This window comes from Anas acuta, chromosome 1 (assembly GCF_963932015.1).
Source record: "Anas acuta chromosome 1, bAnaAcu1.1, whole genome shotgun sequence".
Taxonomy (NCBI): domain Eukaryota; kingdom Metazoa; phylum Chordata; class Aves; order Anseriformes; family Anatidae; genus Anas; species Anas acuta.
This window is the reverse complement of record NC_088979.1, coordinates 186,436,282-186,508,370: the sequence shown is the minus strand read 5'-3', so window position 1 is coordinate 186,508,370 and position 72,089 is coordinate 186,436,282.

Below are 72,089 nucleotides of genomic sequence, written 5' to 3'. Positions count from 1 at the left end.
AGCATCTCAGTTAGGTGCTAAAGATTAGACGTAATATTAGACTTCTTTCTTTGCATCTTACTTCCTTTGTTTGACCACATAATTGCCACCAACTAAATTAATGTTCAGTCTTCATGCTTGAGCAGAAACAGAAATAGATTGCATTTTTGCTGCCTTCAATTGTGGCAAAAGCTCTTAACACAAAGAAAAAATAAAATAAAATAAAATAAAATAAAATAAAATAAAATAAAATAAAATAAAATAAAATAAAATAAAATAAAATAAAATAAAATAAAATAAAATAAAATAAAATAAAATAAAATAAAATAAATTATTCCACTGCTTGAGCTATAACTGCTTTTATTTTCATCATCGTGTTTGGACTAACAATAACTAAATAAAAATAAAATGTGGATATAATAACATATTGTTGAGGACACAAGTCAAAACTGATTGACTGCTTCTCAGTAATGTACACTATGAGTTATATACACATCTGTGAAACAAAGTATGTATGATTATTAACATATTTAGAACTCCAGATATTGTGATGGATTTTTATTATAAATTAAATACATTTATTCATTTGATATTAATTTCTTTATTCTTAGTCTTCTGTTATGATAATTCATAAACAATCATGAAACCTGAATAATATGACCAATCATATTCTGTGAATGAAAAATAACCATAATTGTCATGACCAGTTTTCAACACATCTTTTTTTACAAACTAATGGACCAGTCCTTCACAACTGTCGCTCTTATACACAAGGGTGATATTTCTTAGACTTGTACATGTAATTCCATATTTTCATGGATAAATCCCATTATACATGAACTATGCAATCAATTCAAAATCTTTAGAATATCTTACTGGCAATATCTTCAAATTATTTTGAAAATATTTTGACATAATAAGTGGATTTAAAATAAATGAAGTGTTACCAAATGGTGGGGATATGAAAAGCATATCTCATTATGCATCTCAATCTTAATTTTCATATTTTTGGGTATTTGATTTTTATCTTCTTTACATTCTTGCTACATTCCCACAAATGTCTACCCAGTGCATAATATAAACTGACATCAGTCTTTGCTACTAGAGGGAATTTAATCCCATCCAGTTTTTCTTTTGTATATTAACAATACTTTCTTTATTTTTCTTTGCCATTTTAGTACATTACAACACAGGAAATCACCTTTAGATATCTTTCTAATATGTGCTGTAAGATGAGGAGGTGGGGAAGAAGACTATCATGTCTGAACAGGGATTGTTACCCTGTACTCTGCTCCGGTGAGGCTGCACCTCGAGTACTTTGTTCAGTTTTGGGCCCCTCAGTACAAGAAAGACATCAAGGCCTGGGAGTGTGTCCAGAGAAGGGCTATAAATCTGGTGAAAGGCCTGGAACAGAAGTCCTTTGAAGAGTGGCTGAGGGAACTGGGGTTGTTTAGTCTGGAGAAGAGAAGGCTCAGGGGAGACCTTATTGCTCTTTACAACTACCTGAAAGGAAGGTCTGGGAAGCTGGGGGTCAGCCTCTTCTCACAGATAACTAGTGATGAAACTAGATGGAATAGTCATAAGCTGCATCAGGGGAGATTCATGTTGGAAATTAGGAGAAATTTCTGCTCTGAAAGAGTGGTTAGACATTGGAAGAGGTTTCACAGGGAAGTGTTGGAGTCACTGTCCCTGGGGTTGTTCAAGAAAAGGTTGGACAAGGTGTTCAGGGACATGGTTTAGTGGGTAATACTGGTGGTAAGGGTCATCTGGTTGGACCAGATGATCTCTGAGGTCTTTTCCAACCTTAATGATTCTATGATTCTATGATCAGATGAGGTACACCTGCAATTCAATGGTCTTTACTTATTGGTTTTGGAATCAAGTGCTAGGAAGTATTGAGAAAACGATAGAGAACTAAACGGACAACATCATTATGACACTGCATAAATCACTGGAGTTGATTTATGTCTCATTCATTTTAGTTATTATTTATTGCAATGAGACTACTTTGAGGAAGTATATGTTGAATACTTCTGAATATGTAAAGAGGTCTAGTTGAGATTTTGATCAGCTCAGGATCCCCTCTTCCTTTCACAGCTTTGTTCCCACAGTACATGCAGTCATTGTGCCAGATGTGACCTTAAAATGAAAAACTATAAAGTGTGTGCATCCAGAGATATTTCCATTCACCAGCAACTGAGGTTTAACATTCCTATTTTGATAAAGATGGATTTCTTGATTTTCTGCATTCTGAACCAGATCAACAGATAGGAACTCCAAGATACCAAAAGTAGTCTTTTTTTTTTTCCCCCCTTTTTTTTTTTTAAGCATTTTTATTAGTATGACAAATACAAAATAAGCAAGAGGCTAAGCATTATTCGTAGAACATGAAGCACCTTCTGGGAAGCAAGGTCATGTTCTTAAAGGTAGGTTCTCTGACTGTGCTTTAAAATACTGTCATGATTACTTAACAGTTAAATTTAGGTTCTAAACATACTTATGATAGTTACCAAAGGATTTCAAAAGAGGATAGAGACATCTGACCTTCCTCACTTTTTTTTTTTCTTTTTTTTTTTTTAATGTATAAAAGCATATGTACATGAAATCAGGTTGACTGTAGATAAATGTAAATTAAATCCTACAGAACAAAACAAAACAAACAACAACAAAAATCACCAGGACAGCTCACAGATATGTAAAAAAACAGACTGAAAAATCTGTTAATAAACAGAAAAGATTCAAGAATGAATTTTCATACTGGTCAAAATTTTGGAGAATTGAATGATGGTATCAGCCTTTAGAGTTTAACCTAACTCTATAAGTTAATTCTTAAAGTAAGTTTATTATTGGTTCCTAAAATTCATGAGAATTCATATCTTCCATAACTTTAGCTACATTTCAATCACAGAATCATTTAGGTTGGAAGAGACCTACAACATCACCTAGTCCAACCTCTAACCTAGCACTAACAAGTCCTCCACTAAACCATATCATTAAGATCTATATCTAAACATCTTTTAAATACCTCCAGGGATGGTGACTCAACTGCTTCCCTGGGCAGCCTATTTCAATGCCTAACCCTTTCAGTAAAGATGTTTTTCTAACATCCAACCTAAACCTCCCCTGGTGCAACTGTAGGCTATTCCGCCTCATCCTGTCACCAGGCACATGGGAGAATAGACTGATCCCCACCTCACTACAACCTCCTTTAAGGTACCTTAATACTAACTCTACACTAATACAGGTGTAGAGAGTGATAAGGTCAGCCTGAGCCTCCTCTTCTCCAGGCTGAAAAAAAAAAATAAACAGCTCTCTCAGCTGCTCCTAGTAAGACTTGTAATAAGAGTCTGTAAATGTAATAAGAGCCTGGTAAACATATATTATTTTAAATTTTATGTTTTTCCACACTGTCCTGTTTTCTTCCTTCGGAGATGTATATGCATTTTTTTGAATGGAATGTAAATGTCCTTGTGATAATTATTCACAATTTTATATTTAAGATATTGCTGTTACATTATTATGGAATCACAGAATCACAGAATTTCTAGGATGGAAGAGACCTCAAGATCATTGAGTCCAACCTCTGACCTAACACTAACAAGTCCTCCACTAAACCATATCACTAAGCTCTACATCTAAACGTCTTTTAAAGACTTCCAGGGATGGTGACTCCACCACTTCCCTGGGCAGCCCGTTCCAATGCCTCACAACCATTTCGGTAAAGGTCTTCCTAAGATCCAACCTAAAACTCCCCTGGCACAACTTAAGCCCAATCCCCCTCGTCCTGGCACGTGGGAGAACAGACCAACCCCCACCTCGCTCCAGCCTCATTTAAGGTATCTGTAGAGAGCATAAGGTCGCCCCTGAGCCTCCTTTTCTCCAGGCTGAACAATCCCAGCTCCCTCAGATGCTTCTCGTAGGACTTGTTCTCCAGGCTCCTCACCAGCTTCGTCGCCCTTCTCTGGACTCGCTCAAGCACCTCGATGTCCTTCTTGTAGCGAGGGGCCCAAAACTGAACACAGTACTTGAGGTGCGGCATCACCAGAGCCGAGTACAGGGGGACAAGCACTTCCCTAGCCCTGCTGGCCACACTGTTTCTTATGCAAGCCAGGATGCTGTTGGCCTTCTTGGCCACCTGAGCACACTGCTGGCTCATATTCAGCCGACTATCAACCATCACTCCCAGGTCCTTCTCTGCCTGGCAGCTTTCCAACCACTCATCTCCCAGCCTGTAGCTCTGCTTGGGGTTATTGCGCTCCAGGTGCAGGACCCGGCACTTGGCCTTGTTGAACTTCATGCAGTTGACCTCAGCCCATCGGTGCAGCCTATCCAGATCCTCCTGCAGAGCCTTCCTATCCTCGAGCAGATCGACACACGCACCTAACTTGGTGTCATCTGCAAACTTACTGAGGGTGCACTCAATGACCTCATCCAGATCATCGATAAAGATATTAAAGAGGACCGCCCCCAGTACCAAGCCATGGGGGACGCCACTAGTAACTGGCCTCCAACTGGATTTGACTCCATTCACTACAACTCTTTTGGCCCAGCTATTCAGCCAGTTTCTAACCCAATGAAGCGTACGCCAGTCCAAGCCACAAGCATAGTCTTGAGGAGAATGTTGTGGGAAAAGGTGTCAAAAGCCTTGCTGAAGTCAAGGTAGACCACATCCACAGCCTTTCCCTCATCCACCAAGTGTGTCACTTTGTCATAGAAGGAGATCAGGTTCATGAAGCAGGACCTGCCTTTCATAAACCCATGCTGACTGGGCCTGATTGCCTGCTTGCTCTGTAAGTGCCACATGATGACACTCAGGATAATCTGCTCCATGAGCTTCCCTGGCACTGAGGTCAAACTGACAGGCCTATAATTCCCTGGGAAATAACACAAATGAGTTTCCTTCCATACTATGTTAATTGTATAACCCATTGAATTCTGATGTTCAGTGAGAGAAGAAACAATGCAGTGTTCTTCTATGGTCTTTTCTGTCTAATGGTTTACATTACAGCAGACATAAGTCTTTCTATATTATTTGAACTCTGAAACCTTTGATTTAGAATGTGTTTCTAATATTTGGTATTAAAAAAGTGTGGTATTCTTCGGATTCTATTGGATTTAACTTGATAGGGCTATAATATTTGGGCACTATAACAGATTATCACATTTAATTTTGTTCTATGTTGCATTTATTAGAAAGGTGTCTGGTGTTAATGTGTCGTGTAAACCTGAGTGACACTATTTTTCAAGATAGTCAGAAGGACTGCCATAAATCTCTTTTCAATGCTCTTTTGGAAATCATGTTTTAGACCTTCTTTCTCAAAAGGTTGCATCTCACATGCTAAGTTTTCCAATGCAATCTTAATGAGCCAGGTGATAATTCAATCATGTTACTAGCTCCTAATAATTGAATGGGACTAATCATTCAGATTATTATAATAAACACAGGCTTGAGAACTAGATCAAAATGCACACTAGCATGTTGAAATGTAATCCTTACCTAGAACGCAAATTGACACACAGGAGACTATAAAATTAAAATATTAATTATACTATAAAATAATATCAAATTAAGGAGAATATTTTTTTATTTTTTTCCCCTCGTGTGACCTGACATGGCAACTCTTTGAGTGTAGTGGCTTCACTGAAGTTTAAGTTAAAATTAGTGTGAAATTAGATTTTTAGAATTATTACTTTTTTTTTTTTTAACTAAACTTTATGCATTATTTGAGAACTTTAAGTTAAATATCAGGATTTTCCCACAATGTTACCATAATTTCAGTTTCAAAATCTCTACAAAGTCTACCTATAGAAATGGTAGACTATATAGGTCCTACTTATATAGAAATGGAAGAGTTTAAAATGTTTTTTGTTTTGTTTTGTTTTGGTTTGTTTGTTTGTTTCTGTTTTTAGAGGAATTTAGAAACAACATGTGTGTGGATTTTATTTTTTTTTGTCTATGTGTAAGAAACTGAAATCTCAGTACTCTTGAAGTTCAGCCAATTTAAATTTCAGAAATTTCAGTGAGAGAAAACATGTTCTTTGATGTTTGAAAACTCTCCCGATTCCTATTTGAGTATCTTTGTCTCTGTGCAATTTATAAATGGTATGTTATTTTCACACAGTTGAATGAATAAATGATGAATAAATAATGAACCATATTAACCAGTCTGTGAAGAATATATTTATGAGATGAAAGAAAAATAAAGATCTCTTTATGATTAAGGTGTTGGCAAGGTTTTTTGCCCTTTTATCAATATTATCAAATATTCTTCTATGCAAAGAAATAATTTTCTGAAGGCCTAATGTGTATTATTGCTCATCCTTCAATTCTCTATTTTGTTTACTGTGTTTCATTTATATATTGAACAGACTTTGTAAATATTTTGATAATATTTTGTTGTGCATATATAAAAAACTAAGGTCAAGAGGTATGCTGAGCAGTATTTTAATTGTAACATACTGACAAACATACACACAGACATAATGCTGTTCTTTTTTGTGGCTGACTTTAATGACAGCATGAAAACTGTTTGCAAGGTAATTGGAGATAAGACCTAGAATTAATGTTTTAACAAATGTATTGCACAGTAGGAATATTGAGATCTCAATCTGGGTTGTTTTATCTATACTAAAGAAGAAAGTGTGAAAGCAGATGGGAAGGAAACCTTTCTTTCTTGGTTTCAGAACTAGTTGCAGGTTGGACAACTCTGATCTTTCATGATTCTGTTCCTGCAGGCAAATATTGAAATACAAGGGATGATGGCATTTTTGTGTCTAAGCTCAGAACATCTAAATTGTTTATCTCCTGATTTTATTTCTTCAGATAGTCTAAATTACCTCATTAGTATGCATACTACCCATTTAATCTGAACTGTAAAACAAAAGTTCCTTGCCTAATTGATTTTTTTTTTAAATATAATCTAATGCATTCTTTGAATTTGTAAACATAAAAAAGTCTTCATGTATATTTCTATTATATAGCACAGAACATCAGAACATGGCATTTTAGTTATAGACCATAATGGCTAAGTCTTGAGTCTTGACACTTCATAGTTGCTTTTCTGATTCATTAAAAAAAAATAAATAATAATTATTGAACTTTGTGAAGCCACAAAAACAAATTCAACACTGTTTTGTCAGCGGTGGTTTCTATTATAATTACTGCACTTTTCACTTACAGGAAATCTTATTGTAATTTGTTACACAAAAATAAGTAATGTTACTGTTGAAACTGACTGCTATTACACCTTACACTAGGTGTAATAACTGTTATTACACCTTACACTAGGCTTTCATGGTGGTGTTTCAGAAACAGTAATAGTAAATTATGAAATTAGAGATTGCATGTAGATACATATTTAAAAGGATTTAATTTCATTTACATTTTTCTCCAAAGTTCATGTGTGTCTGAAGCACCAAAAAGATGTTAAATTCTATTAACTCACTGGAAATAAATTTGTATCAAAGACTGACATATTCTTCACCATAATTTACTAGGCTGAAACACATACAGACATAGAAGAAAATCCTGTTTTAAACCATTATTTTATTTTTTTCTTTACTCCCAACTGCAAACATCTCTGTAGTTTTGTTTTGTTCTGTTTTCATAACACTGTTGTCTATATTTATCTCTCTAGATAGATTAAGGACTTCTAAGGAAATCTGAAAGTTTTTAAAAGTTTTTTGAATACTTGTAAGTGACTAAAAATTGAAACTGAACATGTAAAGCCTGAAGACAGGGGAAGAAAATAGGCTTGAATGAATTTATAAGCAGAAAAGTTAATTTTCCAAAGGTATAATTAATTGGTTGCCTTGGTGCTGAAACTATGACAGTGATAACAGGGAAAAAGATTTCTTTTAATATGTGTGTGTAATATTTGGTATGATAGTCATGCAGTTTTTATATGCATTTCTAGGCCCAAGTGCTCAAAAAATAGCAATGTGTTCTATGTGTTCTTCCTCTGCTTTGCCCCAGACACTGTTATGTGCCATCAGCTTATCTATTGCACCTCCTGGGCAAAGCATCACAACATAATAAAACTAATCAAACCATAGAAATACACCTGGAAGTAACATTTTTGACATCAATTCAATGAACAGTCTACATCAAGAAACTAGGCCTTCATCCTGGATTTAAAAGCTGAAGTATCTTCACAATTAAGGTGTTCTGAGGAGATGACATATAAACAATGGAAAATCTCACTTCTACAGCTCGCAAAACAGTTATATATATGTATATAATCATGAGTCACATTTCATTACGATGATCCCAGAATCTATATAGTCAACAGAAAATGAAAAAGAGTAATGGTACCTGTCATTAATTTAATTTTTGTTCTGGACAGTATGCAAAGCACATCTATTAATTATGTTTTAATTTCTCAAAGTCATACAGAAAGTAACCCTATGACTGAGTTAACCCTGGTGCTGAGTTAAAAAATAAGATAAAATAGGCTTCTCTTAGATACTGTAGGTGAATAGTTATCTCTGGCTTTATGTACTTTATCATTTAGATGATGATCTGTATACATTAATATTTTGTTTCTTTACAGTCATGAAATTCAACGTAATCATTTAAACGTTTTAAAATTAACATTATTTTTTTTTTTTCTTTTTTTTTTTTCATTAAAAGGAGTTAATATATATAGATTTTGGTATCTTTTTTTTTTTTTTTGCCTGCTGTTTTCTTTTTTTCTATGCAGTTCACTTCTGATTTTATCAGGGCTATTTGTTATTACTGAAAATATAAAATTAACTATCAAAAACTTAAAAGCAATTGACTTCTATCATTTTATCTATTTTTAAAGAACTCCCTAATGAAGCTGTCTAAAGCAAACTGTGTCGTTCAAAGTGGCATGTCAAAGTAGAAATGTTTTGCACCACTACGTTTTTTTTTTCTATTTTTTCTTTTTGTTATCATGGAATCATAGAATTACACTTTCATTAATACATATTGTAAGGAAAAGTAGGGAAATTAAAATGCTTGAAATCTATTTTATACTTTTATACTTTATTTTATAGCTTCCCATCTGTCACATGGTTTACACTACAGCATGTATTTAGAATATTTAGAATCACAGAATCATAGAATATTAAGGTTGGAAAAGACCTCCAAGATCATCTGGTCCAGCTGTCCCACAACCACCAATATTACCCACTAAACCATGTCCCTAAGTAACACATCCAGCCTTTCCTTAAACACCCTCAGAGACAGTGACTCCACCACCTCCCTGGGCAATCCTCCAATGGTAAGAAGGAAACCTTTGTTCTCTGGAACACAAATCAGCACTTTTTTTTTTTTAATTCTAAGTTCTAAAACTAATGAATATTCCTTTTTCTACAATGTGTCAAAAGCATAATCTCTTCAACTGTAAAAACAGTTCTGTCATCTATTTCTTAGAAGTTGGAAAAGTGATAGATAGATAGATAGATAGATACGATTAAGATGGTTTATTTTAGGTAAAATAATATAGAATCTCAATCCAGAATTGAAATTGAGAGATCTCAAATTCTAAAACCCTTTTCCTAGCTATATAAACTAGAGAGAAACTGCTTATTGTCTTTATTCATCTTACTTTACACAAGAGCAAAGGCTAGCAAAAAAATTAGGAGTTAAATGGATATTTACTTCAGATGAGCAACAAAGGTTCCTAAAAACCTGACAGCAATGAGTTGACTGTACAGTGTGTTGAGGCAGTGGGAAGGGTGTCACATTTTTGTGTGGTTCTGTAATGACATTATCTAGCAGCTAGTTTGTATTATTTCAATGCTTTTGTATAATAACTATCTTTTCATGACAAATGCCTTTCACTGGTCTCATGTAATTTCTTTTGATATCCTTGAGTTACTACTGTGAATCCATTAAGTTAAACTGATTTCAGTTAGGTCTATAAATACAAACAGAACCCAGTTTTGTCTTCCCTTGAGATTTAACTAATTCTTTGGTTTTGATTCAGTTGGAGAATGAAGAAGAGGAATATTAAAATAAATCTCACTTTTCTTACAATTACTTTTTTTTTTTTTTTTTTTAATCTTAAAAAAATAAATCTCAAATCTATTCTACTTATCTATTTCTATATCTATAGAATTTTCCCTGTTTGGTGCCTTAGAAATTGTGAGACTTTAATTCATAAAGTTCAGAAAATACTTTTGCACCTGTTGTGTCACAGAAAATGAAAAGTCCAGAAGCAAAATTCTGAGCTGACAAAATTTCAGTGATTTAACAGTTAATATAGAGGCATGTATCACACATGCATATGGTATATAAATGTGAGAAACTTGGTGGGAAGGAATGTAAACTGTCCTGGTTTCAGTTAGGATAGAGTAAATTTTCCTCCTAGTAGCTGGTAGGGTGCTATGTTTTGGATTAGGATGAGAAGAGTGTTGATATCATGCTGATGTTTTAATTGTTGCAAAGCAGTGCTTACACTAAGCCAAGGGCTTTTCAGCTTCTTGCTCAGTCCTGCCAGCAGGCAGGCTGGGGGTGCAGCAGGAGCTGGCAGGGGACAGACCTAGGACAGCTGACCCAAACTGGCCAAAGTGATATCCCATACCATCTGATGTCATGCTAAACAATACATAAGGGTGGCTAGCTGGGGTGGGGGGGGCGACTGCTTGAAGATAGACTGGGCATCGGTCAGCGGGTGGTGAGCATTGTTCATCGCTTTTTTCGTACACATTATTATTATTAATAATAATAATAATTATTATTATTATTATTATTTTCCTGTCTTAATAAACTATCTTTCTCAACCCACAGACTTCATTTTCCCATTTCTTTCCCCCATCCCAGAGAGAGAGGGGGGAGTGTGAGCGAATGGCTGTGTGGTGTTTAGCTGCTGACTGGGTTAAACCACAACAAAATATGATATGAAAGAATCTGCAAACAAATTGGTAAGATGACATCGCGTTTTGAAGCAGATCTGTTTCTAATTCAGTGTGTGAAAGACACAGACTTTTCTCATGCCACAGAATCACAGAATAGTGGAGGTTGGAAGGAGCCTTTAGAGATCACCTGGTAGAAAGGTAGTCCTCTTACAAAAAGCACTTGCTAAACAAAAGCTACCGCTGATCCGCTAATGCAAATACTGTGAGGAAGAGCACATCCTCATCTTGATAGGTAGCCTCCCCCCCCCTCCCGTTATTTATTTATTTTAACTGTACCTTTATTTTATCGATTTGATTAATCACAGAAATATTAAATATTTTCAACAGTATAGAGAACTTTAGGGGTATTACATACTGATACAATTGCAAATTGCAAGAGATAACCCCAGCAAGCAATGTTTTCAATCAGTGTTACAATCTATTAGCCTATTGCTGTACACAGCATAAGTATAACCTCAAAAATAGTAATAACCAAAAGTACAGAAAGTACAGAAAACTGTTCTGGTTTGTGACAGAGAAATTCTGTACCCAGACAGAAGTTGATAAAGCGAGTCAAGCATGTGGTTATTTGCAGACATCAGTCACCACGGAAAGAAATAAGCTTATCGTTTTTTACTAACCAACTAAGCAGACACCTTTTTTTTTTTTTTTTTTTTTTTTTTTTTTTTTTTTCCCTTCAGAACATTTTGAAACTATTTTTTCTGTGTTTTGACAATGTTTGCAGACTAATCCAAAATATCTACAAGTCAGCCAAATACCAAACAGCAAGCATGTGTCAATTTCTCATGTATTTGTTTAGGACTCTAGGATTCAGCTAAGTTGCCTCAGATATTGTTGCCATATCTGAACAGCACGTGAGGAAAGATAGGTAGGGAAATGGTACTATTTAAAATGTTTTCAAGGCCTGTTTTCAATGCTACTATTTAAAATGTTCCAAAGTAAAGGAATGTAGAGGATTTGCTGGTGTCAGTGATTTTGTTATTGTAGAGACGTGTCTGGATTATATATATATATATATATATATATATATATATATAATATATATATTATTTATTTATACTTTTTCATGTATTACTTCAAATATTTTCATTAAAAATTCTAAAATCTGAATAATTATTTTACAAGTGTTTAGATGTGCGTTTAGCTATGCAATTTTTTTGTCTAATAGCATTTTCTCAAGCATTTAAGTACCCAATTCTCCATGGTATCAGCAGGAATTTTGATGAGATGTGGGATCATTTGAAGCTGTCAGAGGTTTCCTACATACATTCACACAGAAAAATATTTTTTAAAGGTCCAGCAGTATTCAGTGGAAAATAGTCTTCTTATCAGGAACTAACTTAGTAAAAGAACAAAAAGTTTCAAACCTCCATGTCCAGAGCACTAGAAAGTAAGATTTTAAAGGTATTTAAGGCCTACACTCTTTTAAACTTTTAATCCTGGTTGTCTTTGTGTAATATTCTAGACTTTTCACACATCTACATGTACTTTTACTTAGAAAATATATTGCTACATGTGAAAACAAGGAAATAACCTATAATTATTTGTATTATTTAAATGAAAGATTCTCAATGAATCCAACGTAAAATTCTGCAGATTTATTACCAATAAAGATTCAGTTTTTAGTCTGGGGTACAAAAATTTTGCAAGCATCTTTTCAATGGTTAATGTCCAAGAATAGGTCAGTGCTGTAAATGAAAGCAAACTACTATATAACCAGTTATACACTCATCTCCTTAGACATAACATCAAACATACTGTATGAGATTTTAATTGCATGGATTAAATGATAGGTAATGATATTGTCATGGCTCAAACTTGAGTACAGCAATCTGAAAAATGTCTGTGCAACCAGCAGAAAATAAGAATATTCACAAAGAACTCTATGAATGTAAAGGATTGATTATTTCCAGGCTGGTAAAGGAATAGTTTTTGTTGTAATTTTTATTTATTATAATAAAATCTTAGTAGGGTGAATGTCAATATTTAATAAGTACTGCATATTGCCATAAAAAGATTGGCTTAGAGATCTCGTAAGTGATTTTTGTTAGAGCTTAATTGTGTAAAAATTGCAGACATTATTCAGAAACAAATTGAATCACTATAAAACATTGTTGTGAGGACAAGGGTAGCTACATGACAGAACTAGAGGCTATTCTGAAGCTGCCAAGATTACTGTCTGAGGAATCTCCCAAGGAGGCAGATGCTGCTGAAAGAAAATAATGTTCCCCTGCCTGGCATTTGGTTATACAAATGGTCAAACCTAAGACAAATATAAGTGAAACTGTGTTTCCCATGCAATGTTATTTCTCTTCTACCAAAGGTGAGTACAGTTGTGTTTTCCTAGTTCTGTCTTAGAAAATTTTTCAGTATATAAATACCTTTAAAGAATGGCTGCCTGAGAGAGAGTAGTTGTAGCAGAATCTTCTTAACTCTCAAGTCATCAAGTCAAAACTAATAATTTCATATTTGTATTTTTGATATTCAGAAAATTATTTTGCAAGAATTGGGTTATGCTGGGTAAACATTGCTACAGTCAAAACAACTTAGAGCAGAAAGCTCTATTTTCTTTCCCTGTCACACTACACATCATGGGAAACCTGAGTTGGAAACAAGAATACAAACCCTAGGCCTAATACACAAAATCCCATTTGAGAATAGACCAGACATCATCTCACTGTACTGGAAATTTAGGCTGCCAATGGGCAGGTGGTGCAAATCTTACAGCTTTTTGAAGATGGAAAGGGTAAGGCTTCAGTGTATGAACCAAGAGACTGCTCTATCTTGAATGCACAGGAGGCATGTTGATTAGTGAGAGAAAATTGATTAGACAGAACCCCAGAGTTACAGCTGTAAAGCTATAGGAGGTTTCCTTTCAGTTTGTCTTATAACTGAAGAGTAAAAGCCTGTAAAGAATTTAAGATGAATACAATAGCTTAGGCCATGTGTAGACAAAAATCGGTTGTTTATGGTTTTGGTTGAACTATGAGTTTTTTGAGGAATGCAGAGGAAAGGGCAGGGGCAGTAAGGTGTCAAATGAAATGCGATGTCTGTTTTTCACATAAGGAAAGTAATCCTAGTTATTCAAAGACTATGATGAGTTCAAACATCTTGGAATCATTGCAGAATTTTTTTCTCAAAATATCATCTAAGTGACCATCACTTCTCAAAAAGGAATACTGGACATAAGGAATTATTAAGAAAAACAAACAAACAAACAAACAAACAAAAACATTCTTTAGCACTATGTGTAGCTCATGACTTCCCATCTTAAAATTCATGTAACAACCAAAAAGAAAGAAAGAAAAAAAGAAGAAAAAAAAAAGAAAACAAAGAAAATGATCAAAGATATAAAAAGAAAGATATAAAAAAAGGCTGCTAGAGAAGGATAGATTATTATTATTATTAGTAGTAGTAGTAGTAGTAGTATTAATAATATTAATAATAATTAATATCAAATAATTAATATCGAATTATTATTTAATTTAATATTAATTAATTCATTAATATTGATATCAAATAATTAATATAATAATAATAATAATAATAATAATAATAATAATAATAATAATAATAATAATAATAATAATAATAATAATAATAATACACAAAACAAAACACTTCCTGGGGAAGACAATAAGTTAGTTACAGGTTTCTAAAATCACAGATGGCATTACAAAGATGAACAAACAGATGAAATCAAGGAGATGAATCAAGGAGGCTTCAATTCTGTTGACCATCATGACACATTAAGTGATTCCTATGGGCAAGTCTTAAGGTGAGACAAGAGTTGACCTGGGAATATACTATTCTAAGTGAGTTGCTCTGCAAACCCACTAGGGCTCTGCACAGTCATTTTTATTTGAGTACTAAAATGAGGAGACAGCTGGTGATAGATCAAGACAGCTGTTCTCTTCCCTCTCCCTGCTGCCAGGACAGGTGGTCTCTAGGAATTATCTTGTTTGTTAATAAACATATAATAAAATTGCATCCGCTTGGTTAAATTTGGCAAAAGCCTAATACTTCTGTCTTTCTTCATCAAGCCCCTGCCATTCATAATGCTGCAATAAATGGGGACTGAATTGGCGGGTGACTGGTTTGGTACTTCTTCAAAACAGAACAGGTATAATGGACCAAATCCTGACAATGGCCAAGTCTAATTGAGTTAGAAACTGCAGAGATTTGGGGATTAGCTCTTTTTCTGCTTCCTTTTTTGCAATGTCATGTAGGCAGTAATTTCAAGCCATTTTGTCCAAGCCAATTTGGAATCAGGAAATTGCAGCCATTCCCAGCCAGTATGAGTTTCTCAGTATCCTATATTTTCTCTGTTAAAAATATAATAACAATTCTCTAGTATTCTTCACAAACATTTGTTCAACTTCTCTTTAGAAAATAAAATGAGGTTACTGAGTCCTATTTATATATTTATTTAAGTCAAAACCATTGCAATATGCACTTTATTTCTTCTTTCCAAGTAACAGTTAAATTGTTTAGCATAGTTTCTTTCATAACCTCTCCCTGATGGCTTCCTTTTATATGCTTATGAAAGTTAAATTTAATTAGAATATCTGTAGAACTGTTTGGCATACGTCTCATAAAATTCCTTACCCCCTGCCCTCTCCCATACTTAATACTTCCTAATTAACTCTGAAAAGAAAATGAAAAGGAATTGACACACATATCAGCTTTCACACAGACAAACACAGCAGAGGTCTCCACAGAGTATGATTAAAAAACAGTCACAGAGAATGAAACAATTAGTTTATCAAAAAGAGCAAATGTATTTTTTATGACTTGAATGCAGGTCTTCAGGTTCTAAGATTTTTTTTTTTCTTTTTTTTTCCTGTTTATATGTAGCCCAGATAGTAGGTCAGTTTAGTTCAAACCCCCTATACTTGATTATGCTTACACTTTTAAATGATTGTCTTTATATAATCAAGACAGATTACAGGCAGCTTAAGCAGAACACATTTCTCCTAGTTTGCAGGAATTAACACGAACCAGTGAACAAAGGAGTTAAAATGAGATACTGATTACATGAATAACTATTAGCATTTAAGCTTTGCAAATGCTGAAATTTGATATGTTTATACTTTTAAGCAGCTACATAATTAGCGCTTTGCTGCTTATGATCATGGAATTGAGAACATGATCCCTGAAATTCTGGTGTCATTGTTAAAACTGATTTTTCTCTTGCAGATTGCATGATGTTAGTGGCACTGACCACATTTTATATTTGTATAAAAAATGGTTCTTATGGTTCTGGTTAACAATTGAAGTGGTTGTGGTAAATTAGTTTTTTCTAACAGTCAAACTCCCACCCAGCTGCTCACTTACTCTTCTCAGCTTAGTGGAACGGGGAAGAAAATAGGAAAAAAACAGTAATGAGAAAGCCCATAGACTGAAGATCAGATCTCACTTTACAAAGATCCCATTAATGCTCATCTAGTAAATTTTTCTATTTTGTTTGCTACAGAAGTCTTTGTGATACACGAATTCCTGAAAAACAGAGGGAAGGCAGAAGGTCAGGAAAACAGCAAGGGAGAAAGGAAGGAAGAGAAAGAGAGAGAAAGAACAAGAAGGAAGGAAGGAAAAGGTACTGATATGTAAACACTAAGAAAATTTAATTCTTCAGCACCTCAAATTCATAGCATTAGGATTTTTGCATATATAACAAGAAAAAAATAATAGAGTACTGTTTCTTGAAATTTCAAGTAAACAAAACAATTGAAAATTAATCTACAGCTCTGGTATGTATTTCTCACCTTTTTTTTTTTTTTTTTTTTTTTTTAAGATGTTCTGTAGACAACCCAACTCAAAAATTTGAAACAAAACTCCTAATTTTAACATTGTGAAGGTAGAATTCCTTCAATATTTTCCATGCAATTCTATATACACTACAAGATATTTACCTTCATGACCTTTTTGGAAGAAGTTCATTTTTATTTTACTATTTTTTTTTCTCATTTGATTTTAAATTGCTTTTAAATAGCAATTTTTATGCATTGTTTAGCATGAAGCTAAAATAGCCACTACGTCATGTTTGGGAACATTTATAGCCAGAATGTTTTGCAGTCTGCAGAGGACAACACTCTTTTCTGAAATTCCTTGAAACTTTGAATTAAGGCAGATGAAGCAGAAACACAATTCTGTAGGATATGTTAATTCTGTGTTAATAATGAAAAATATTTTTTCTGACTGTCTCTTGATACCATTCTAAAGTTCAATTCTTTATAATTATATCTGCTCTCTTACTGCTAATCAAAAGAGCATTTCCAGCAACACAAAAAGCCATGCCTATCTAACTGATTATGTAGCAATGAAGTAAAGCTGATGGTACATACACTGTTAAATGCAAGAAGCAGACAAAAATAAATAAATAAATACATAAATAAATACATATATACATGTACACCATTTTACACACATTGATATTTCACAGTTGAGTTTTTAATTCAATGGATCCTTTGAGATATTTCTGCTTGGCTCTCCATCTCATCTTTGTGAACATGATGTTGGTTACAGTTATTGATCGTTATGTAAAAATTGTGTTCCTATCAACTTTATCAATCATTTTCTTTAATGTCAATACCATGATATCCTCTTTATATCAGCAGTGAAACTAGCCCAAATACGACAAAAATAATGTAAAAAAATTAAATAATAATAGAAAGCAATGAACTAATGCTATTAGAAGATAAGGTAAAGCAGATTATTTTTCTAAATCAAACATGTTTATCTCTTGTATTTAACACATGACACCTGTTTCTGCATAGATTTTTTTCTTTTTTTTTTATTTCTTTTTCCATCTTAAGATTCTGGTTATTTGTAATGAAGTTCATATTAAAGTCATCACTTCAGTAACAAATTCTTAAATATCAAAAAACAAAACTGAGTTTTGAAAAAGGTTCAAACTGATACCTATGACTAAGAATTGATATCCCTGACACTTCTGTATATCAAGAGAAGTGTCAGGGATATCAATTCTGTCTTCACAGGCATTGATAATTCTTACAATTCAATGCTTTTCTAGCTATCCTAAAATTAAGTTTGTCCTACTTTCATTATTATCCCGCAGTGCTAATATTTATTATTATCCATGCAGTGATAATATTCATGTGAAAAGGAAGTGGTAATGATGAAGGTAGAATGAACAGGAAGAAGGGGATGTCCAGGTCTTTGAATACCTAAACTTCCACTCCAACAGTTGTACACTTCATATTATCACTCTGGATAGGTAAATTGTTTAAAATCTTGTGTGCATTACTTTAAAGGTAAACAAGTTGATATTGAAAAGCAGAAAAAGGAAAGCCAAGGACAAGCAAAAAAGATATAGAGAGCAATGAAAAAATAAGGAAGCAGAATTAGTTCTGGGAGGAAAATATTAAAAACACTAGTAAAAACACTAATAAAAACACTAAATAAAAACACCAGCAGTTTTTACTGCTGGTCTTTGTGGATGTCTAGTTTAGTTTTAAAGCAAACCATATGTGTGCAATGGATGTTGAAAGCTAGCCCAATATCACTTCCATCTAGGTAATGTCTGTTTGTAGCTCTTATAAGAAGACAACAAAACCATATAATAACAAAATAAATTCCTCATGGCACCTATTGATCAGACACATGATGCGGTTGGTTAATGGGCTTATAGTGATGCTCCTTAAACTTTGGATATATTGAAGTGAAAGAGAACATAAAGACCTAGATAAGTTCTACAGGAAACTTCTTTCAGCTGGCTTCTCATGATGTAAGATTTGTAGATTAAAACTGAACTCCTATTAAACAGTCTTTATGTACTACAACATCATCATAAGATTCACATATATTCTTCTGGACCAAAAAAAAAAAAAAAAAAAGTCACTTTATCATAATCAAAATCTTATTTCTATTCTGATTTTGAGTGACTTTTTTCATTTCCATACATTCATTGTTCATTTCAAAATCTTTCTAGAGGTAAGATGAATTTCAAGTAACCCTAAATTAGGCTTTAATTTATATGTTCTGCTAATTCAGAAAAGCTAATCAATTTGGTTCTGCTTTTTTGATTCATTTTGCTTGAATTTAATGCTTATGTTTGGGAAGCAGACAGATAAAGAGATAAATAGGTCACTGTATTTATGAGTGCTCATTACTTCTTTTAATATCCGTGTTGAATAGTGTAAATTCTGATTACAATTCAAATGCTTTTATGCCTTCTTAGCAGTAATTGACTGAAACAGGCAATTTGTACTTTGATTCTGCTTGTTAAGTAATTGAAAATCACAAACCATTTCTTGACAATTCTTTTAATCAGTAGGTTCTTTTTCAAGTGTTTAGAAATATTTTAAGAACAAGCTCATTCTCAGATGTGAAAATTCTTATAAATTTTTCCACATTCTTTTCTCTCTTACTTCTACTTCCATTAGTTTTGCATAAAGTAAAATTCAAAAGATAAAACATAACATTCTCAATTCTATGCCAGCTCTGTCCAAATCCTGGCCTAGACCAAACTGGCCTCTTTGCAGGTATAAACTGCATTGATAATATCAACACCTGCCATTCTGCACTTGTGTTGTAATGCATATGAAAAATACTCTTGATTTGCACTTGTAACTAGCTGATTCTGTTCAAAATATGTAAAAGGTTATTTTCATAGAGTCACAGAAGTATATTTTCTTAACTTGTTTCCCAGTCATACTTTTCATTCACAGATTTTTGTGTTCTCCTTAACACCATCTTTCCCCAAACCTCAAAAATAGATTCAGATTCTACTTAAGTACAGGTGAAAGTCTTAGAATTAAATTCTTGTTAATTTGATAGTTTTTTGTTTGTTTGTTTGTTTCTCATCAGGTAATGATAGTTGGAATTCATAGCAGAGTCCAGGATTTTGCATTCATACAAAACTAGTTATTGACTATAATGATTTTTTCCTTCCTATAGTCATTCTGCATCAAGACAATTTAGCTTTCTTATCTGCTGAATTGGCATAATCTTACAAATCATAGAGTCTGTATTGCATCTTTGTCAACTCCATGATCAAAGTTTCTGATCCCACCCAAGATGATGAAATATGTCTGTAACACACACACCATGACTCATATTCTAAGGACCAGACTTTTGAGGACAAAACAAATATGTTTGGGCTGTTCTCATTTTGCCATTCTGGTCTTCTGAGGACAGAATTAGAAGAACACATAAAATTACCCAACCTGACACTGATACTGCTGATCAGTATACCTTCTTTGATGAGGGAGATGTTCAGATGATATCATAATAGTATTTAATTATTTCACCTAATATCATACGTCTTCATTGCTACATTTTCCTCTCATTGATTTTAATATTATTTATAAAACTAGCTAATTTTTGTACAGTGAATTCAACAAAATTGTTTTTATGATATCATTATGAAAGAGAAAGGAACATAATATGTGAAAACATTGTGCTTTCTATTTCTGATATTCCACCCAAGGACAGAGATCATTTCTCATATAGTAGAACACTTCTGCTTTCAGAAACAGAAATTTCTTATATTGTTTTCAGAAGCCAAATTTCTGCTATTGTTTTAGGTAGTCTTCAGTATGGGTAGCATTTTCTCAGACTTTTATCATTCCTAAGGCCAAAAATAAATAGTTTCTAAGATGTAGTGTTAGAATAAAATCATATACATAGTTTTTGTTTACACAGGGATTTTCAAGATAGATAAGCTTGATGAAGAAAGTATGGCCATTTAAGGTATGTTTAAAAACCTTGCATTATTGAAGTTAATGATGCGATGAGGTAGCCAGTGAGGTAGCCTCACATCAGTGAGGCAATCAAATGGAAACTAAATACTTGATAAATACTCTTTGATGCATCCTGTAAATGAACATTATACAGTTTCTAAGAATTTTAATTCACTGTACAACTTGTTATTCTGTTTTATTTTTACAGCTTATATGTAAAACATAACAGTTAATGGGGAATATGTTATTTCAAAGATAGCTGAACAGAAGAGGCAAAAGGAAATGCTAGATTTTGACTATTCAGGAAGTGTAAGTACTGATGAAGTATGGACTGGGTAAGTGCTCAGTGACAGACTAAAAATTGACTGAACTGCTGGTCTCAAAAGACCAACCAGCAGCATGAAGTCCAGCTATACGTCAGTCATTCCTGGAGTTTTCAGGTGATACAAAATTGAGAGGAATGGCTGAAAGACAAGATAGGTATGATAGGTATTACTCATTTTTTTAGATATTCCATCTGATTAGAAAATATTTATAAAAAATATTTAGTTATATTAGACATAAAGATGACTACTTAGGACTTTATTAAAATGCTGAGAACATTTCTTTTAAGTAGACATGTTGATAATACTTCCCTAAAACTAAATATGTTTGTGGTAGTTATCTACTGTTTGTGGTAGATATCTTTGGATTTTGTTATAACACTATAATTTTCTGAAAGTATAATACTGTGTTATTTGCTATTGTTATTTCTTCACATTAAGGAGTAAAAAGTGTGATACTTGAACAGAAACTTTCACACATACAATTATGGGTGTATGTGTGTGTACAGAAGACCTGCAAAGCTCTTAAAAGACTAAAGCTTCTCAAGGTATTTCAAAGTATAGTTAGATAAATAGTTAGATAAATTGTTCATTTTAAATATTTCCTGCTACTGGAAAATACTTATTCAAATGTGAATAACTGTAAGATAATATAATAGCCCATTAAATATTATTTTTTAACCCTTTTTTTTTTGTTTGTTTGTAACTGTGTACAGTAAGATGACAAAGTACCAATATTAATATTTTAATGAATTTAGAAATCAGAAGAAAAAATAAAGAATTATAAATATTTTCATGAGATTTCTCAGTGTTGTAGAAAAAGTAATTTAAGTAGCTGCTGTCTGGAGATTAAAAAATTTGGCTTCCTATGCTTCCACTGTTAGTGGAATAACCCATCCAGAATTCAGAAAACAATCAGAAATCACAAGGAAATAAACTTCATACATCTTCTGTATTATACACTGATGATAAGAATGAATTCTAAACATTTAAACAAACTTGAACATATACTGGTTCTGAGGTAAAACAAAGATGGTCCTTAAAGACACCATTAATCTTAATGGTAGGAACATTTGTTAAGACAAGATGAGAAGATTGTTAACAGAGTTCAGCAGCACGGAAGAAGAAATTCAATCAGTTCTATCTTCACCAGTAGATATTAAAAAGAATAAATTAGATTTTAACTACTTGATCATATAGATGTTCTGTGTAGTAAAGCAGATTATTCATCTTCTGACAAAATTTTCTTTGGAATTTTGTGAATGATATGTTCATGCATGTGCAAAGAATTTTGTGCCCTTTCTTAGTTAGCTTGGACAGGTACAGTAAACATAAAATATGGGAGGAAAATATACAAAATTATAAACATAAGTTTACAGAAAATATAAATATATATATATATTTTAGAATTTTTACTTGTCTTACAGAAATAGTTGTGACTGTAGGAAATATTTGCTAAATGGTAAATAGAGTGCATTGAAATAATCTATAAGAAACACATGAACATGCTGCTTACAATCACTTATGTGGCTGAACATCAAATCAAACACCAAAATCAAGCTTGGTTGGGGAGAACATAACAAAAATAATAATTAAATTATAAAATTTCTGAAGTGTTTTGACCTGTTTTTGATAAAAGAGAAAATATTCTGATCTCATCAGATTTTTTTTTCCAAATCTATGTCACATTCAGTAGTTAAAAAACAATTCAACAAGAAGAGGTAAAGAAGAAAAATCAGTTATTTCTATTTTATATGTATTTAACTCTTCAGACACCTATGTAGTAATCATAGTAATCATGTAATCATGTAGTAATCATAGTAATCATTTAGTAATCAAGTCTAGCAGTAAGAAGCCTATGAGCTCATTAACTTGCTTCATCACTAACCGTGAACATAATCTCCCTGAATTAAAAGGAAAGTATTTATTTTATTTAGCTAAATAAGCATAACAGATTTTTTACAGTTTGATTGAAAAAGTTAGAATGAATGAAGATTATAGTCAGTAAAGCACTAAGAGTATAAGTCTCTGTTTTCTACTACTTTAAACTACTTTTAGATTGCTTTTCCTCTCCTCCATCATCTTACTAGAAGATGTAAAATCACATGCTTTGCTCATTTTCCTTATGTTGCTGAGATTGGATTGTTGAAACTAGGTCACAATGACTTCGTTTCTCAAAATGTTTAAGCAGATATTAACCTGTCTTAATTTTTCTTATATAAATCTAACAGAGATAACAGTCCTGTTATCTCTGATAACAAACTTTTTTTTTCGTTTGATTGATTGTTTAACTTTAGTTGTTTGATTATTTAAACTGGAGGGGACCATTTATTCCAAACCTATCTCTAAGCATAACCAACTTCTGAGCTGGATCCAAGCTGCAGTTGTGTCTTCAAGCTCATGACCTTATCCGATTAAGTTCTCAATATATCAAGGAACAAAGTTTGCACAATATCTCTCATCTTCAACAATGGTTGACAACCCCTCACTGTGATTTCCGTGATTTACCCCCAGAAAAATGTTCATTACGTTCTTCTGGAACCTTCCTGGAAGAGTTTGTCTCTATCTTATTTATAACCACTCATTAGGTAGCTAAGACAGCAATTATATCCCCATTAGGTTTTCATAGAATCTTCATAGGATCACAGAATGGTTTGCATTGGAAGAGACCTTAAAGATTATATATTTCCAACTCCTCTGCCATAGGTAGGGATGCCACTCACTAGATCAAATTGCTCAGGGACTCATCTAACTTGGTCTTAAACACCTCCAGTGAAGAATTTCCTCCTAACTTCTAATCTAAGTCTCCCTCTTTCAGTTTAAAACCATTCCCCCTTGTCCTGTCGTTGTTTGCCTGAATAAAAAGTTGCCCTTGCTCTTTTCTATAAGCCCTCTTTAAGAACTGAAAAGCCACAATGAAGACACTCTGGAGCCTTCTCTTCTTCAGTGTGAACAGCCCCAGTTTTCTCATTCTTTCTTCATAGGAGAGGTTCTCCAGCCTTCTGGACATTTTCATGGCCCTCCTCTGGACCCATTCTAACAGATCCACATCTTTCTTGTTCTGGAAGCTCCAGACCTGGACCCAGTACTCCAAGTGGGGACTCACAAACTCCCCCTTACAAGTAGAGGAGGACAATCACCTCCCTCGGCCTGCTAGCTACTCCTCTGTTGATGCAGCTCAGGATGTAGTTGGCCTTCTGGGCTGCAGACATACACTGATGGCTCATGTGAGCTTTTCATCCACAAGTCCTTCTCTGCAAGGCTGCTATCAATAAATTCTTCTCCCAGTCAGTACTCATGTCTAGGATTGACCCAGCCCTGGTTCTGCACCTTTCACTTTGACTTGAACCTTGTCAGGTTCATGTGGGCCCAATTCTCAAGCTTTTCCAGGTCCCTTGATGTCATCCCTTCCATTCAGCTTGATGTCATCTGCAAAGTTGCTTATGGTGCTCTCAATTCCACTGTCTATGTCACTGATAAAGATATTAAACTGTACTGGTCCCAGGACAGACTCCAGAAGGATACCACTCATTACCAGCCTCCACCTGGACATAAAGCCATTGAGCACCATTCTCTGGGTGTGACCTTTAAGTCAACTCCTTATCCACTGAATGGTCCACCCATCAAACCCTTTTCTTTCCAATTTGGAGACCAGGATATCATGTGGGACCATGTCAAAGGCTTTACAGAAGTCCAGAAGTTTCATGGCTTTTAACCAGCATGTCTGAAAACTATGAAATAGGCAGCAGACACACCTCGCTCTGGTCATGACACACCTGGAATGCATGCTTGGCAGTATTTTCCATTTTCTCCTGAGTTAGATATAGCCTTGGTATTCTGTCTGATTTTTAATTTGCAGGGGAAAAATATTGTACAAGTATTAGTAGATGAAGACAAGATATCCTTCAGGCCATCTGCTCAGTTTGCAGCGGATGCATGTTCACTCTTACATATTGACTTAAGATTCCTGCAACTTTGATTTATGATAAGACTAAGATTATGCTATGTTTTTCTATTGGGGTGAAAATAAGGAAAGAAAGCTATCTAGACATTAAATAATCATGACTTTAAAGTATTTTATTAGAAAAGAATGAAAGATTAGAAAAAAGAAAGATTAGAAAGATTATTAGAAAAGAATGAAAGAATGAAAGGAGGCTGTAGCGAGGTGGGGGTTGGCCTGTTCTCCCATGTGCCTGGTGACAGGACGAGGGGGAATGGGCTAAAGTTACGCCAGGGGAGTTTTAGGTTAGATGTTAGGAAGAATTTCTTTACTGAAAGGGTTGTGAGGCATTGGAACGGGCTGCCCAGGGAGGTGGTGGAGTCACCATCCCTGGAAGTCTTCAAAAGACGTTTAGATGTAGAGCTTAGGGATATGGTTTAGTGGGGACTGTTAGTTTTAGGTCAGAGGTTGGACTCGATGATCTTGGAGGTCTCTTCCAACCTAGAAAATTCTGTGATTCTGTGATTCTGTGATTATGAAAATAAATTGTTTGTTCCTTGCCTTTATTTCATTGTATAATCTTTGTGGCTCCCTTGTATATTTCTTAATACTTTCAAAATGATGCAAATATAGCATAATTTAGCCTAGCAGATATGACTTTTTGCTATTTCTAATAAAAGATTGCACTGATCTACAGTACAGGGTCTTGGGGCATACTCTGTCATGAGCTGGACTGGGCTTATTTCAGCAGCTGCCTTACGCTGCCATAAGCAAACCGAATATTTGTTGCCTCCCCGGCCTGAGCTTGAGGTCTGACAATGCCTCTGCGTGAAGGGTCTGGAAAAGCCCCGGATTCACTGCCCAACAAACAGCTGAGTCTGGGGGAAGTTGTGGGGCTATATTTATCCCTCAGGTACGAGCAGTCAGAAGGCAGCAGTCAGAGGTAAGGAAGCATTTAAAGATACATCAAAGTGGACCACTGCACCACTGGGGAATAAACAACCCCCATGAACACAACACTTCTCTAGAAAACACCTCAGAACATAATATGACTTGTCAGAAGCCATCCCAATTCCATTCATCTTGAGAAGGGACTTAGAAACCAGAGAGATATGGAAGGGAACATTAGTAGGTACTAGGAAGGTTATTTTTGTACTACAGTTTTAAGGGTATTATTAAGAGTATGTTTTCCTGTATTACTCAGATAATCAGGACTATTAGATGCTTAGAAAATTGATTACACCAACACTAAATCTTAGCTCCACATTTGGTATGCTCCCTTTCCCCATAACAAGATTTTGAATGTAACAAGTTGAAAAGTAGTTTTTGAAGGCAATATATGACATATATATAAAAGTAAATATATATATTGCTCTCAGAAGACCAGGCTTTGTCCTCTTCAGGGATGTGCCTGGTAGAATACCACAAGATAAAGCCCTGGAGGAAAGAAGGGCCCAAGAAAGATAGTTAATACATCCCAACAAAGAGGAAGTCAGGCAAAAATGTCAGGAGACCTGCATGGATGAAAAAGGAGCTCCTGGCCAAAGTCAAGTAGAAAAAGGAGGCCTAAAGAGAGTGGAAGCAAGGACAGGTAACCTGGGAGGGATACAGAGATATTGTCCAAGCAGACAGGGATCAGTTTAGGAAAGCTAAAGCCCTGATAGAATTAAATCTATCCAGGGAAATCAAGAGCAACAAGAAATGCTTCTACAAGTATGTCACTGATGAAAGGAAGAATGGGTTGAACGGGGATTTGAGTAACCTGGTCTAGTGAAAGTCATCCCTGCCCATGGCAGGGGGTTTGGAACTAGATGATCCTTATGATCCCCACGAACCTAAACTATTCTAGGATTCCATGACTGATTCTATGATTCTATGTGTAAATATATATATAAATGTAAATATATATACATACACATATATGGATATAGACACATGCATTTGTATATGCACACATATACATAAGGATATATAAGTTTAAAAGATATTCCAATTGGTCACAGCTCTCCTGTCTGTCCTTAAAAAAAAAATAAAAAAACAAACAAACAAAAATACTTATAAGCATAATTTAGCTAACTATGCTCTTTATTTTAAATGGAGGGTGGTAAAATATAGTAGGTTAAAGTAGGTGAAAGGAAAATAGTTTTAATCAAAAAGCCTGAATCTGTTCTCAGAGCTACCTGTAAAGCTCCATTAAAGTCAGGGGTTTTTCACCAGTGAAACAGAGGGTAGAAACCTCTGAAGCTGTGTAATTAATATTGATAATAGCTAAACCTTAGTTAAAATGCATTTTAGTTCTCATGAAAGCTGTTAACTGTCTTGAAGACTTCAAAGCTGCCTCTTGCTGCTCATCAAGATAGCTTGGGAGCCAACATCAGGAAAAGCTTCCTAATTTGATCGTATCATTCTGCCTGAATACTGGTGTGATGGGACTGCTTCTGAAGGTGAGGGCATAGTTCAGTCTTTAAACCAGGGCAGGTTTAATTATTTATTACAATTTCTGAATTATTCATTTCTGTTCACAAATAAGCTTTGATTTTTATAAATTTATTTGGCATACTCTACTGCTTGATATGTTTAGCCAAACAAGGTCTACCTTTGGGGTGTCTTACTAAAGGCTCACTCCTGCAATGCACTGTCTTGTCATCGTGTAGCTAAATCACATGGCATTTCTGTCTCTGAATTATTGACTGACGGTTTCAGGAGAGTGGTGAACGACAAGTAGGAAACAGGACTGACTGAACATCTGATTTGTTTTGATAAAAGAGTTTCACACATAAATACAGATCATCCTTGAGGACTGCTATCTTCTTGACACTTATGATCATGGAAATAATGTTGTGTTTTTTTCTTGTTTTTTCCCAAGAATCACATCATTGTATTTTTTGTATGTTAAAAACACTTAGAAAAAGGTATGATAGAGACTAGAGGTGGCATAAGGTAGAGGACAGAGGTAAGGAGGGAGATATCCTAATAGCAAAACTTGATGTAAGTACATCTGAAATCTAAGTTGCATGCTGTTGTGTCTTGATTATGCTCATCTTGACAACAGAAGGGCAGCACTAAATTCTGTCTAAAAGCTCTCTAACAGTGAAACAACTACCTTTCATAAGGCTGCAAAGATGTTCAAACATTCATTCAGGAAATGGAAACTTCCTATAGGAAGAGACATTTGAATATGTGTGGTGTAATTGCCTACAGTGACTAGGAAAGTTAAACTAATATTCCCATTTTAAAGAAAATATATAGCATTGAAGAAGCTTTCAGGGTGGACTGTAGCTGCATTATCTAAGCATTCTCTAGGCTTCCAAACTTAGATGCTATTGCACTAGGGGAACCTTGTGTGTTTACTCTAAGGAACAGTATAGAGTGAAGGGAGTAGTGGGGACACTGTGGCTAGTTTCTGTGATCAGATGGGGACTCAATTGTTCTTGGGCACACCGAGACCAGTAAGCTGCACATTTGCTACCCTAAGCCAACGACCTGTCATGTTTTTGACAAAATGCTGTACCCTAGTGAACTTTTGCTCATTATAATATCATTATAATACCAAAACACACCTCCATCCCAAAAGCTATTTACCCCTGAGGTGCGTTCACCCCTCACTGAGCATGTGCTCTGAATTTCTTAGAGCCTATACCTTTAAAAAGAGATGGGAAATCTTTTCAGCCATCATAACCTAGATAGGTTTGACTAGAGTCACTCAAGCTCCATCAAAAAGATAGAAAATAATATAAATTGGCTTAAGAGAAAGGGCATGTTAGGGAAGATACCATCATGAAGGATACCTTCTGATATCTGGGATCAGTCGACAGGCTGAGTCTCTTCCCTGCTCCTCCCCCTTCCCCTCTGCACTGGGACGCTGTGGGATAAGATTTGAACACTTGATTATATCAGGTGTCTCTGTGGAATCTATAGAGTCTTTGTGCCTTTTAATGTGTTATTAGCCAGGCTGTGTACGTGTGTATTTCATGCATTCTAGCTTGCTTTTGCAGACAGTGAATTTATTGCCAGCAATCCAAAGAACCTGTGTACCTGTTGCTATAATAAATTTCACTTAATTGCATTGTTCCTAGATGTGATAGTTCTCATTGAATGCAACTAGAGTGAGGGTGTGCTACGTTGTTGGTGAATCCATGACCATGATAGTTCAGTACCCTGAATCTGGACCTATATCAGTTAATACTTTATTGTATTAACTGATTAAGAATCAGTGACCATGATAATTCAGTATCCTGAATCTGACCAGACCCACAATGGTTAATTGGCTACATCCCTTAACATGAAAGTATGTAATGTTTTATTAAATATATATATATATGTATATATATATTATTTCTTTTTCCCTTTCAAATTCATACTGAAGGAAAATGAGTGATAAATCTCATGAAGAACATGGAATGTAACCAGAATTGTAATGGAGAAACGATGTGGAAGTGTGCCTATCATGTGAGCAAAGAACCTTCTGCAAGGAGAGTAAATTGCCTCCTCGTTATGATATACCCTTCTTTCTAAAGAAAATGATATAAATCACGAGTAATATTATTATAGATTTAGTAAACTGTAAGAGGTGAAGTGGATGTAAAACATAAGATATCAAACATATAATTTTTTGAACCCTGGAATTTAAAAATTTGGATTGGGAATCTGTAGAGGTCCCCATCGACTGGAAGCTGGCAAATACAGTCCCAATTTTCAAGAAGGGTAAGAAAGAAGACCCTGGTAGGTACAGGCCTGTCAGTCTCTCTTCAGTGCCTGGCAAAATTATGGAGAAAAATATTCTGGGAGTTACTGAAAAACACGTAAAAGATAATGCAATCGTTGATCATAGCAAACATGGGTTCTTGAGGCGAAGGTCCTGTTTAACACACTTAATTTCCTTTTATGACAAGGTCACCCATCTAGTTGACCAAGGGAAGCCAGTTGATGTCGTCTTTTTGGATTTTAGCAAAGCTGTTGATACTGTTTCTCACAGTATTCTGCTGGACAAAATGTCTAGTATGCAGCTAAACAAGTATATAGTACAATGGATTAAAAATTGGATCACAGATTGGGCTCAAAGGGTGATAATAAAGGGAGTTACACCAGCTGACAGCTACTCAATAGTGGGGCTCCTCAGGGCTCCTTTTTAGGGCTAGTTCTCTTTAATGTTTTCATATAAATCACTTGAATGTGGGACTTGAGGGTGTACTAAGTAAGATGACACTAAATTAGGAGGATATGTTGATTCCTTTGAAAGACCTTGCAGAGAGATACTGACAAATTTAAGGGCTGGGCAATCACTGGCTAAGAAATTTAACAACAATTACTGGATAGTACAACTGAGATGGGGTAATTTTGTATATATAATTTCAGATTGTGGTACAAGAGCAGCCCTGTGGAAATGGATCTGGGGGTGTTAGTTGATGGCAAGATGAAAACGAACCAGCAGTGTGCCCTGGCAGACAGAAGGACCAACCATATACATGAGGTACATTAAGCACAGTATAGTTAGCCAGTCAAGGGAAGTGATTGTCCCACTCTACTCTCTGCTGCTGTGGTTTCATCTCAAGTATTGTGTGCATGATATAAGAATGGCATAAAACTATTAGAAAGTGTCCAAAGTAGGGCTACAAAGATTCTAGAAGGTCTAGAGGGAAAAACATATGTGGAGCAGCTGAGGTCACTTAGTTTGGAGAAGAGAAGGATGAGGGGTTGTCCTGGTTTCAGTTAGAACAGAATTAATTTTCTTCCTAGTAGCTGGTGGAATGCTGTGTTTTGACTTAGGATGAGAAGAGTGCTGATAACACCCCAATGCTTTAATTGTTGCAGAGCAGTGCTTATACTAAGCCAAGGACATCTCAGCCTTTTGCTCTGTCCTGCCAATGGGCAGGCTGGGGGTGCAGTAAGAGCTGGGAGGGGACAGACCCAGGACAGGTGACCCAAACTAGCCAAAGGGGTATTCCATACCATCTGATGTCATGCTAAACAATATATAGGGGTGGCTAGCCGGGGGGAGGGGGCCGGACTGCTCGGGGTTAGGCTGGGCATCGGTCAGCGGGTGGTGAGCAATTGCATTGTGCATCACTTGTTTGTACATACTATTATTACTTTCCTATTATCACTATTGTATCATTATTATTATTATTGTTATTATTATTTTTGTTATTATTATTTTCCTGTCTTATTAAACTGTCTTTATCTCAACTCACGGGCTTCACTTTCCATTTCTCTCCCCCGTCCCAGAGAGGGAGGGGGGAGGGTGAGCGAACGGCTGCGTGGTGTTTAGCTGCCGGCCAGGTTAAACCACGACAGGGGTGACCTCATTGCAGTCTACAGCTTCATCAAGAAGAGGAATGAAGGGGAAGTCACTGATCTTTTCTTTCTGGTGACCAGTGACAGGACTTAAAACTGTATCAGGTAAGGTTCAGGTTCAATATCAGGAAAAGGTTCTTTTCTGAGGGAGAGGTCAGGAGCTAGAACAACTTTCCAGTCTCCCTAGGGAACTTTCAGGGAACTTTCCTGAGTTCAGTAAATATCTGGATAATGGTCTCATACAAATGATTTGATTTTTGAGTGGTCCTTTTCGGAGCCAAAAGTTTTGGAGCCAAAAGCCAAGGATTCAATGATCCCTGTGTGTTCCTTCAAACTCAGGATATTCTATCATCCTAAACTGAATATATATGCATCGTGTATATGAAATTCTAACCTTAATCAAAGATTAAATGTATTTCCAAGACAGTAAGACTCTTCATTTACTTGTTATCCAAGAAAAGAACAGACATATACCAAGCAAACAGGGATGGCTACAAGCTTAGAACTGTACTGTGTTGAAAGATTGGTTTGAAACATGAAAGCAATACAAATTTAATTACCTTGAGCATAGCAGCACATAAATAAAAGAGAATTACTTCTCGATGTGTGTCATGGTTTTGGCTAAGACTGAGTTTATTTTCTTCAAAGAGTCTCATATGATGCTGTGTTTTGGATTTCTGATTAAAACAGTGATGATAACACACCAATGTTTTTAGCTGTTGGAGACCAGTGCCTACACTGTATCAAGGGCTTTTCTATCTAAAAGTGGACAGTGTGAAGTTTATAGCTGAGATGGGGATTTCATTTAGAATACATCTCTCAAAAGACTTTTCTATCAAAGATACACAGATCTTTACTAGGTAAAGCAAAGGCTGCACATACAAGCAAAACAAACAAGGAATTCATCCACTACTTCCCATCACCAGGCAGGTGTTCAGCCAATTCCAGGGAAGCAGGGCTCATCACATGTAATGGTTTCCTCAGAAGACAAACACCATCATTCCAAATGTCCCCCCTTTCCTCTTTCTTTATGCCAGGTTTATTGCTGAGCATGATGTCATATGATATGGAATATCTCTTTTGTCAGTCTGGGTCAATTGTCCTAACTGTGTAAGGCAGCACGAGAAGCAGAAAAGTCTATAGCTCTGTGCAAGCAGGACTCTGCAACAACTGAAAACATCAATGTGTTATGGTCCTGGTTTCAGCTAGGATAAAGTTAATTTTCCTCCTAGTAGCTATGGAATATCTCATCAGTTAGTCTGGGTCAGCTATCCTGCCTGTGTCCCCCCCTAACTTCTAGTACACTTCCAGCTTCCTTGCTGGAAGTTAAGAAGTTAACTTTTTATTGAACCCAAAGTTTTCTTGGAAGCTATCATTCATACATCCATTTGTGAGGATGCTATGGCACACTCATAGAGTTGGCAACTGTAATTTCAGGAGAGAGATTCTAAGGAGAAGAAAATGTTTCTGTTTTCACAGTGCTTCAGGAATGTAGTAGATAATGTTTTTCAACAGATACATGTACTTTACTCATCTTGTGATATTTAAATTTCATAATGAATCAGTGAGGTCTCATTATATTGGATAGCTGTATTCATTGACACACTAAAATTCCATTGGAAGTAGCAGGTTGGATAGAGAGCATTAAGATAATCTCTTTTCCTGGGACTATCTTTCTCATATAGCTAATGACTGTGATTGAAAGATTTATTTATTATTCTTAATATTAGTAAGAGAGTAGATATTTATTCTCAAGAACAAATACTAAGTTTTTTTATCAATTCTAAAAAGCTTACCAAAAATTGGGAATTAGAAGATATAGATACACTGATTTTCAGTGGCAGATTAGTTTTCTGTGTTCAGGGGTCTATTTAATTACAGTGTTAAACATGACTGTTTCATTGATCTGAGCACTTCAGGTTTTAATGAAGAAGAACATGGGTAGCAGAAAGTGAGTATTTATTGATATATATTTGTTCCTTTCCCCACTTGTTGTTATATGTGCATTATTTGTATGATTCTGAAATTTCAAGGTATTTTGACAAAGAATGCCCACTGTTTATAAAGAATAAAGCGAAATCTTTAAAGTGAAGTAGAGGCTTAGCTTCCACCACTTCCTTGCACAAAAATCCTCATAAAAATTACCAGAGATAATTGTCAGAATAAGTGATTGAAAAAATTAGAAGTCCATTGTCTGGCCTTCTATCACTCATAGACCATATCTATGTTTTAAATCTATGATAAAATTTCAGTTCCATATCTAAAGCATTTTTTGGTGATGTTTTATCATTAGACAACCTTACGGAAAAACATATGTACAATCTGGAATGGTGCTGAAAAAAAAACAAATCCACTTTTAATTTCTTTCTCTTCCTTTAGTCTCTCACTGATCTTGTTATGTCTCCAGTTATAAGGAAGACAGAGCAGGAATAATTAATCAATAAGAATTAATGATTGAAAGTGGTGCTATTAAGCAGCTTATTAGACTGCAAAGAAAGATGTAAGAAAGTATATTTCTTCCTTATTAGGAAAGCTATCTATCATTAACTCATAGATTTTCAGTGAGGATGTCAGTAATACTATACTCTTGCTTCCAAATAAATTTGGAAACAAACAAACGAACAAACAAACAAACAAACAAACAAAAAAACAAACAGAAAAACAAAACAAACAAGCAAACAAAAACTTTCCACTAAATATGTTTACAGTCTGGAAAAACAAATTTCTGTCACCTTCTATTCCACTTAAAAACATGTAAGGACAAATATGTTTTGTGACACATGGCAGCGACCTTTCAGCTCTTCCAGCTCAGCAACTTTCTGACAAGTGTATAATGTTCTCCTACTCTTCCTTTAACCTGACTTTCAGATTAGCATCTCAGAAGTTATGTTTGCATTGGAAAACAAACAAACCTTGTGAAGAAACACTCTGGTACCAAACCAAACTGGTAGAACTGTAGTACAGACCAAAATAATTCCACAGAAATCCACCACTGTATTTAAAAGGTGCAATCACATTGATAGAGCTACACCTGTGGAAATATACACTGTTTTGGTATTAGTTTGCTCAGAGCAAGTATATCAAACTTGAATCCATTCAGATGCCAATTCAGAGATTAACCTCTTTTCCTTGTCTCTTTATTCCAGTATATATATATAGTATATATATATATATTTTATATATATATATATTCCAGTATATATATATATATATTTTTTTTTTCCAGGAGTCCTGAGATGTCCCATATTTATATATGGCTTAACAAAATAGGGCTTTTTCTTGGCTTTTAGTCACTAAGTAGGTAACATACATAAGAATGCTCCCACACTGGGATATAAGCTAATTTATACTGGAAAATATTTGATTCAGTCTTTCAGAAATCCTGCAAAATACCATTCTCTATAATTCATACAGTACTATAAAGTACCATAATACAGTGCTCCATTCTTACAATTTCTGCTACATTCTTTTATGAAATAAAGTGATATTTCATTAAATATTTTGAGAAATTTACTGAATGTGTTACTGAAACTTTTCACTTGTTGCATTTTTACTTTGTTTCTAAGAACATTTACCAGCCTAATGGATCTTTGTTCCTTTGGAACTCCTTTGTTTCTTGAAAGTTGTAATCTTGTGTTTGCAACATTGCAATAATTTTGGGGGGAGATTATTATGATTTTTCAAATAGTTGATTCTAACTTCAGATGGGAAATAAATCATAGACAAATTCCTAAAGGGTAGGGGGTGAAGGAGGAAGATACTGCTGGGGAAGAGACTGTTTTCTGCAAATGATCTGATAGAATCTGGGAGAGAAAGGCAGATGATTAATAATTTTAATACTTAATAATTTATACAATTATTAATTATATAAATTATATTAAAATATATAAAATATATTATTGTTGTATATATTATAATTAATAATAATTTTGTTATGAAAATGGAACTTATTCTAATTCGAAGGTGTTTCTTTGCCTTAGGTTTTCCATGAAAAGCTACATATCTTATGATTTTGAAATTGCTTTATGGCCAAGGGCAGATTCTAGTATTCTAATACTGTTCCTTCCTTTTTAGGTGAGGGTATAAAGGTGTATAACTTTACTCATTACAAGTAAAAGTAGTAAAATATAATGTTGGACAAATCAACAGTGTGAAAGAACATCATGCTTCACATATTTAAATAGGTTTTTGGACTCCTTTTAGTAATTAGTGATCACTGTTCATTCTCTTATGTTGGAAAGAAATGTTGAAAAATATTCACAAAAGCTAAAGTTATTGTCCAGCGACTCCAAAGTCAATTCCCTGTAGTAAGTAATCACTCTGCATTTCTAGTTAGAGATACATTCCTAAAGGAAGTGTCTCAGAGCTGACATCTAAATTAATCTGAATCAAACCCTAGAGGGAATGTCTATACAAGGAGTTCAAGAGATTAGACTAAAGATAGACATACTATTTCTTTTTATAAAGGAGAATTTAAAGCAATAACTGTTTTAAGCATCAAACACTTTCCATTTCTTTTTTTTTTTTTTTCTTTTTCCTTTTTTATTTGTTTTCAGTATTGTTTGGTCTGGTATTGGTGAATGAGAAACAAGATTAAAATACCAAAGAATATGAAATCAGATCTTCACTAAAGTTCTTATCTCCTAATTTATATATAAATCAAAATACACTTGCCTCAAAGATTTCTATATGATATATCTTTGAATCAAAGAAACACCTACATGTATTTCAAGCTCTGGGTCATAATGAAATGTCTTTAATTTGTCTCTAATTTTAAGTATATGTCTGTCTAAAATATAAGCTGTCTTTCAAAGTGTTAACAGAGTTGATGTTAATTACTAAGAAAAAAAAAAAAAGAACTGTGGATGTTGTTATTTTGGACAATTACAATGTCAACTATATACAGGATTCTGGCACAATTGATACAAAATAGAACCTCCCTGAAGCTGACACCATTGCTTCAGAATCTCCTTTTTCAGAAAAATAAAAAAGAGACCCTCGTAGATATTATTTGAAACAAGAGTCGTGAATGTGATGCTGCTGGCATTTGAATGTTCCTAAATCTGTAGCTATTGCTCTGAGCAACGTGAAATGCCATATGTGCCAGTTAATTTAGAACCCAACAATGACATTTTACATGTTAACTTTGACAACTCATTGATTTTGACAACAGGCATGAAGGTGCTAGAAGATACCAGAACATCTGCAGTGACTAATAACTCATTCTGCCACTCACAGTAAAGCAATGCTTGGTGAAAAAGAAACACCTTTCCCTACTCTGCAATTAGAGCCCAAGCTGAAGTATTTTATTAGACTGCAGTGGGAGTAAGTAGGTAAAATGGATTGGTACAATAAGATCTGAAAGAAAGATATCTTGGAAGGTTTCATAATACCCTTTTCTAAAGTAAGGTCTAGTTCTTTCAGTAATAAGTTAAGTAGAAACCTGGTACTTATTATTTTTAAGTTCCTAAGAAGCTTTCATATTACATGCAAAATATAATACTATCAGAATTTATACCAAAAAGCTCTGTGAGTTTTTTACATGGAGAAGACAAGTATATTAAACATAGAAACAAACATAATATTCATTCAGATACATTTCTATAATAAAATATATAACAGGATATCTATGCACTTACAGGATATCTATATGCACTTACCATAAACACAACCATACACTTGCCCAGAAACACCTATTCTACTCTGCTCCTCTCTGCTCTGCTCTGCTGCTCTACTTGACTCTACTCTATTCTATTCTTATCTAAATGCATGCATATACATACAAAGATAATTCAGATAGACCTTTTGGATTTAGTGTAATTTATTTTTAATATTTCTGCTAATAGGATCAAAAAACAAGTAAAAAACAACCTATTGGTCTATTAGTTTCTAGCTCTTCTGATGCTTTGTCTTGTTTAATTAACATTAACATTTGTTTATCTATACGAATTTTTTGTGATACATTTTCTTTGTGATATGTATAAAATTAGAAGAGATGCTACAACTCAGAAATGCAGTGCTATGGATTAAAATAAAGAGTACCTAATAAACTATTGATCATGAGGTTATTTAGACCTGGAGGCAATTTTGTTTATATTGCTTACAAAGCAAATTATTCTGATTCATATAGTTTTAGAAGAATTTCACATGCTGTTCCCATGTGACATGGATTCAAGATAAATTGCCAGTTTATAGAAAATCCCAAAGCACAGAAAACTTTTTTAAAGAATGTTCAATAAAAATGGCTCTGAGCGCCATGTATCCTCTTTTCATAGCTTCTTTCCTATACGTTGTGAAATAGCACAAAACTTAGGTCTTTTGCAGAAAGGAGGTTTAATCCTCAAAAATACATGTATTTGGTTGAAGTGTAGAGATTGTGGAAATATTCTTAATATTTACACTAGCAGTATATTTTACGAATGCAAAATAATTTTAGTATTTGTGTTTTGGTTATATTTATAAGCATTTGGCCTTCTATTGATTAGGACAAAATCAAATTGAAGTCTAGCATAAAGCTGTTAATTTTCTTATTTTTAAACTGAAGCACTGTCTACATTTATGCCTTAAAGGTTCCCCTAATACATACAGAGAGGAAATATGAACTAAAAACAACTAAAAGAAAAACTAAATGAAAATGAACTAAAGAGAAGTTTATAATATCAAATAATGATAAGACACGGAGAAAAAGTTTTTAAATTAAAAGAGGGAAGATTTAGAATAGAGATTAGGAGGAAATTCTTCACTCAGAGGGTGGTGAGGCATTGGAACAGGTAGCCCAGAGAAGTTGTAGATCCCCTGTATCTTCAGGTGTTCAAGACCAGGCTGGACAGAGCCCTGGGCAACCTGGTCTATCGAAGGTGTCCCTGCCTATGGCAGGGTGTTGCAACTAGGTCTTTAAGGTCCCTTCCAACTGTCGTGGTTCCGCTTGAGTGGGCAGCCGAGCTCCACCACAGCCGCTCTCTCACTCCCCCTCCTCAAAGAGGAACGGGGAGAAAAGGGCTCAAAGGTCGAGATAAGGACAAGAAGATCACGCAGTAATTATTGTAACGGGCAAAACAGACTCAGCATAGGGAGATAGTAAGATTTATTGCTTATTACTAACAAGCTAGAGAAGTGAGAAACAAAGGAAAGAAACCAAAAGCACCTTCCCCCCCATCCACCCTCTTCCACCTCCTCCCCCCGAGTGACGCAGAGGAACGGGGAAATGGGGGTTATGGTCAGTCTACAACGCTTCTTCTCTGCCTCTCCTTCTCGGTCACTCTCGTCCCCTGTGCTATGGGGTCCCACCCACGGGATGTGGTCCTTGATGAACTGATCTGGCGTGGGCTTCCCACAGGCAGCAGCTCTTCCAGAGCTGCTCCAGATATGGGTCCGTACCACAGGGTCCATCCCTCAGGAGAAAACTGCTCCAACCTGGCTCCCCCATGGGCAGCAGCTCCTGCCAGGTCACCTGCTCCTGCGTGGGCTCCTCTCCATGGGCTACAGGTCCGGCCTGGAATCTGTTCCAGCAGGGGTCTTCCACAGGCGGCAGCCTCCGTCGGTGCAGGGCCACCTGCTCCACCGTGGTCTCCTTCACGGGCTGCAGCGTGGAACCCTGCTCCACCGTGGTACTCCATGGGCTGCAGGGGGACACCCTGCTTCACCATGGTCGTCACCACAGACTGCAGGGGACTTTGCTTCAGTGCCTGGAGCACCTCTCTCCCTCCTTCTTCACCGGCCTTGGCGCCTGCAAAGCTGTTCGTCACTCCCTTCACTCTACCAGCTGCTATGTGGCATAGTGTTTTTTCCCTGTCTTAAATATGCTCTCACAGAGGCGCAAAACAACATTACTTATTGGCTCGGCTCTTATCAGAAGTGGGGCCCTTACCAAACATGGGGCAGGTTCTAGATCCCTCTCACAGAAACCACCCCTATGGCCCCCTGCTACCAAAACCTTGCCACGTAAACCCACTACACCAACACAGGCCTTTCTATGATTCTATGACTACTTCAAATGTGATTTTTCAATGCAGAAAGCAGCATAGATTTTTAACTAATGAAAACTGGGAATATTTTAAATATCTGATCCACAGCTGCTTCAAGCCCATATTTTATGCTTTTCTTAAATGAAGAAAAGAAATTAAATCAAAAACAAGCAAACAAACAAACTCTATTTTTTTCTTTGAGACCTGAAAGTTTAATATAGTGACTTCCTTCATAATAGGAAGTGGTAAGGTTGAAAAATATAGAATAGTTTGTAACAGTATTTGGTATTTGGCCCCATGTTTTGAGTTTGACTTTGTATTTTAAATTAAATTGAAGTAGTAATTTAAACGATGCAGAAGAGTTTTGCAGACCAAAGCATTAATTATCAACCACAATATATTCTGAGATTGGCAAAACTATCAGCCGTCCTTTTTGCAAAATATTTTATTAATTCTAATTATTATTCAGTCAGGGACTTTCAGGTTGCTCTATCATGAGTGTATCCTTTGACCTAGGACATGACAGCTAACTCAGAAAGTAAGTATTAGGGAACATGTGCACTTACAGCTTGGCTGAGATATTCAGCTGCCTGTACATGACTCTGAAAGCTTAATCAGCTTAAGCAAATCTCTTTCATTCAATTATGGGTCAGTATGTGCTATTTCTGGCTTCATAAAACATCCACTCACACTAGTACAGCAGTGGACATAAGCACAGAGGGATGCATGTTCTACTTCCTAAGCTGTGTGGTAGAGCAGACTACCACTGTGTGGTTGTTAGCATGGCATTGACAGATGAAAGATGCCAGTCAGCAATGTATTCGTTAATAGAATCACTCACCAAAAAAAAAAAAAAAAAGTATTATCTGTCATTACGAAAAATATCTACACGCAACTGTGGTCAGGGGTTGCAGAAAGGAATGGCTTTGAGGAAAAAGTAAATAAATCATGACAAAACAGAAATGGATAAGAATATAGAACTTCAGTTACTCTGTAACATTGAATTTTTTTTAAATAATCAGTGTAGACTTATCAGAATGAAATCTGCTCATGACTGCATTTGACACCTGAAAAAATTAGTTAAGAAAGAGAAGTAGTATTAAAGCCCAGCTAGTGGACTAGACCTACGTATCAACTTCTTTTAGAGGGAGTAAAGGAATTATGAAAAAAAAAAAAAGTCAGCATTGTAGACAGTGTTAAAAAGGTCATTCTGGAGGTACTAGAATGAGTAGCATATCTTCAGTCATAAAGGAAGATTGTATTCTTGCTTCACACATGTTTTGCATAGGGTAACTTTCATACCAGCTTCTTAGTAGAATATCAGGCATCTTCAGATATACCATTTTGTTTACAGCTATTATTAGTATGTTTTAAACCTTCACAGACTATAGTATATAAGCCTCTCTTTAGATACTTAAAAGTAACAAACATTAGAAATCTTAGAAGCTTCTTTTGTGTAAAACAAGTTACTCTTTCCTATTTTAAAACAAAACAAAACAAAAAAATCAGTAACCTCTGGTTTCATGATAGACTCTCAAAATAGTACAGTATTTGATAACAATATAAGGGGATAGACTATGGTTTCCTAATGTACCTTCAAAACCTTCAAAGTTTTAGGCCACTGCATTTATCTCCTTGGATTAGGAGAGAAAATCGTCATTTCTGCAGGTCATAATTTTTCATTTTGTTTCAAAGAATATGGCACTCGGAAAATAAGAAGGTGATTGGTGACAGCCAAAAGGAATTCACTCAGGGCAGAGTATGCATGACACATCTGGTCACCTTTGTCAACAGGGTTAAAGCATTGGTGGATAGGGGAAGAGCAACTGATATCATCTGCCTGGACTTGTACAAAGCATTTGACAATGCCCCACATGACACTCTTGTCTCTAAATTGGAGAGACATGGATTTGACAGATAGACCACTTGGCAGGTAAGGAATTAGCTGGATGGTCACACTCAAAGAGTTGCGGTCAACAGATCCATGGTCAAGTGGAAATCAGTAAGGAGTGGTGTTCCTCAGCAGTCAGTATGCTGGCTGGGTCCAGCATTGTTTAACGTCTTTGTCAGTTACATAGACGGTGGGATGGAATACTTCCTCAGAGAGTTTACCGATGACACCAATCTGTGTGGTGCAGTCAAGACACTGGAGGGAAAGGATGCCATCCAGAGGGACCTGATTAAGTTTGAAAATTGGGCCTGGGCAAACCTCATGAAGGGCAACAAGGCCAAGTGCAAGGTCCTGCATCTGGGTTAGGGCAATGACAAGAAAAATACAGGCTGGGTTGAGAATGCATTGAGAGCAGCCCTGAGGAGAAGGTGTTGATTGATGAGAAGCTCAACATGAGCTGGCAATGACTGCCTGCAGCCCAGAAAGCCAACCATATACTGGGCTTCATCAAGAGAATAATGGCCAGCAGGTTGAGGGAAGTGATTCTCCCCCTCTATTCAGCTCTCATAAGACACCACCCAGTGCATTCAGGTCTGGGAGGGCCACAAAATTGTTCAAGGGTCTGGACCACCTCTTCCGTGAAGACAGTCTGAGGGAATTGGGGTTGTTCAGTCTGGAGAAGAAATGGCTCCAGGAAGACCTTATAGGGGCCTTCCAGTACCTAAAGTGAGACTTCAAGATATCTGGGAAGGGCTTCTTTATCAGAGAGTCTACACTGATAGGACAAGGGCTAACAGCTTTAAAGTAAAAAAGGTGAGATTTAGATTAGATATAAGGAAAAAAATCTTTACTCAGAGAGTGGTGAGGCACTGGAACGGGTTTCCCAGAGAAGGCGTGGATGTCCCATCTCTGGAAGTGTTCAAAGCCAGGTTGGATGGGGCACTGTGCAACCTGGTCTAGTGGGAGGTGTCCCTGCCCATGGAAGGGGGATGGAACTGGATGACTTTTAAAGTCCCTTCCAACCCAAACCTTTCTATTATCCTATGATTATTCTACAAAAAGCTAATGGGGATTTAATTGTTGTCTTAACTATGCAAGCTACCCTGTGATTCTATGAACAGTGCTTGTAGGACACAGTGCCTTATTGTTTTCATTCTCAATACTTTTATTATTATCATGAAACAATGAAATGTCTTTCAGAATATCAGCCCATGTTCCTATTGTGAATGTGGTTCTAAATGTTGTATAAATATCAGGGCATGAAGCTTACACAGTTTCTCCTGATAGAGGACAAGGGCTCTGCTAGATTATTTTTTTATTATTATCATTTTTCCTTTACAACAAAAGTGGTGCATACAATATATAGAGTCAAGTTCTGCAAATTATGTATGCATAAACTACAGCATCATTAATTTAATTGATTACAGGGAAGTGAACTGAGAAAAATCATTATTTCAAACTGTAATATAAGTAATTTTCCTGTCACATGCCAAGATTAAAATTTTAGACCCATTACATGCATATATATGACTATAGAGCTAAAAAAGGTTGTTTTTTTTTTTTTCCTTTTTATTTATTTATTTTTTCCCTTACAGTTACTATGTCTCTGTAAAAATTGTTTTGAATATTCTAATAAATACCTTCATTCACTAAATTTCATTCACTAAAAAAGGAGAATGAGTTGACTATATTAATATAGTTAAAAAAAAAAAAAAAAGGAACACTTGTACATACACCAGATTTTTGAAAAACAAGAAACTTCCTGCTTTTTAAAAATGAAACCCTTGAAATTATAGTGATGACATCTTTTTTACCTAAGAATTTTATAAATTATCATGAATGTTAAATGGATAAAATCAGGAAATTATATGTAATAAGGGAACAAATCATGTTCAGATTTTCAAAATGTAGGACTGTAGTCACTACCTAGGTGTTTAATTTTCATTCAAATCAGTGCCAAAATTTACAATAACTTTAATTTTAGTAGTTCAATATAAATTCCTATGTGAATGAGGAGACACTTTTTTGCATGAAGTGAGACTTTTGTGTTTCACAGGACATTCATCTCAAAAGTAGCCATATTTGTACCTCATTCTCCAACATTCTCCTAGAAACTACAGGACTTGGCTTGCACACAGGATTCTCCAGCAGCCCTTTTGTCAGAAACTGAAATGAAACAATAGTTTCCTTAGCAAAGTAGTGAAATTTAAAAAACAAAATGTTGTGTTTCAACAAGCTATAGTTGAGCAATGTTGAGTTAAGTTGAGCTATAGTTTTAGCAGGTGCAACCTGCTAAAACAAGAATTGATTCATCCACAAGGGCAAGATGCTTCTGTGGGAGTGGGATTGTGAGTACAGGAAGTATGTGAGTACATACTTTCCTTCTGGAAAGCATGGGATTTGTGTAGAATGATTGGGATGCCTCTAGCAAGATGTATAGGTGCTCCATACTTTGCCACACTTGCAGTTTCAGTTCTGAGTAAAAGTTCTGTTCTGAAAGCTAAGAATCTAGAACAGCCAAACCCTAAATCTACCTTTAAATTGCATACTGTCTTTTGGTTAGTCCTTGATGCTGTCAACTCTCTGCTTCTTCTTGTGTGTGACGGCAAGCTAAACTAGAAATGACTATCACACTATTTAAGGAATTCATCTAACTGTTTTGTTCGAAAGTGCAGGTGGTATACTACACTGGTTCATCCAGAATGAAGAATGAAGAAAAAAAAAAAATATATCCTATTTCATTTGTTATTGACCTTACCTACCTTTTTTTTTTTTTTTTTTTTTCAAAAAGCATTAAGGGGAACTAAAAAGACCTGATGGAAACATTCTGGAGTAAAGGTTCTCTGGAAAAAGGACATGAAAACAAGAAGATTGGAGGTGATCCCAAAGGATACATTAAATAAATAAATAAGTAAAATAAATTAATAAAATTAAAATTAGGGGAAAAAAAAAAAAAAAGATTCAATGTAACTTTGGAAGCTTCCAAAATTCCTGAAAGAGCTGCAGACTTCCATGCAGCTGATTTTCTAGTGTTGGTACATGCAAGTAGATATCTGAAGGGGTAAGGAACAGAAGCAGAGGTACACAAAATTTAGATTTACTCATGGAAAAATAAATCCTAAGATGTCATGAAGGTTGTATGCCTGACAATGAGAAAAGTGCACAGTCATTTCAGCTCAATTTCTAATACAGACCTGTCATTCAAAATGATGGTATTTGATATCACCTGACAGTTTTTATTAGCGATTTTATTCTTACCCTTAAAAGTGATCACTCCAGCTCACAATTCAGTCTTATTGGAAGGGAAATATCTTCAGAGCTCTGACTGAGTTTGTCTGAGCTTGGATTGCTCCAGGGACATCCAAGGAAATGCACTTCAAGGTTATAAATATAGACATACATGTATATCCAAGGATCTATAAAGAGTATTAGAATGTATACAAGGTATAAATTATAATGATATTCAGGATAGAAATTCAAGTGATACAAAATCAAAATATCAAATAATATGAACAGAATACACATTGAAATTATCTCAGTTGTGTTTTGCTGGTTAATAAAATAGTTTCTACATCATTATTTTGATTTGTCTCTACTTCATAGTGTTAGATAAATTGATTCTTTATTCAGGTACACGGTACTGTGACATATTAAACCTGATTTTGACATTTCTAAAAAAGATAATGAAAATTTATATATGGGAAATATTGTATCTTTCATGCCTATTTAGAGTGATACAGGACGTGCTAATTGTTGTCCTACTACATTCACCTTTCATTTCATGTGTTACAAATATTACAGGAGGCAGATATTTTCACATATTAATTAGCAATTAAAAATCATATAAATAAAGTCAATTCATAAAGACGTCTTATTAAAATGCAAAGTATTATTCCAGATTACTTTTAAATAAGAAATTATCAGAAATGCTGAAGACTGACTACTAGCTATGCAAGAACATCTTCAAAAACAATTTGTTGAATATTAATGAACTGAAAATGTCATTTCTGGTCCAATTACTGCAAGTAATTAGTTTTTTTGTTTTTTTTTTTTTTTTTTTTTAATTATGGAGGAAGTAGAATTTTAATAAGGTCAATTTTACAATTAGAGTTTTGAAAAAATCCTAATTGCATTATTTTTGTCTTATATAAAAAATTGAATACCTGTTGAATTCAATGTAAATAAAGAAAAAAATACTTCACTAATTCAGTAGGAATTAGAATTTTAATAAGATAAAGTTTGTTTTTAAAGATAAAAAATTTTTATTGAAGCAGGTATTAGTTACAGTAACAAAAATCCTGATGCCATTGCATACTTTTTTATTTTTATTTTTATTTTTTTTCTGGAACAATTAAGAATAATATCATGAAACTACTGTTTCTTTTGGAATATTTACTATGTAGCTGTTAAGTCTACTGAAAACATATTAATTACTTCCCAACTTGAATAGAGATACTGCTTTACACTAGTATGTGTTCTACCTTCAGTGCTGGTCAGTCCTTTGCTATAAAATTAAACAAGTCAGTCAGTCTTGTATTACATCTGGAGACATTAAAAGTTAAGGGTTAATACTTTTGTGCACCTCATTGTTTAATGTTTAGATTTGAGAAACGAATCTCCATACAGAGTTCTTTGATGTAACTTTAAAGTTGGTTAGAATTAAACTATCTTCCCCTTTAATGCAGTGTGAATTTCATTGAACAGTTTTCCACTTTAATCATAAAACTTCGTTTTATAAACAATCCCAGACATAGCTAGCATTGCCAAATAGCTAAATTTCCTAACCATGGAGATATTCATTCGTAAGATAGGAAATCCAAATCAACTATTATACAAATAGATATGCAAGTCTCTCCTTCCCTTCCCTTCCCTTCCCTTCCCTTCCCTTCCCTTCCCTTCCCTTCCCTTCCCTTCCCTTCCCTTCCCTTCCCTTCCCTTCCCTTCCCTTCCCTTCCCTTCCCTTCCCTTCCCTTCCCTTCCCTTCCCTTCCCTTCCCTTCCCTTCCCTTCCCTTCCCTTCCCTTCCCTTCCCTTCCCTTCCCTTCCCTTCCCTGCCCTGCCCTGCCCTGCCCTGCCCTGCCCTGCCCTGCCCTGCCCTGCCCTGCCCTGCCCTGCCATTTCCTATTTCATTTCATATTTTCTTTTCTATTTATTTCCTTTCCATTTCATTTCATTTCATTTCATTTCATTTCATTTCATTTCATTTCATTTCATTTCATTTCAATTTATCATTTCATTAATACTTATTTATTCATTTATTTTAGATTCAGAATACTCTGTAAAGGCAGGAAAAAAGAAATAATAATAATAAATAAATAAATTAAAAAAACTGTAATGGTCCACATACACAGATCTTTGAAATCTGTATTTCTTTTTTTATACGGAAGACAGTTAAAGCTTTCTAGAATGTAATACTGGAAGAGATCCAAAGTATGATCTACTTGAAAAAATGATATATTGACCTGATCAAAAGTAGAAGAATAAAATTCTCCCAGCTGTTACGTAGCAGTTTTTGGTTGATGATTTTTTTTTTATTATTTTTTATTTTTTAGTTGGTGTCTTAGAACTGGACAAGAACACATTATTTCTTGCTTCCCCAGTAGATCTAGCAAACTATTTATTTTTTTGCTTGTTTGCTTGGCTATTTCACAGTAAAAAATATGATAAGCATCCTATTTATTTCAGAATTCCTCAAGTTTTTGTGATGATGATAATCTCCAGTGATGTTTTCTAAAGGTTTTATAACCATCATCTGTTTTGTGTAGCCCTTATATTTCCATTGTTAATTAAAATATTTTTAATTAAAATATTGAGTTTACCTGGTACAAAAATAACTGTAGAAAAACTGCATTTTTGTTACTTGCTTATGTGAATGTCATATAAGAAATTATCATAAGCTTTATTATCTTACAAAACATATTACATCCACCCTTTATTCTTCTTTCAGACAAAATAAAAGTTTTTCAATTTTGTATGACAGTGGAGAAGTAAAAACATTTTTCTGAAATAAGCAACTGCTAGGTCATAAAATAACAGATCAATGTTTCTCTTTGATAAATAAAGGAAATGGATTAAGAAACAAGTCTAAGAATCAGTAGCACATAATCCCAGGATTATATGCAACATTTGATTTACAAAGATAGCATTTTAATTAAAGATATGTAAACAGTAAAGTAATCAAAATCATTTCTTAGTCTCCCTGTGTGTGCACATCTGATACCCACATTCAGTTTATCTGATCTGATGACTTCCTCATTAAAATGAGGATGAGGTGTTTTCTTAATTAATGTTTTGATGTCCTCTAACCATAAAAGTGAAAAAAGTAACAGCAACAGCATGTTACCACAGTTTGAAACTTGTGCTTTAGCAGTACGTCTGGTTTTAACAGACATTTCAGAAGCACAAATTTCTAATTTTGTAATTGATGTCCATCTAGATTTTCACGTTTCAAAACTTTTTATCACACTTTTTACTTCTCAGATGTTATTTGATACTGCAGATAAACCACCCAAAAAAGCTGAAGGTGCTTCCCTGATGAAGACTGAATGAGGAAAACCTTACATGGTTCTATTCAAAGCCCATTGGAGTGAGACAAGATTTTTGTCTTCGTTCTGTTGAAATTAATAGGAAATCTGTTATTGACATCAATGTGCAGAATAAATCTTGAAGTAATCCAGGACATACCTGAAAGCAAATCTGAGTTCATGTTTAGTTTTCGAAACAGATGTCTGTACAAATTTATAGTGTTAGGTCAGCTGTATTTGTCAGTAAGACTGCAAAAAGCAGATTTAAAAAAAAAAAAAAAAGTATATATTTTTTCATTTAGAATAAAAGGGAGTAGGAAACCCAGTCAGATTTCTCCCTAGTGACTTCTCGAGTTTCTAAAAGACAGTAGCCAACCACAGATATGACCTAGTTGTCTGTGACTATGTATTTGAACACATTCCAGTCACTCTACTTGATACCATATGATGTTAAGAAAGAATAATATTTTTTAGGTGTCCAGTCATTGTTTCATTGCTTTATTATTTATTATTATTATTATTAAGAAAATACAAGAGTTTACAGGTAGGTTTTCGTGCCTTTGTAGCTCAGTGAAGCCATTCCTTATACAAGGTTCCAGGACCTACCTGGCAGGTTTATTCTGGACTTGTTTTGTCCTGCTTGGAGGTTTTTGTAGTTTGCAATAACAATCATATAATGGTCAATTGACTTGTCCAGTGACTTGTCAAGTCACTGTCTCCCATAAGATCCCCATAGACAAGCTCAGGAAGTGTGGCCTAGATGAGTGGTCAGTGAGGTAGATTGATAATTGACTGGATAGCAGAGGTGAGAGCATTATACTCAGTGATGGAGTCTAGCTGGAGGCCTGTAGCTAGCTGTGTCCCCCAGGGGCCAGTACTGGGGCCAGTGTTGTTCAATTTACTCATCAATGACCTTGACAATGGAATAGAGTACACTCTCAGCAAGTTTGCTGACAGCACAAAGTTCAGAGGAGTGGCTGTGTTGCCATTCAGAGGTGTGTCAACAGGCTGGAGGTTTGGGCAGAGAGGAACCTCACGAAGTTCAGCAAGGGCAAGTGCAGGGTCCTGCATCTAGGGAGGAATAGCCCCAAGCACCAGTACAAGCTGGGGGCTGACCTGCTGGAGAGCAGTTCTTGCAGAGAGGGACCTGAGAGTCCTGGTTGAGAGCAGGCTGACCATGAGTCAGCAATGTGCCCTTGTGGCCAAGAAGGCCAATGGTATCCTGGGGTGCATTTGGAGGAGTGTTGCCAGCAGATGAAGGGAGGTGATCCTTCCCCTCTACTCAGCCCTGATGAGGCCACACCTGGAGTAATGTGTCCAGTTCTGGGCTCTGTACAAGAGGGACATAGAACTAGTGGAGCGAGTCCAGAGGAGGGCTATGAAGTTGATTAGGGGACTGGAGCACCTGTCGTACAAATACAGGCTGACAGAACTGAGCCTGTTTAACCTGGAAAAGAGAAGACTGAGGGGATACGTCATCAATGTGTATAAATATCTGAAGGGAGGGTGTCAAGAAGATGGAGCCAGACTCTTTTCAGTTGTGCCAGCAAGAAAACAAGAGACAGCGGGTGCAAACTGAAACACAGGAAGTTCCAGCTGAATATGAGAGGGCACTTCTTTACTATGCAGGTGACAGAACACTGGAACAGGTTGCCCAGAGTGGGGTTGGAGTCTCCTTCTCTGGATATATTCAAAACCCACCAGGATGCCATCCTGTACAATGTGCTCTAGGTGATCCTGTTCGGCAGGGGGTTTGGACTAGATGATCTTCAGAGGTCCCTTCCAACCTCAGCCATTCTGTGATTCTGTGATTTTGTTGCTTCCTTTATTTTAGTTTTTGCTTGGCTTACTTTAAATGGTATAATATTTATACTATTACTATTATAATAACCCATATATACACCAATTATATGACACTTATTATTATGTATGCATGTCCCCATATTATTATTATTATACTTGTCCTGGTTTCAGTTTGAATAGAGTTAATTTTCTTCATAGTATCTGCTATGTGTCATATTTTGGACTTAGAATCATAGAATCATAGAATGAAGAAAGTTGAAAAATACCTCCAGGATCATCTACTCCAACCGTCCATTTACCAAAAATAGTACCCACTAAACCATGTCCCTAAGCACCATGGCCAACCTTTCCTTAAACACCCCCAAGGACAGTGATTCCACCACTTCCCTGGACAACCCGTTCCAATGCCTAACTACTCTTTCTGAAAAGAAATTTCTCCTAATTTCCAACATGAACCTTCCCTGTTGCAATTTGAGGCCATTCTTTCTTGTCCTGTAAATGGTTATCTGTGAGAAGAGGCTGACCCACTGTACTGGGTCTGGCTGGAATGTTAACTTTCCCGGCAGTAGCCCATACAGTGTCATACTCCGTACTTGTAGCTGGAACAGCAGTGTTATCACACCAGTGTTGTGTCTACTGCTGAGCAGCAGTGGCACAGTATTAGGCCTTTCTCTAACCCTCCTAGGGGGTGGGCAAAAGGTGAGGAGAGAAACATCACTAGGGCAGCTGACCTAAACCAATCAAAGGGATATTCCATACCATGTGATGTCACACTCAGCAATAAAAGGTGGAAACAGGAAGAAGAGGGGAGGGGTGGGCTCTCGTTTGGAAGACGTCGGTCCTCCTCTCGAACACCGGCTGCGTGCATTGAGGCCTTGCTTCAAGGACGTGGTCAATCATCGCTCATTTGTGGGAAGTAGAGAGTAATTTCTTTCCTTTGCACTTCCATATAGCCTTCATTTATTTTGTTTGTTAGTTTTCCTCCCTTCATTTTTTATTTTCCTTTTTTCCCCTCCCTTTCCCCTTTCCCTTTTTATTTCCCTTTAGTTAAATTGTTTAGTTCATGGTAGTCTTTATTTAATTATTATAATTATTTCCCTTTAATTAAATTATCCTTATCTCAACCCGTGAGTTGTTCTTTGCTTTACTTCTCCCCCTCCTCATCTAAAGGAGGGGGAGTGAGAGAGCAGTTGTGGGGTTTAGCTGCCCAGTACGGTAAAACCACCACACACACAGCTTCCCACAACTTTCTTTCAGGTAGTTGTGGAGAGTAATTAAGTCTCCCCTGAGTCTCCCCTTCTCCAGACTAAATTACCCCAATTCTCTCATCCGCTCCTCATAAGACTTGTGTTCCAAACCCTTCACCAACTTGGTAGTCCATCTGTGGACTGTTCCAGAGCTTTGATGTCTTTTGTAGTGAGGAGCCCAAAACTGAACACTGTACTTGAGGTGTGACCTTACCAGAGCAGAGTACAAGGAGACAATCACCTCCCTGGTCCTGCTGGCTACACAATTTCTGATACAAGCCAGGATGCTGTTGGCCTTAGCCACCTGGGCACACTGCCGGCTCACGTTCAGATGAGCATCAACCAACACCTCCAGATCCTTTTCCGCAGTATAGCTTGTCAGCCACTCTGTCCCAAGCCTGTAGCATTGCATGGACTTGTTGCGACCAAACTGCAGCACTCGATACTTAGCCATGTTGAATCTCATCCCACTGACCTCTGCCCATTGATCTGTCCTGACCAGGTCCCTCTGCAGGGTCTTCCTATCCTCCTGCAAATCAACACTTCCCCCCAGCTTAGTGTCTTCTGCAAACTTACTGAGGGTGCACTCAATTCCCTCACACAAATTATCAAGAAAGGTATTAAAGATGGGCCCGAGGAGAATTAGGAGAAAAATAAATAATCACACACACAGAATTGCAGAATTTCTAGGTTGGAAGAGACCTCAAGATCATCGAGTCCAACCTCTGACCTAACACTAACAGTCCCCACTAAACCATATCCCTAAGTTCTACATCTAAATGTCTTTTATAATGCCAATGTTTTAGCTGTTGCTAACTGGTGCTTACACTAAACCAAAGACTTTTCAGCTTTTCTTGCTGCTCTGCCATCAAGGAGGCTGGGGTTGCACAACAAGTTGGGAGAGGACAGAACCAGGACAGCTGACCAAAAGCTGAAACTACCCAAAGGGATAGTCATGTCCTTTTGTCCCACATGTGACATCACATGTGACACATGTCCCACATGTGACATCATGTAGGACAATAAAAACTGGGAGGGTTGGCGGGGGCAGCACTGCTACTTGGGGTCTGACTGGGCATTGGTGATCAGATGACAAACAACTCCTTCTTCTCCTTCTTCTCCTTCTTCTCCTTCTTCTCCTTCTTCTTCTTCTTCTTCTTCTTCTTCCTCTTCTTCCTCTTCTTCCTCTTCTTCTTTTCTTCTTTAATTATTTATCATTGTTATTGCCATTAGTATTATTTTCCTCTCCATTTCTATCCTGTTAAACTCTCTTTATCTCATCCTGTGACTTTTTACTTTTCTTTTCCCCTCTGATTTTCTCCCCCATCCTACTCAGCATCAGGCTGAGTCAGGAGTGAAGTGAAGTCTAATAGTGGACCTCACTAGGAGTGGACTATATTTGCAAGAGAGCAGACAGCAGTTTGAGAAAATGTTTTTCCCTATTCAGAAGTCTAAGATTCTCTGTCCAGCTTGAGGTTGTTTCGTTCCAACAGAAAATGTGTTGAAAAAAATAAGAAACCATATGGGATATGATGTATGAGGACATGCTGAGGGAACTAAATTTGTTTAGCCTGGTGAAAAGGCTGATTTTCCACTACTTCTATAAGGTCATAGAGAACATGAAGCCAGACTCCGCAGAGACAGACACACAGCAGAAGGTCAAGAGACCACCATCATAAGTTGCAACAAGGGAAGCTCAAGTTGTATGTTATCATTCACATTTAGAGAAGTTAAGCACGGGAACAGGTTGCCCAGACAGTGTGTATACAGTGTGCATGATGTCATATGGTATGGAATATCTCTTTGGTCAGTCTGGGTCAGTTGTCCTGACTGTGTAGGGCAGCACAAGAAGCAGAAAAGTCCATAGCTCTGTGCAAGCAGGACTCTGCAACAACTGAAAACATCAATGTGTTAGTGTCCTGGTTTCAGCTAGGATAAAGTTAATTTTCCTCCTACTAGCTGGTATAGTGCTATGTTTTGGATTTAGGATGATAACAATATTGATAATGCAACTGAATTGTTTCATTTTAATTGTTGAAGAGCAATATTTACACTAAGACAAGGACTTTTCAGTTTCTCGCTCTGTCCTGCCAGCGGGCAGGCTGGGGGTGCAGCAGGAGCTGGGAGGGGACACACCCAGGACAGCTGACCCAAACTGGCCAGAGGGGTTTTCCATACCATCTGACATCATGCTAAACAATATATAAGGGTGGCTAGCTGGGGCAGGCAGGCCATCTGCTCAGGGATAGGCTGGGCATCGGTCAGCGGGTGGTGAGCAATTGCACTGTGCATCACTTGTTTTGTACACATTATCTATTATTGTTATTATTATTATTATTATTATTATTATTATTATTATTATTATTTTCCTGTCCTAATAAACTGTCTCTATCTCAACCTACAGTCTTAATTTTCCAGATTCTCTCCCCCATCCCAGAGAGGGAGGGAGTAGGGTGAGCAAACGGCTGTGAGATGTTTAGCTGCCAACTGGGTTAAAACACAACTGTTATCACCACTATTTTCATCTGAACCCTGAAACAAGCCTCTATGAATACGATTAACTCTATCTCAGCCAAAACAATTATACCTTCAGATATACCTTCCAACTTAAATATCTCTGTGATTCTGTGACAAACAATTTCTATAAAATTTGGTATTCAGAAACAATATGACGTGTTAGAAAGTTTCCTAAAAATAGAATCCAGACAAATAAATAATATTAGGGCTGAGAACCATTTCAGTCTAATGAGATGAAATGGGGAGAAAAAAAAATACTAAAAAGAAAGGATTATAAAGACAGTTTACTTCAGACTTAATAGTAGGTTTGCAATGATAATGCTGTCATGTCCCTGCACCCTGTGCTGTAATTAGCTTTTTAATAAAATGATATGAACTGATATGTTCTGATATCAGATAACAGATATAAAATGACATGATATGATGAGTTCCATAGAACTTGAGAAGGGGATGATAACAGTGCAGAGTTTTTGATTATAAGGAGTTAAAGCACTTTAAAATAATCAGAGATTTTGTATTCAAAACCTAGTGTTCTTCCTCAGGGTTTTACAACATATTACATTTTTATCCATAAGTATTTTTTGAACTTATACATTAACAAATAGAAGCCATGTATACACTTTTTAATGTCTGCACATATGTAAACATGCACATATATCATAATAACACATAACACAATTTTCATGAAAGGGGACTTTTTTAAAAATAGTATGAGAAATATGTTGCTGTAATTTATGCTCATATGTCTATGACATAACTAGAGCATATGTCTATGATTGATACTAAATTTTATATTTACATATGTAAAAAAAAATTTAGGAAAAGAGACTGGATTATTTTTCTCAAGGAGATACAAGTTACAGCTTTTGGAAATACTGAATTAAAATTTAGGAATAAACATGTTTCTTTCTGCTTCAAAAGCATAGGCCTTTCTTAAATTTAAAGAGAAAGACACAAGTTCAATAAAAGGATATAAAGATATCAGTCATAACAGTTGTCTGTAACATTATTATCATAGAGTCATAGAATGGGTTGTAAAGGACTTCATAGATCATCTAGTCCATCCCCCTCCCCCACACAGGCAGGGATGTCACCCACTAGATCAGGTTGCTCAGGGCCTCATCTAACCTGCTCTTGAACACCTCCAGGGATGGGGCATCCACAACCTCTCTGCACAACCTGTTCCAGTGCCTTACCACCCTCTGAGTGAAGAATTTTCTCCTAACCTATAAATTAAATCTCTGCTCTTTTAGTTTAAAACCGTTCCCCCTTGTCCTGTCATTGTCCGATTGAGCAAAGAGTTGCTCTGCAACTTTTTTTATAAGTCCCCTTAAAGTACTGAGAGGTTGCAACGAGGTCTCCCTGGAGCCTTCTCTTCTGTAGCCCCAGCTCTCTCAGCCTTTCTTCATAGGAGAGGTATTCCAGCCCCTTGATCATCTTTGTGGACCTCCTCTGGACCTGCTCTAAAAGGTCTACATCCTTCTTGTTCTGTGGTCCCCTGGACACAGTACTCCAAGTGAGACCTCACAAAGGCAGAGCAGAGGAGGACAATCCCCTCCTTCGACCTGCTGGCCACTCCTCTTTTGATGCAGCCCAGGATGCAGTTGGCCTTCTGGGCTGCAAGCACACACTGCTGGCTCACATCAAGCTTTTGATCCGTCAGAAACCCCAAGTCCTTCTCTGCAGGGCTGCTCTCAGTGAGTTCTTCTTTCAGTCTGTACTCTTGTACAGGACTATAGATTATATATTATTGATAATACAATCTCATTATCAAAATATTAGAATGCAACCCTTTCTCTAAATTAATTCACCCCAGTATTAAAAATCTTTAGTTTGCTGTTGCAGGAAGCATGGCTGAAAGCACAACAGACACCAATATGGTCAGATCATGCTCCATTTTATTGCCCGAATAGCCTGACTTTTATAGTGAACTTAACAGGGGCGGATAGTGTCTCACACAAGATTATTGGTCAAAAGCACTCAGACAAAAAACTACAAGAAAACAACCCCACCTGCAAGAAAACAACCCCCTTGTGATCAGCAGTCACATAGACCTTGTCCTTGAAGCCAGATGCTGGTAACAATATTTTTCTAAATTCCTCAATTGGGCGATGTGGGAACACTGTCATGGGAACTTCTCATAGTTGCCCTGGTAGCTTGGTTTGCTCAGCTGCAGCAAGCCGTGGGATCTTTGCTGTTTCAAAAATCCCTCAACAGTTTGCCTAAAGTATATAGAGGTATTCTGGGTCATGTTCAAAATATGCTTTATTGTTCCTATCTCATGTTTAAATTATAGAGAACAATGATTAATTCCCTCTATACCAACCTTTCGGAACATTATAATGATTGGCCATAATACAAATTCCTATTATAGGCAACTAACTTAAGCTTTTCTAGTCTAGTTGACTTTCTAAAAATCTAAGTAAGAATTCACTTAAGAATTATTATTGATTATTAATTAATAAGAATTCAAATAATAAAGCTAAGTGTCCAAGGTGCAAAAGAGCACAAGTTCTTGCATACTACTAATACTACATACAGCCAGTGTTTAAACTGCAACAGTCTAAAAATATTTGTTCCTGTTTTTCAATTCAATATGTAAAAAGTGATTTTACTTCAATAAAGAGATGTCGAGTTGACAAGTTATCATGTAAAATGCATCTATTGATAACAGTAATTGGCACAATAATCTACTGATTTGTGATCCATGGCAACTTCCCACATGTTACCAAGTAATGGCATTTGGTGAACTAGTATGAGGACATGTTATATTGCAGCTGTTCTATTTTCAAAGCACTATAATGTACAGATGTTTGCCAAAGGTAGCAGTTGCAGTCCTGCTGGGTTAACCTCTTGAATAAATGTGTATACCATTGTAGCTTTGCAATCAATTTCTTACTTCAACTGCCAGATGAATAAAAGAGCCAGGGAAAATAAATTGTTCATCTTCTGGAGATGATGGAAAGGGTTAAATGAAGACCATTATGGAAAAAAAACCACAATAAAACAAATCAAACCAACAAACCAAATAAACAAAATGTTATAGATAAAAGTCTAAGTTATCAGTTTTATCATCATAACTGAGTTTTCATAACTGAAAATCTTCTCAGTATTTTTTTTTTTAGAAATGTGAAAAGTATATAACTTGTAGCAATATTTATTTATAATTCAATAAATATGTAGTGCTATAACAGTGGAGTTAAAGGGACAGATAGCAAAAAAAGGTTGTTTTATGTTTTGTACATATATAATATTGTTACAAAATTGGCATAATCAACCAGCATATCCCAAAATTAGTATTTATATATTAATCATGATACTTAAAACTCAGCATGTATACATGCTAGTTCAAACAATCATATACAAAACAAGGCAGCTAGTGTTATTTTGGCATTATCCTACTGTAGCCTCAAAAAAAAGAGTGAAGCACATCAAAAAATTGGTGAAGTGAATCAGATATGCTAAAAACCAAAATGCACTATAAAAAAAAAAAAATCTGCAATAAAGTAAACACAAGAGAAGTCCTCAGTAGGTTGTCTTGTCTCCCTTTCATCTTAAAATTCAGAAGCTAATGTACGTCCTTCTCTAGTATCTACCATGCTCACAGATATTCTTGAGTTTCTCAAATGGCAATTGCATGCTAAACAAATTGAATCAGAATCTTAGATCTCAGCTAACCCTAATAGGAACTGAAAAGCAGTTTGATCAACTAAATTTACTGGAATTTGAGACCCTACCTCACTTCTAATCACTACTACAGAAGGCCATAGGTCTTCTGTCATACCTGTCAGTCTGATAAGTATGTTTATGTAAGCTTTCTGTGGATATGAAAACAATCTTAGGAGTGGTTGAAAAATTAGTCTAGAATTTTTGTCTTATTTGGAATTAAACATTTGTGTGGCTCAGTTGTCTAAATGTAGACAAAAATGATTCTGAGATTTTATCTTCTTAATCTAGTATCTTGATTTTGGTGTTGTATCTGTTACTGTGGTGCAGAGAGTATTTTTAAACATGACAAAGCATGCCAGAAACAGACTTTAATATAACTCATGATGGTAGTGTTTCTGAAAAAAGACTGACACTATGATGCTTTGGAGAAAAATAAATAAATAAATAAATAAATAAATAAATAAATGTTCTGGAAAGAACATAAAACTCCTGGCAAGTTTATTTACTTAGTCCAATCAGATGTGGGAATTCTATACTGTTTGCAAATGTCAAAGTGTCTTTGTTATAATGAACCAAATAATTTATATATTCCAAAAGTACTGAAATTTATGGCTGAACCTTCCTAGAAGACTTTTGTGATGTGGGATTACTTTGTCTTTGGGGATTTGATATTTTTTCCTTAAACTATTCAGTATAAACTAATTAATAGTAATTAATACTGTTAAATTCTAGTGATAACCCTCCATTATTTCTTAGGGTCAAAATACATGAAGCACAGACAGTAGCTGTGTTAATTGTATTGCTTCTGGTTACGCTTGTAATTAAACTTAAAGCAGAGTCTGAAAATGTTTACAATGATTAAAATAATACTAGACCTAGAGTTTTTGATTATGAAGATTTTCAGATGAAACCTTATTTCCCTGAGATTTAATTATAATGTATATGCATATTCATAGCATATTTGCCCATACATATTTATGGAAAAAAAAAAGTCCATTGAGTACTATCTTCTTTATCAGGGCACCTTTCTACAGAAAATGCTGCTAACAGTGGAATAAATGTAACAGAGAAAGAATATTGCACACTTATAAGCTTATCATTCTCCCTTGTATATAAAAACAGACTGTATACAATAATAGAAAACATCACAACACAATTAATTTTTCAGTTTTCCACAAAGCATGACTCTGGGAAAAGAGGGAAATAGGAGCTAATATATGACCCTGAAAATGATTTCTGATTCACCAAAATAATGGCATGTCCCTTGGTAAAATCTTGAGTGTGTTAAATTAATCGATACACTCTCACACCTTTTATCCCTGAGGGGATACAGGTTTCTTGGGCACAAGGTGTCCTCACAGTGAAGGGACTGGGTAAGTACCCAAAAAGAACAAAATGTCCTTTTTTTCTGAATAAGGAAAGAAAATTGGCATTGGGTTTCAAAATATATAAAATTTCAATAATCTCTGAATTTAGATATCTGAGTAAAAGATATAGGTTATTTATTTATTTATTTATTGAAATCTAGATAAAGACAGACTACACCTCTTTTATTTAATTTTCTTTAATCTTGTACCGTGACTAAGAAAATGAAGAATTGGTTCAGACATATTTCTTTCAGGAGAAAAATTTTTGTCGTAAGAATTCCCTAGAAATTTTCCTTTTGTCGTAAGAATTCCCTAGAAATTTTCCTTGTCAATTGCAAAATGAGCAATTTTGCACAAAGTGGAAAGAATAGGATAGTTTAAGCACCACCACATTCTCAAGTTCATTTTTTATGGCATTATTTTTAATCTCTGTGAACATTTAAATAGGCAGTAATATTTTATGAATCTAATACACAGATTTCATAAATAGGGGGCTGTAAAAAAATAAAGTGCATTGCTTCCTGGTTTGCTCCTTTCCTTCTTTCTTTTATTTTCCTAGAAAATTATGACAGCAGTATAAAACAAATAGCAGTAGGAACTGGAAACCTTTTCTTCAGTTACAACATGGAAATTCTCTTTAGCTTAGAAGAATTGAAAGACATATTATCTGAGCTGCAAAAGAAGCCAATATCATTAGAGTTAAGTATAACCCTAAGAATAATTAATAATGATTTTTGGTACTTTGTTTTATTACTGGAATCTATGCTTTTAAATATATATAGATTTATTTGTTTATTTAATTATGAGGTGAGAAAGCTGACTCTAGGTAACCCAAAGGCATTCATTCTATTTTTCAAATAGTAACAACTATTAAAAGAAGAATGTTAGGATGACAATAACTGTTGAAGGATACTAGTTTATGCGAGGTTCCTAATTTATACTGTAAAATCAAGCAAGATTAAACTTCTGAAGTGTTATCTAAATAAAGTGTTAAAAATTCACAAAGTGTTAAATATTTTCTTATCACTTACAATTAATTTTTTCTTATTTCTCTATGAGGAGATACCTCAGAGGCAAATAAACATTCATTTATTTATTTCAATAGCTTAATTGCAAAACCAGAACAAAAGAAAAATGAAAAACTTTTCTTGTGGCTGAAATCATCTCCACAGAAAAACAAGGGAAGACTGACCATCATGGAGAAAAAAAAAAAAAAAAAAAAAAAAACAATTTAAGGGATAGAACTCAAGAATTGAGAACGTAAATCTGAGAATTGCTACATTCTATCTCTCTTTTCTATTATTATTATTATTTATTTCTGTGATTTTGTGCTCTTTTCATTAAATCTCATTGTTGAACCTCTGAACACTAACCTTTTAATTTTATGTTTCACAGTTCCGTGTATTATTTTTACATAAAATGAATGCATATCCCAACCGTTTTGGCAGAAGTAGCTGTTGAAGCATAGTTGCCATTATTGAATCGTAAGTCTTAAGTACCAAACAAATTTTACTGTCACAGAATGGTTTAATCTGTGCTCTAGTTCATTAATAGTTTAACTAGCGTGAGTAGTGTTTTCAGTTGACATCCACCTGATGATGCAGTGACAGGTAAATTGCAGTTAAAAGAATTTGTAAAAGTCTGTATTGTTCATTTGGTGAAGGATAGCCACTTCCTTTTCAAAATATCATGTTTTTGTTTGTTTGGCTGGTTTGTTGTTGTTGTTTTTGTTTTGTTTTATTTCAGAGATAATAATGATATATTGCTACAATTGTTTCATACAGTCATAGAATGGTTGTGGTTGGAAGGGGCCTTTAAAGATCATCTAGTTCAAACCCTCTTACCATGGACAAAGGATTCCACTCCATAGCTCAGGTTGCCCAAAATCAGCCTGAACTTGAACAGTTCCAGGGATGTGTTCACAGATTCTCTGATCAACAAGTTACAGTGTCTCACCCCCCACTGAGTAAAGAATTTCTTCCTAATATCTTATCTAAATCTACCCTCATTTAGTTTAAAACTGTTATTCATTGTTTTATCACTACACAGCCTAGTGTATTAAAGAATCTTTTCATCTTTCTTTAATTACTAGAGGGACACCACTAGGTCCCATCAGAACTTTCTCTTCTCCAGGCTAAACAACCCCAGCTCTCTCAACCTCTCTTCATAGGAGAGATATTCCATCCCTTTTATAATTTTTGTGGCCCTCTTGTGACCCACCCTAATAATTCCATATCTCTCTTGTGCTTGGGCCCCAGACCTGGATGGGGTCTCATGAAAGTGGAGTAGAGACTGAGAATCACTCCTCTCAATCTGTTGGTCACACTTATTTTGATTAAACCCAGGACATGACTGGTTTTCTGGATTGCAAGTGCACATTGCCAGCTCATGAAAAGTTTTTCATCCACCTGTAATCCCAAATATCTCTCCTCAGGGCTGCTGTCAATCCATTCGTCACCCGGTCTGTACTGGGGTTTGGGGTTGCCATGAGCCAGGTGCAGGACCTATTTGCATAAGCCCACCTCTCAAGCATGTCAAGGTCCCTCTAGATGGCATCCCTTCTTTCTGTCATGTCAACTCTACCACTCAGCTTGGTGTCATCTGCAATCTTGCTTGTCATTTGTATTTAACTGACATTAAGTCATTTTCATGGAGCTGGATCCTGTTACAAAGCAGAATCATGGAATAAAAAGACTATTTTTATTAAAAAGACTGGTCCTAGCCAGTGCACCAGGTAAGTCAATACACATTTCTTCCTGATTCATTATTGTTAAAGCATAACTGATAAGGAGATCTCAGATTAGAATTTTTACAAAGACAATATTGTTCTTTGTTTTTCCACATTTAACTATTTCATCAAGGACAATAATGAAATGATGAGAATAAAAGGAATAATTTATCATAACAATCACTACACTATTGATAATATTCCATTGTTTTTATCAATATTTGCTAGTTGATAGATCTCATTGGGGTAAGGTGGTGAAAACACCAGTCAATTATGATCCTTACCTTCAGTACAAAATAATAATAATAATAAATAATAATAATAATAATAATGTTTTAAATGCTAACGGCTTCAGTCACAGTTCAAGTTAATGTAAAATCATAGACAGAAAATCAATTTCACAATGAAGATACCATAACAGAGAATCCAATATACAGAGTAGATGGCAGCATTAACCTAGTCAACCAAAGGCTTGCTGAGTATCTAGGAGTAGTATCCTAGCTGTTCATTTTAGCTGACTTATTCAGTTAAATACATGACCTTGTGTTACTCCAGTGATTAATTCTGAATTAACATTAACCTGTAAGTAAGTGTCATTGAATTGGACTACAGTCAGAATGATCTCAGTAATAAATGTCAAAGCTGCACTAACTACGTATTAAGGCTTTACCATATGAGCACAGTAAGTGATAAGCTGATTTTAAAACCTTTTAATTTAAAACCAATGTACTTATTAACGGAATTACCCACAAATGTGACTGACAGAAGGAGTCTGTTCAAACACCAACTCAATGTAAAGTGTTTACCAGAGATATGATAATTGTTTTCCTTTAAAATATTAAGCTGCCATGTCCATTCAAAATGTGACTCCAATAATCTCAATGCGAAAATTCTCAGCAAGTTTGCAGATATCAGTTTCCATGAAAGTTAGACAAGTCCTCATGACTAATCAATTTTAGATATAGAGCTTAGTGATATGGTTTAGTGGAGGACTTGTTAGTGTTAGGTCAGAGGTTGGACTAGGTGATCTTGGAGGTTGCTTCTAACGTAGATGATTCTGTGATTCTGTAATCCCTAAAATGGGAAAAATACTTTCAAATTTCAGTTCACTTACATTGGAGAAGTGACTGGAAATGGCTTTTTTGGTCATCAACTTGCAATCTTCAGACGTTGGTTAAAATTATGTCAGTTGCCTATTCACAACATGTAATTGTTGCAGACTTTCCTGTGATAGGAAATTAACATTTTTTTTTCATTGTCAAAATGTAGTTTTTCTTCTGTCAGTGCTGTTCTTCATTCTAAATAATAAATTTCTCTTTGTATGTTCTTACTGAAAGTCAGAGCAGTAGCATTTCAAAGCTGATTTTTTATTTTATTTAGTTTTTTATTATTTTTGGTAAGATTTGGTAAGATTTTTCTTATATGAAGGAAGCTCTTCATTCTTATGGGACCTTTTCGGTGGATGTTGTGTACTGTATTAGTTTGTATCTCAGTCACCAAAAGTAGACAGTGTGTGATAATCAGCTTTAGAGACATCTGAAAGTTTATATGAAGGTGTCTTCAAGTGAATCAGAAACTAGCTCCCATTGTAGTCAATGAAGATGTAGTTAATGTAGTCAATGGATTCTAAAATGTAATTGGCTCAAAAAAGTAGACCATTGGTGTACAAAGCATTGACCTCAATATTAATGACTAGTACCAGCTGAAGTGTACTAGAGCATGACAAATGACTTTTAAAGGATCTGGAAAGCACTAGGTCTTTCAGGGGACTTATTTAATATTTGTCTGTCCATTGCGGAAGTATCAAATCCACAATCCAAACAATCTATGGCATCTCAGATGTCAGTAGATACAACTGTACCTATTTTCAGCTTAATTCCTCTGTGTATTACATTAAGTATATTAACTACGTCCTTATTGTCTATAGTATGAACTTGAACACTTAACTTAAAGGGAAACTTTTATGTATCAGCACCTAGGGTAGTCCCTTTAGTCTGTGAGTTGAACCTTTCTACTATTATAAGCAGCATCCAGTAAATATTTCACCTAATATATCTTGACCTTGTATTTGATTCTTTCATTGCCTCAACATATTAGCAATTCCTACATACATGATAAATGGAAATATCATATTTTTCTCCTTTGTCCTTAAAAAAGTACCTCACTTGTGCACTTAGTCTATCTTTACTAAAAATATGACTTTGTATTTTATACAAGAGCATTTTAGTATACAGAGTGACTCAGTTCTTCCACAATATTCCAACTTTTCTCTGTAATGATTATTCAAAATTCCCATTATTAGGCTTTTATTTATTTTATTTATTTATTTATTTTTATCTGCTAATCAAAAGCATGAATGAGTTCAGTCCCAAGGACAAAGTCAGGTTAGTACATCATTACCTGCTTCCTCCAAATGAATGTATCTTGTTATAACAGCTTCAGAAGCTGTTGTCATGCTTTTAAGCTAAAGTGTGCCTATATCCACAACTCATCCATCTTAGTTTCCTGTCTAGTATCATAACAAATACCCCACTGAAGGCCAGATGGGCTTAGGCATGTTCCTCTGCCTAATTCTTTTATTGTGCCCTTTGCTATCTGTTACTTTGAAATTATTAATTAATTATGAAGGTCAGTTGCAGATTATTTCTCTCCTCATAAACATTAGTAGTAACCTATGGAAGGCAGTAGAGGTACACCGTGACTTGAAGAGGAGAGCGATTTCAAAGTGATTTTGACAACATGTTATTAATATTATTGTAATTAGTAGATTTTGTCAACAAATGGTCATGGAGCATTATTTCTCCGTGTCTACGTGCATGTCGGTCTTACAGTATGATTAAACTGAGTGATTAAATACCTTCCTAAATTTTAATAAATAAACTGTATGTTTTCACAATTACAAAGCTTCTCACTGAAGTTTTCACCGAAGCTTTTGAAGAAGAAAAGGGTTTAAAACAACAACCACAAAAATTCAGCTGCAAGATTTTAATAGAGGCCTTGAAAATACAAGCACAAGATGATAAAGGAGCCCTCAGGTCTATAAGGAAATCATCAGTGGTGATTAACAGTGGTGAAAACTTTAAAAGAATTCAAATCTGAATGCTGGCTAAAAGTTGCTTTAGAGAGAGCAAAGGGAACAAAGAAAAGATTTTCAATGAATGTAATATATAACACATATAAGACATGATAGGGCATTTCATAATTGAGGGCAGATAAAGAGTTAAGAAGTTGTGGATAGTAGACAATTTATTAGAATAGGCACAAGAGAACAGATTTGTGAAGAGGAAGATATTAAATGGAAGAGGAAAAAACACCTCATCAACCATTTAAGCACCTCACCTCACCATTTCCTGCCAGTGAAAATACTGGGGCGCTAGTGACTTCTTGTGATAATATACAGGAAGAGTAAGCATGAGACCAGATAAATTAATATATACAGGAAATACTAACAAATTTTAATATATAATTTGTTAACTATTTCATTTGTTAATTTGTTAACTATTTCATTATTAGGGAAAGGATGTAGTTATATGGACCATAATTGGTCTACTAATTACTAATACCATTGTAACTGGATCAATACTATTACTCAGCTTGGATTGTTTCCTGAAATGGGAGAATTTCTATTGGACCAGAAGAAAAAATCATCTGGTTACTGAAAGTCAAAGAAACAAAAACAAAAACAACAACAACAAAAGCTTAGGAAAGAAGCAAAAAGGGGTATGAAATTTGGTAGCTTGCATGACATGTTGGAGAACTAGACAACAGCAAAGTCCCTAAGGACTGTACACTTTCCCTCCCCTCCACAACTGAGGTGACCATCCTGTAGAGACACAAATAGATGAGAATAGTGTAAAAAAAAACAAACAAAAGATCATTTAGGTAGCATCTTATTCAGTGATCTTCTCTTAAAGGAGACCTATAGAAGGCAAAATGCATTTGATTTCTATTTTTCAGATACTACATATGATTTCTTATGTTTGAGTTCCTTAATCCTTAGTGATTAAGAAGATGTTGTACCAGCTTTTCTAGCAAAGCAAGCATTTATACCAATTAGTTCTACTAGAACAGAATTCTATTTATGGGGGCATTCAAACATGACAGGTTGCTTGATTTTCTGTGACTTAAATGTAACATAAACAGTCCTAAAATTGCATCAGAGCAACATTCTATGACTTAGCTGTGAACTCAGGTTTCAGCTGTGTTAAAGATTGCTGGATATTGCAAGGAGAAATTATATTCTTGAATGAGAAGAGACTTGCTGATGCATGGTAAAGTATAAGATATTTAACTGGTAGTATTTCTTGAAAATAAAATGAGATGCAAAATATTTTGACATGTATCATTCCAGGAATGAACAAGCACACAGTAATAGTATTGCCATTTTATTCTAGAAAACTTCTCTGCCTGTCCTGCATAACATGGCTCTAAAGATCATATCTCTAAAGGTCAATTAAATATAATTTATTTTGTCAATTTCATTGTCAAAATATATATCTGCCTATATACACATAAAGAAACTATAAAATTGCACATTTTTTATTAAATATATATATATATACATATGTTATTTGTCTTAACAGAAGTCTTAACATATGTATATATATATACATATGTTATTTGTCTTAACAGAACTTTCAGGCTTGCTGACTTCTAGAAAAGAAATCAGAACTTCATCAGAAACTTAGTCAATGGTCAGGATCTTTTTTTTTTCTTTGCCTTCAGGAGCCTTTTACCTTTGCTTAAACACTAGCAATTTTCCAGAAAAATAGTCCCTCAGTACACATCCTTATTTTAACCAGTTGCCTGATAAATAAGAGAAAGAAAATTGTTATGGGGAGATTGTCACTTTCTGACCATCTGGCAACAAATTAGGTTTTTATAGACGTTTTGTAATTCTCTCAATAATACAATAAAATTATTTACCACCTTAAGTAATCAAAATAAACTATCTGATGTTAGCAAAACAGTAGAAATAATACAAAGATCTTAAAATAAGACTTAAAAGAATATCTTTAGTAGACACAATAATTGAATATACTATTTTACTACCAGTCATCAAACTTCTGAGGTATAACTGTTTCCTTTCATTCAGGGAATATTCAGTAGTTATAACCCTAATGTCTCTTTTAACATAAGTGGTGAAAATTAAATAATAATAATAAAAATGAAAGTAAAAACAACCCCAAAACACACTAGGTGAATTTAATTAAAAGAATTAGAGTTGCTCGTTTGTCCAAGATAGACAAGAGCTTGTCTTCAAATATACATGTATTTGACAGCCAAACTCTCTTGTTCTTCAAGAAAAAGACAGTTTGCCTGAGTATCTTTGCAAACAGATATCAAGTATCATTTCTTTTGCTGCAGATGATCAGAGATATCCACATGTAACTCACAGAATTTCAGTATCTGCAGGAAGTTTGTGTCCTTTTGGAATGGCAGCTAGAAGCCAGATAGGACAACCAAGGGGATCTCACATGCCTTTGGATACATCATTCTATAATTGAATTAAGTCCAGTGTGTTCATCATTTCAGTGGAGTCAATATTCTGATATCTCTGTTAGATATTAAACAGTGTCTATCAGAAAGATCTGAAGATTTAGAAGGATGTCTTTGCCCACATGAGTTAGAAAAGACTCAAGCAGGAAGAAGGTAAGGAACATACAGATATCAGATGCAACCCCACGTGTCAGTGGGGCTGATCAGGGAGAGCCTGGTGACTTCAGTTATACATAGTCAGAACACACACACACACACATATATATAAGTATTATTTATGATTTAGAGAGCATTTACACCAGTATCCTCTCTGTAGAATTATTTGCATTTCTGGAGCTGGTAGGACCATACTGCAAAAAGTGTTCTTTTGCTAAGCCATATAACTGCTTTTCAACATCTTCATCGATGACCTTGATGAGGGAATAGTGTCTGCCCTCAGCAAGTATGCTGATGACACAAAGCTGGGAGGAGTGGCTGACATGCCAGAAGGCTGTGCTGCCATTCAGCGAGACCTGGACAAGCTAGAGAGATGGGTAGGAAGAAACCAAATGAGGTTTAATAAGAGCAAGTGTAGAGTCCTGCACCTGGGAAGGAACAACCACATGTATCAGTACAGGCTGGGGGATGACCTGCTGGAGAGGAGCTCTGAGGAGAAGGACCTGGTGGATGACAGGTTGACTGTGAGCCAGCAGTGTGCCCTTGCAGCCAAGAGGGCCAATGGGATCCTGGCATGCATTAAAAGGAGCATGGACAGCAGATCAAGGGAGGTGATCTACTCTGCCCTCTACTCTGCCCTGGTCAGGCCTCACCTGGAGTATTGTGTCCAGTTCTGGGCTCCCCGGTACAAAAAAAGAGAGGGATCTCCTGGAAAGAGTCCAGCAGAGGGCCACAAAGATGATATGGGGCCTGGAGCATCTTCCCTATGGAGAAAGGCTGAGAGACCTGGGTCTGTTCAGCCTGGAGAAGAGAAGACTGAGAGGGGATCTCCCCAATGTATACATATACCTGAGATGTGGGGGACAGAGGGATTTGGCCAACCTCTTTTCAGTGGTTTGCGGGGACAGGATAAGAAGTAATGGTCACAAGACAGAGCACAGGAAATTCCTCACCAACATGTGAAAGAACTTCTTCACGATGAGGTTGATGGACTTCTTCACGATGAGGTTGATGGAGCACTGGAACCGGCTGCCCAGGGAGGTTGTGGAGTCTCCTTCTCTGGAGATATTGAAGGCCCATCTGGACGCCTACCTGGGCAGACTGCTCTAAGGAACCTGCTTTGGCAGGGGGGTTGGACCCGATGATGTTTTGAGATCCCTTCCAACCCCTACTGTTCTGTTGTTCTGTGATTTAAGTTCTATGATAAGAAATCTGAAGCTGTTCTGGAGAAAGAAGAAGAAAAAAACAAAAAAGAGAGAGAGAGAGAGAGAGAGAGAGAGAGAAGAGAGAAAGATCAATGCCATATTAAAAAACAAATAGAAGCTTATCAAGTGATGCTTAATTTACTAGATACACTAGTTCCCCTGGAAACTCCTGGGGAAAAACAAAACAAATCAAAACAAAATATGCTAAAGAGAGATAAAATTATTTATATTTAATTTTGATGTGATATTATTAGGTCAACTAATAATTGTACTACAACTTTTAATTTTATTACTCCTAGAAATTTAAAATTGCATTTTACATATGAAGTTTATGTAGCTGTGCTTGGTACTTGTCTTCTGGTGTTCAGGGATATGTCTTCTTAAGGAATATACAACCTGTAAATTGATCTGTCTCTTAGCCAGCATTGCAGGAATTAATTCCCACCTTACCTTACAAGAATTTTAAGAAGCAAATTTTCTACTGGGCTAGCTGCATATTAAGTCAATGATGTAATATCAGGAGAGAATGGGCAAGGGTTCCGTGTCTATTTTTAATTCTTTTAAGAACAACCACTGGATACTGTATTTAAATATATTCTGTTATATAATCTTTTTTTTTTTCATATTCACATAATATATTGCAAATAATGGTTTATTTTTCTCTGCTAAGTTGTGTAGTCTTACAGGTTACCGTTAGTATGTTTGATTTACAGTTATGTATTTATTTCCCCCCCACACACGCACCAACATCCTGCCATATTACTGTTGCTGTCTTTGCACTTATAATGCACAAATTTTAAAAACAAAAGTATAAGGAAAATTTATCCATTTACACTGAAAACGATTCCTCATTAAAGAGGGATACTAAGTGATGCACCTATGTCTTTATGAGGCTTCTCTTATAACAGTTGCCCTTTGCATGCTTTCCCAGACCCATTACTTTTCCAGACACATTTTACTTTTTTTTTTTTTTAATATATATATTTTATATATATTTTTTTTTATTTTTTATTGTTGCATTGGTTGCTTCTCACTAGCTATACAATGAATTATATGGTTGTTATGGTTTAACCCAGCAGGCAGCTAAGTATCACAGTCATTCACTCACTCCCAACACAATGTGATAAGAGGAGAGAATTGGGAACAGATAAAGGTAATGGGTTGAGATAAAAAGTGTAATAGGACAGAAAATAAAGGGAAAATTATTGTTAATATTATTATATACAAAACAAGTGATGCACAATCCAATTGTGCAATCCCTCCCACCGCCCTTTCTAATGAATGACCTCTATCTAGGTATCCCAAAGCCCCACCTATTCTCCATATTGGTATGATGAACATTGCATTAGTTTTCTTCTTCATTCTACAGCAAAATAAATAACAGATATTCTTCCAAGGAATATTAAATGTTTGGGTTCTGCTCAAACTAAGGAAGACCTGCTCAGTGAGATAATTCTTTCACACAATTGATTATCTAAAACTGTCTTCCTGTAGTTGTTTGATTATCTAAAACTGTCTTCCTGTAGTTGTGTACTTCATGTGTATGTCTTAGGATTTTGTACTAAAGAATAAATGGATAAGTATCAAATGTATAGTCCTGACATTTACCTAGTCACCTAGAGAAACATTTTAGGTTTTACAGTGGTTAAAAGATTCACCTCAACTAAATACTATTGAATTTAGCCAATACCGTCTCAGAAATGGAATATAGCTATTGAATTCTATATACATTCTGAAACATGTAGCTGTGCTCTTTCTCTTTCTTTTCTTTTCTTTTCTTTTCTTTTCTTTTCTTTTCTTTTCTTTTCGTTTCGTTTCGTTTCGTTTCGTTTCGTTTCGTTTCGTTTCGTTTCGTTTCGTTTCGTTTCGTTTCGTTTCGTTTCGTTTCGTTTCGTTTCGTTTCGTTTGTTTTTTGCTGTTGTTTGTTTGATTGATTGATTGTTCATGAACTCATAACTTAAAGTACTAGTTTTGAGAACACACTTCCACATATAATGCTAGCCATGTCATGGACAAATTGGAAGAGATATACTATTGCAACAAGACAAAAGATATGTTACTGATTAAGATTTCCAGAGTCTTAAGATTTCAAAGTTTCAAGTATATGTGAAATATTCTATCTAAAAGAAAATGTATAACAAATCTCATCTTTATTTGACTAATATTTTCATTAGAATTTCTCAAACTAATCATCATCTTCTCACACTACACATTTACTTCTTTTAAATATTTACATATTGTATATGTGAAATAACAATGTGAATAGCAATGTTTGTTGTTTTCTAATTATGCTTTGGTGTGCTTGATATAAAACCCAAGCAGGATTTATACAATTATACATAAGATATCCCCGGTTACTACAGTTTGCATTTTTATTTGTGAAGTATCTCTGAAATTGGTAAAACTTATTTCATTAGACAAATCTAATTTTTTTTAGTGACTTTTGATAAACAAGTCATCAAACATTCACTTCAGGTTTCCAACATTGCCAACCTCAACTATTCAGTTGATAGTAATAATTAATAATCATGCTAAAAGTAGAAGTGTATATTTTTTTAATAAAAACAAATGTTCACTTCTTTTATCATCTAGAAATTTAAAGGAAAATAAATCTAGGTGCTACCTACAATCTTAAACTCACAGCTTTTAACAAATAAAATCATTGCTTTGTTTTGTTTTGTTTTTTTAAGTATGTCATAAAAATACATGCAGATAATGAAAGAAGACATGACAACAATTCTATCTTTATGTCAACCACTGATCTTGTATTTAAGCTTAGATTCAGTCTAGCTTTCTCCCCATCCCCCCATCCAATCTGCCCCTTTGTCAAAACTAATTTTCAAATACTAATGTTATTTCTACATTATTGTTGCTGTTGTTAAAGTCTTGCACTACAACTGTCTGCTTCTGTAAGATCCCCCATTCCTTTTGCAGTTGGAGTCATAGATACTCATTAGGAAGTTAATGAAATGGATTTCCTACAGGAATTATTTTACTATGGGAATCCCCCTTCTCAGATACCTCTGAAGCTCCAATCCTTGTATCTGGAGGATAAATTACCTTAATGCCCTATCCTTTTTCCCTTTTAATGGTTGTATTTGATTTAAGATATTTTAGGACAGAATATGAGCTAATTCTGACTGGGCAGCATTTAACAGTAATATTTTGAAACACTGCCACACAGTGGTACACTGAACTGCATAATTTCCGAGTTCAAAAGTAGCAAAGACTTCCTCATCCCCCACCATCACCCCTAGCACACATTGTGAGTAACTTGAAAACATTGTTACCTAAAAGCATTTAAAATTAAACCTTTATTTAGAGACTCATTTAACTTTCAAATAAATATTTTGAGTACTACCTATACTAAATAAATATACTATACTATACTAAATAAAAGGCAGACAAGAAAAAAATAAACTATATGCCTTTAAAAAAATACCAGTAGTAGACTTAAACATCACCATCTTACCTTTACAATTGTGAATTATATTATTACTAAATGGGATATTTTAAAGAATTTCAAAACAAGGCTTTGAAACTAGGGGGCATGATAGCTTAGCTAGGAGCCATTCCTCCAGAAGACAGTAGCTGTTTTTTATATTTATTCAAGGTCTGAACCATCATTGATAATATTTTTCTCCAAGCTATGACCCTTGGTTTGTGAACTAACATGATGACCCTGTTGTTATATTAATTAATTTTTCTGTCTTCATAAAATAATAATAACAACAACAACTCCCAAGAAATTTTCTTAAAACACACAATCTGGAAAAAAAAATAGTCAAAATCAAAAGCATTTTTAAAAATTCTTATAAGCAATTTTAAAAATGCTTATAAAAATTCTTCAGTAGGATACACATTTATGAAAAAATGCATATAGGAAAAGATGAAAATAAATTACATGATACTCTTTGTATGTCATTTGAGAAAATGTAGTGGTTCACAGAATTGCTAGTCTTCTCCACTAGTAAGAAAAAGGGTGCTTGATAACTCCTAAAGTACATTTGAAAGACTGGGAGATCAGGAAAATTCAGAGTAAAGATTGAGTGTTCTGAGTAAAGATTGAGTGTTAGTTCTGAGTGTTCCACCCTCATGAACAATTATGCATGATTATTTAGGATAAAAATATTCAGATTGGTTCAGACACCAGCTGTCACCATATGTCACTTCTCCTATACAATAAAACAGGGACTTAAATGAAGTCATTTAAATGAAAAAGGAAAATAAATCCAAAATTATGCTTTCTAACACCAAAATTCGTAACTCTTGTAGAGTTTATTCTGGTGGAAATCTGACTTTTGAGACATGTCTTTAGACTTAAAAAGATATTAAACAATTTATTTTATTATTTTAACTTCTTTCAGTAGTTATCAATACAGAAGTTTCTTTC